This window comes from Balaenoptera physalus (genome assembly GCF_965194825.1).
Source record: "Balaenoptera physalus genome assembly, chromosome: 4".
NCBI lineage: Eukaryota > Metazoa > Chordata > Mammalia > Artiodactyla > Balaenopteridae > Balaenoptera > Balaenoptera physalus.
In genome coordinates this window covers 67534823-67606911 of record NC_138891.1, presented here as the reverse complement: position 1 = coordinate 67606911, position 72089 = coordinate 67534823, and the positions used below count along the sequence as shown (strand labels likewise).

General features: G+C 38.4%; 1 long non-coding RNA gene across 1 annotated transcript; it reads right to left on the bottom strand.

Moving 5' to 3' along the window:
* Window positions 1-28042: 28042 nt before the first annotated feature.
* LOC309660688 lies at window positions 28043-52894 on the bottom strand. The gene is made up of 2 exons (XR_014263545.1): window positions 36143-52894; window positions 28043-36108 (listed from the first exon to the last, which is right to left on the bottom strand). It is a non-coding gene; the product is annotated as an uncharacterized lncRNA (long non-coding RNA).
* Between the last annotated feature and the right edge of the window lie 19195 nt (window positions 52895-72089).

The following is a 72089-nucleotide window of genomic DNA, read 5'->3' as shown; positions in this document are numbered from 1 at the left end:
CATGACGCCCTCTCACCCCTGGAGCCCCTCCTCCCTTTGTCTTATTTTCTTTACTCTTATTGTCTTTCTTTTTCTTCATTTTTTCCCCTTTCTGCCTTCTTTCATTCTCATATTCTTCCTCTTTAAACCTTGTTTCCTCTGTGCTTTCTCTGACCCCATTCTCTTTTCTTTCTTTCTGTCCTGTGCCTCAGGCACTCAATCAATTGATCAGTCTTAACTCTGGGGTCCTCTGAATAGGTCACCAGCTCCTGGTGAATCCAAAGACATAACGTGTAAACCTAGGAAAGAATGAAATTGCAGAAAGTAGTCAAATCAAGAAGAAAATCTCTCTCCCCAAATCTTCAGGATAGATCTAGCACAAATGGGTCTTTTCACCCTTAGTAAAGAAAAGATGCATACATAAAGAGGGAGAAATACAAAATCAATCCTATAGATCAGTGGTCCTCAGAGTATCATCCAGGGACCCCTAGGGATCTCTGAGACTCTTTGAGGGGGTCTACAAGGTCAGAATTGTTTTCACCATAACACTAAGATATTCTTTGCCATTTTCACTGTGTTAACATTTGAATTGATGATACAGAAACCACAATGGTTAAAATTTTCTGGGGCCTTAGCATGTGTCAAGGCATTGAAACCAAATTGGATTCATGGTCACTGTACTCCTCACTGCTATGGAAAAGAGTTTTTTTTTTAAAGTAAATTTTATTTAAGAATGCCCTTAAAGAAGTGGTTCAAATTATTTATTTTATTAAATTTAGAACCTTGAGTACACATCTTTTTCTGTTCCATGACAAAATGAGAAACAGGTGTAAAGCACTCCTACTGCCTCCTGAAGCATAATATTTGTCTCAAGGAAAAGTAGTTATGCAACTGAGATGTAAGCTATACTGATCACCTTTTCCAGTTTTATCTGGAAGAATGACTGACAAACTGTGGTCATTTACACCTGTGTGTTTAGCAGATGTTTTCTTAATAATGAACAAAGTGAGAGAGAGGATGTCACTTCAAGGGCAGATTGGCAATACTTTTTACCAATCGTACATTCAAGCTTTTGGTCAAAAATTAGAATGTTGGAGAATGTGTATCCACCACCATAAACTTCATGGTTTCACAATACTTAAAACCTTTCTGATTAGATCAGTGGAGATGGTAACAAATGTGATTACTTGAATTTTGGAATCAAATGTGTCAACATTTGAAAGATCAGTGTAAGTCAGTAAAGCAATGTTTTCCAAATAACCAATACCTGCATTGGAAAAATATCCACTTGAAATGTAAGATAGATAAATATATTTCACTATATCTGAGTACCAAATATTCATTAATATGGTTTCAGACTCCACAATGCAACTAAATTTTAAGAAACTACCACATATTAAATTTTTGATGTAGTAGCAAAGAAAAATGTCTACAATTATCTGAAAATGTTATTAAAATATTCCACCCTTTCCCAACTGCATGTATGTACAAGGCAGAATTTCCTTCATCTACTTTAACTAAACACCGTATTATTGCAGGTTGAATATAACAGAAGATAAAAAAAATCTACCAGTTTCAAGTCAGACTTTAAAGAGATTTACAAAAATGTAAAACAATACCACTCTTTCTTTTGGAAAATATGTGAATTGGTGAATTTTTTTAATTTCTCAGTTTTAATTTCTAATACAGTAAATATGAATAGGTATAACCCACACAAGAAAAACTCTCTAGAGTCCTCAATAACTTGAAGGAACACAAAGGAGTCCTGAGGCTAAAATGTTTGAGCATCCCTGCTATAGACTGTCCTAGGAGGAAAGAGGGATAAATCAGTGCAGCACTCATTTGCTGAGCATCTAGAGTGGGCAAGGCTCAGTGCTAAGTACTATGGGGGACCGAGCTCTTACAGATCTCACGGTCCAGTGAGAAGACAAGACATTAAGGTCAGTAACTACACTACGAGCACAGGAGTGCCACTGGAGAGAAGAAATGAAGAGCCACCAGAGTGTCACGTGGGGTATAGGGAAGAGGTCTAGAAAAGTCTTCACAGAGGAGATAACAGTCGAGAAGCCCAAATAGAAACTGAGCATTTAGAAAACAAAACCAAAAAGAGGCAGAGGGGATGGGGAGGGGTTGTGCCTACCAAGCAAGGGGAAGAACCCGGGAACAGAAGAGCAGACGGTTTATTGGGTGGAGAGTAAATATTCCATTAGGACCAACTGAGGTACAGTATGCAAAGCCTCATGGGAGAAGCCCCTTGTACAGTTAGCACTCCAGAAATGTGTGTCAGATGAATCTGTATATAAAAACAATGATTGACTAAGCCATGGATGGGCTTATCTATATCTTATCAAGCCCACTTCCCACAGTGTAAGGGAGAAAATTTTATGGATAAAGCTGTTAGAGGCCAAGAGAAGTGAGATAATTCATACAAAATCAGAGGCAGAGCTGGGCCCTGATCAAACTTCCCTATCCTGTCTTCAAAGTCTCCTTCACCAGTCAATTTCTTCTGAAGTCAAGTCCTGGCTGGAATTTCTCTGTCCAACTTGGAAGTGATTCCGAATGAGTAAGGGTGAGCCAGACAAAAACTTGGAGATTTATCATTTGAAGCACTTCCTCAGAATACCCACACCCTGATAGGAGCAGTGAGTACTCAGAAATGAAAACACACTGCTCTTGTCCTCATAGTCTCTGGAACAAGACATTCGGGGGAGCAAGACCTATCTGACCATGACTGAGAGAGAATAAGTACAGAGCACAGAGAAGACCTCTGTCTAAAGGATGATGAAACTTTCAAGAGGGATGGAGAAGATGGGAGTGATTCAAGAGACTTTTAAAGGATAAAGGCTGATTAGATACATAGATACAGAGCACTCATTCACAGCCCTGCAGGGCTGTGAGTCTGTCTTCTTTGTCTCTGGGTCCCTAACACTCAGCATAGGGCCTATCACAACAGAGACATTTCATAAATGTTTGATGAGCTACTCTGAAGGCAAGGGTGAGGAAGAGATACGCTACTGAGACCCAATTTTTTTCCACCTTTATGAAGATATTTTTGATGTATAATATGTGTAAGTTTAAGATGTACAACACGATTTGATACACATATATATTGCAAAATGATTACCACGATAAGGTTAGTTAACACCTCCATTGCCTCTGATAATTAGCATTTTTGTGTGTGTAGTGATAACTTTTAAGATCTACTCTGTTAGCAACTTTCAAGTATGTAATACATTATTGTTAATTATAGTTATCGTGCCATACATTAGATGCCCAGGACTTACTCCTCTGATAACTACAAGTTTGCACCCTTTGACCAACATTTCCCCATTTCCCCTACCCCCCAGCCCCTGGCAACCACAATTCTAGTGTCTATTTCTTTGAGTTTGATTTTTTTAGATTCCACATATAATGAAGAACATAGAGTATTTGTTTTTCTCTGTCTGACTTATTTCAGTTAGCGTAATGCCCTCAAGGTCCATCCATGTTGTTACAAGTGGCAGAATTTCCTTCTTTTTTATGGCTGAATAATATTCCATTGTAAATATATACCACATTTTCTTTATGCATTCATATCTTGATGGACACTTAGGTTGTTGCCATGTGTTGGCTATCGTGAATAATGTTGCAATGAACATGGGGGTGCAGATAGCTCTTCGAGAGAGTGATTTCATTTCCTTTGGATATATACCCAGAAGTGGAATTGTTGGTCATATGATAATTCCATTTTTAATTTTTTGAGGAGACTCCATACGATTGCACCAATTTACATTCGCACCAACAGTGCACAAGGGTTCCCTTTTCTCCACAGGTTCACCAATATTTGTTGTCTCTTTTTGATAATAATCATTCTAACAGGTATGAAGTGATACCTCATTGTGATTTTGATTTGCATTTCCCTAATGATTAATGATGTTGAGCATCTTTTCATGTACCTCTTGGCCATTCCTAAGACTCAGTTTCAAATATGCCACACATTATCTATGCTCTGGTCTGACTCCACACTCTCCCCTTCTCCACCATTAGAAATCTTGCCAGTCATTGGGACCCAAATCTGCCACTGCAGTCAACCTCTCTTGGACTGGCATTCAAAAGGTAGAAGTTGTCTGATTTCACTGCAGACAGACCTTCGTAGGCAGCCACGACAAATGAGACAGTAGCCACTGCAGATCGAGTCTGTGTCACCTTCACACAGTCTTTCTCACCTCCCTCTCTCATCAGGCAGGGACCACAAGAACTGCATTGGTACCCTAGATGTGAGCCTGAATCTCCGCAAGAAATGCTACAATCAATACACATGACACAAGACTGATATGATGCCCTGGAACTGGGGGAGCAACCTGCAAAACTGATGCCAATCATCTCCTGAGGTCATGCACTGTGCTCCTCCAGGATGGATGCGCTGCTCCCCAGCTTGACCAGAGCAAGGAGGAAGGCTTCAGTGATGGAGACAGCAAGAGGATTAGCACCGCTAAAGAAGGGATATTGTGTACTTCTCTCACTGCCCCATCAGCACTGACATGTGCAGAGATTCAGCCCTACCCATCATCTCCAAAAATGCCCACATTTAAAACACTTCCCCTTTGGGGGATTGGCTGACAATACAAGTGACACCATGAGATAATTAATTACACCTGGGTGAACTCTGGTGCCGTAACTCACAGAGCTGTGTTCATCAGAACAAATGACACAAACTTAAGATGTAAGCAGGTGTCAGCGAGGAGGCGGAGAGCTTTCAACAGGATAAATAGCAAGCCAATTCCAAACCCATGGACTTGAAGCAGTCTGGTCAACCCAAGACTTCCTAAGCACCATTTAAAGGGGAATCTCAGGGCACTTTCAATAGATATTTTTTGTTTATCAACAAAGCTTTAAAAATGGGGGATTCAGAGGCATGGTTGAGTGAGTAGGAGAAGCGGGGGCAGTCATGGAGTGCTTGAGGATGTATAAGAAAGAACTAATTTTACTGAAGAATATCTATTCATCTTATGAATCCAGGTAGAAGGTTACCTGTCCTGGACCCTCACTTACTCAGGTGGAGTGAGGCCTCCTCTCAGCTCATCTCATGTGACACCCTTTGCACCACCTTCCTACAACACACATAATGTGTTATAGTACTCTATTTCCAAGTCTGTCTCCCTATAGGACTCTGATGGCCCCTGAACTCAGGGACTTGGTGGAATTATCTTTGTGTCCCAGGGCTGGAACCTAGGGCTGGGCCCATAGTAGGAGCCCGGTATATTTAGAGGCTGTATTTTGAGTGAGACTCAAGTGAAAAACTGAAAAATGAACAATTGATTAGAAGTGGAGATAAACCTAAACAAAGCCAATGTCCCAAGGGCTGCTCTGACCATGTCTTTCTGTTAAGTTGCTTTCTTTACCAAGAATAATACTGTTTGATCTTAATTAAAAACAGTTAGAACAGCTCTTGGAGGCACAGTAAATTTCAAACTCTAAAGAAATAGATTTTGATAAATATAGAGAATTGGGATTGTGTTTCCTTTGTAAAACAAATACCTTTAAAAATAGGGGAGACAATTTTAAGTGTGTGAGCTTTGAAATTCCCAGAACCCAACATACTGGAAATTAGTGGCCTGAGCCCAAAATACAGATGGTTTCAACTGTCTTTCCATTGTCCATCCACATCCTGAAAATTATAGGAAAAATCCCTACGGTAAAAGATCACATTAAGCTGCAAATTCAAATCAGTCAGGTTCCAAGATTTAAATGGCTTCTTCTTTGGCATCTAGGTAAATATTACCAATAAAATCCCTGCAAGCCCACAAAATAAAAGACCATTTTATTTAGCTCACAGAAACAATCCATACAACACAGGACAAGATGTCTCTCCAATAAACTTATGAAAATCTGCCTTTTTGTAAGCTGAAATTACTATTCCCCCCCGTTCTCCCGGGTTACATCTCTAAGGTCACTATAGCCAGAGCTCTCTCTGAATGTCAAGGGCTACTCAATTAATCTTCTTGTTTGCAGAGATTTGAAAGCATTTAAGGAAGGTCAAAAACTAACATCAAGCAAATGCAGCTGAATTCCCCACTCTTGTGCAAATTTCACCTTCACTCTGTTCTTCTTTCCCCTTTCATTGTCTTTTCTTTGTTGACACTTTCTCCCCAACTTCTCCTTTTTATTTCTTCTTTCTTCTCTTCTCTTCCTTTCTGTCTGTCTTTCTTATTTGCTTTACTCTGTTCCCTTCCCATTATACAGGGTTTGGCTTTTGGGTTATTATCCAATTACCCTGGAATATTTGGTCTATTTCATCCAAATAACTATGTCTTCAGCATCCTTCCATTTACTCCCAGGAGTAAAGAAAGACAAGAGTATAGGATGAGAATAAAGACAAATTGTGTTCCTCAATCTAAGTAAGTTAGAGGGATGAAACACACAGAGAGGAAGATTGATATGGTTTAGATTTTCAAGGTTTGACAAGTTCCATCCATTAAGTGAGTTAATACATGTAACACTTAGTGCCTTTCATGCCACAGACACTCAAAAATGTTAATTTAATTGTTTCTATCATCTTAATTATTAGCTGTGCTGGTCAGCCCTATCCCCAGCTTGTGCTAAACAATCGTTAGCAGTGGTTTGCTCATATGCTAAAGCAGTGAAAGGCCACTCTGAAGTTGGGAGGGGGCTGGATCTAGAGCCCCACACGCTCCCATGCACTCCCCTGAGGAGAAGGTAAGCAACAGGTAACTGACAACCAACTTAAAAATAAGGAGAAAAGAAGAAAAAAAAGAAAGGAGAGGAAAAGGAAGGGAAGAGAAGGGAAGGGGAGGAGAAGGGAATAAAAGACAAGATTTGAGAAAAACCAACACCAGAAGAGAGAAGCCACAAACTCCACAAACACAAGTATTAACAGTCAAGAAACAGAGTAAATAGAGGATACAGAGGCAGACATTTAAGATTAATGATTCAGATCTTCAGAAAGATTAAAGCAGACATCACAGCCATGAAAAAGGAGCAGCTAGAGCCTTGCTTATCAAAGTGTGGTCCACAACACCATGACCTGGGAGCTTGTTAGAAACAGAAATCTCAGGCCTCTTCCCAGAATGACTAAAACAAAGCCCGTATTTTTACAAGATTTGTATGCCCACTGCCAGGTCATTTGTATGCCCACTGCCGTTAGTGGAGCACTGTGATACAGGGCTTGGCATTTGAAAGTTTGATCATTGGAAGAAAATGATTGGCAGGCAGAAAAGAAGAAACAGATTTAGCCGAATTAAAATTTAGTGAGTTAGGGGCTTCCCTGGTGGTGCAGTGGTTGAGAATCTGCCTGCCAATGCAGGGGACACAGGTTCGAGCCCTGGTCTGGGAAGATCCCACATGCCGCGGAGCAACTAGGCCCGTGAGCCACAATTACTGAGCCTGCGCGTCTGGAGCCTGTGCTCCTCAACAAGAGAGGCCACGATAGTGAGAGGCACGCGCACCGCGATGAAGAGTGGCCCCCGCTTGCTGCAACTAGAGAAAGCCCTTGCACAGAAACGAAGACCCAACACAGCCAAAAATAAATAAATTAGAAAAAAAAAAATTAGTGAGTTAAAAGCCCCAGTGGAGGTGGTTTCTTTCACTACTGCATCTGAGCTCTCATTGGCAAAGCTAGACATTAAGATAAATTAAAGGAAGAGATAATTTTTCTTAGAATCTTATACTTAGTATGTAAATTACCAGTGAAATAAGGGAGCAAAATCAAGACGTATTTAGGATTGCAAAGATTCAGAAAAGTTACTCTGGGGGCGGGGTGGGGAGGCAGGGGGCACAAGGAAAGAGCTGTGTGAAGCACAAAGAAAATAAATCAAAGATTAAATAATATATAAGATACAAGACAGAGTGGTGAGTAAATGAAGTAGAAACCTAGATTAGGTTTAAATAACTCCTGATGCATGATTTTAAAATATTTATAACTAAAATCCCAAATAATCTCAAAATAGAAGGGGGCAGAGGGAAAAGAGACAGGAAAGAAGAAAAAACTATTTAGGTTCTGGTTCCATTTAGGGGTGAATAAAGGTATTGAGTAACTAGGTAGTAATAAAAAAATATGTTTAAATGTATATGTCATGAAAGACTGCAAGCTGTATGATTTCATTTATATTTAACTCTTAAAAACCCAAATCTAATCCATAGTGGCAGAAAGCATATCAATGGCTACCTGGGGCTGGAGAGGGTTTGATGGAGTGGGAGATGTACTGTATGGAAAGTGGTACAAGATATTTTGGGGTGATGAAAATGTTCTATGTCTCAATTGTGGTGACGACTAAATGTGTATATAAATTTGTCAAAATTCACCAAAGTACTATACACTTAAAATGGGTATGTTATATTGTATGTAAATGATACTTCAATAAAGTTGATTTTTAAAAATGCATGTGTCACATATACAAAGTAACTGTTTGAAGAGTAAAAATTAGATGTATCACTTCCAAAATACTGGAAGAAGAAAGGGGGTAAGGGGCAGTTTGATTAACTCAACAGATACAACTGGGGAGTATCTGATAAATATGCATAATGATAAAAATAGCTAACATTTATTTGGTACTTACTCATCCACAGGCAAAGTTTTAGATACTTTACGTATAATAATTTCCTAATGCCTATAACAAGGCAACAAATTTAGCATGATTATAGTTATTTCCATTTTATTGTTGAAGACACTGAGGCACAGAGACTTTATAGAACTTAACTAATGTCAAACATCTAGTATGAAAGAGCTAGGTTTCCAAGCCAGGTCACATAACATTCTGCTCTACTTTTTTCATGTAAAGAGAAACCATAAAGTAAAGTGCAAGAAACAATTGCAAAAATGTCATTAATCAAGCAAAAAAATTCATAAAAAGTTGTGATCTCAGTATAAATGGTTACTTTTGTTGGTCAATATTTAAACCCACTTTCCAGATGGCTCTTGAAGAAGCTGAGGAAATGAGTTCCTAGCCTTTATTGGGAGGGGACTATATATTGGGACTTGACGGGAAGCGGATGACCCAGAGCCAGAGAATCAACAACCAGCTCCTGCAAGTGAAGCAAACATTAGTCTGGGCTAAGCTGCAACATCCAGTTGCTGGAACTCCATAGTAAATACACACACACACACACACACACACACACACACACACACAGAATATGCAAAACACTCGTGCAAACCATGCCCATCACTAGCAGCCGTCTTTCCCTTTTGTTCCCAGATATGATGGGGACAGGACTTACACACCTTTGCATGTTGAGAAGAGCTCACTCTGGAGCAGCTCCCTGACGGACTTCCCCACCTTCAGGCATTGCGTAGCCTCTAGCCTTCTCCACCTGCAGGGGCCATAATTTATACATATCCCACTTGCTGACAGAGCCTGTTCCTGGATTTTTGTGTTTTTTTTGTTTTTTTGAGTCTAGGCTGTACTACTTTATGATTTATGTGATTGTGGACAAAATCATTCAATCTATGTGTCCTCACTTGTGAAACAGCGTAATAACACTGTCCTTACAGAATTGCTATGAGGAAAGTGCTTGCAGCCATGCTTGGTAACATTTGTGGGCCTGTACTATCTCTTACTGCTATGTAACATTTTTATTAAGCAGCTACTATTTATGGGGTGATAGAAATGATAACAATGTGGTTGCCTTCCTCTAAGGATGTAGTCTCTCCTGAAACATTTGGGTAAGATCATCATGTTTGTAGCAACTGTGTAGATTTACTAAGTACCCTGTCTTCTTGGCATCGCGTAAGGTTATCACAATAACACAGAGAAACAACAGTTTTATAAAACTCACCTTTGTTTAGAAAACACTGTAGTGTTCTCTCTGGACGGTGGGAGGGGTGAGAGGCCCGAGAAAAGTGAGGCGAGATGGCCATTCTGAGAACCACACAGGAAGAGACAGAAGCCTTTTGGCTTAGGAGACGCTTTCCCCAGAGACTGATTAGAAATGAAACAAGTTAACCTAATTAAGCAAATGCTACTTTAATTAAGTTGAGGAAAATATAAGTTGCAATGGTGGGGAAGACTCTTGGACTTTGTTCAGATTCTTGTCAGAGAAATGGAGGAGATCTTGCTGAGAGAAGTATGAGGAATGACAACCTGAGAGGAATTCTGAGGCAAACTTAAATAATGATAAAGAGCTAAGTGCGTTTTACAAGGATGTCTCCTTATTTTTATGATAGAATGTATCTTCAGGAGAAAACTTTTTGATTTAGCAAGTCTTCTTGACAAGTTCAAGTTTGTGGGTCATCTCTATTTGTACACTTTATAAATTTACATTTTTATTACTGGATTGATAGGGTTTGTTATTAGAATATCCAATTAAAAATACACTAACAGGAGCTTCAAGATGGTGGAAGAATAAGACGCGGAGATCACCTTCCTCACCACAAATACATCAGAAATACATCTACACGTGGAACTGCTCCTATAGAACACCCACTGAACGCTGGCAGAAGACGTCAGACCTCCCAAAAGGCAAGAAACTCCCCACGTACCTGGGTAGGGCAAAAGAAAAAAGAAATAACAGAGACAAAAGAATAGGGACGGGACCTGCACCAGTGGGAGGGAGCCGTGAAGGAGGAAAGGTGTCCACACACTAAGAAGCCCCTTCACGGGCAGAGACTGCGGGTGGCGGAGGGGGGAAGCTTCGGAGCCACGGAGGAAAGCGCAGCCACAGGGGTGCGAAGGGCAAAGTGTAGAGATTCCCACACGGAGGCTCGGCGCCGAGCAGCACTCACCAGCTTGAGAGGCTTGTCTGCTCACCTGCCGGAGCGGGCGGGGCTGGGAGCTGAGGCTCGGGCTTCGGTCGGATTGCAGGGAGAGGACTGGGGTTGGTGGCGTGAACACAGCCTGAAGGGGCTAGTGCACCACAGCTAGCCGGGAGGGAGTCCGGGAAAAAGTCTGGACATGCCTAAGAGGCAAGAGACTTTTTCTTCCCTCTTTGTTTCCTGGTGGGCGAGGAGAGGGGATTCAGAGCACCGCTTAAAGGAGCTCCAGAGACTGGCGCGAGCCGCGGCTATCAGCGCGGACCCCAGAGACGGGCATGAGACGCTAAGGCTGCTGCTGCTGCCACCAAGAAGCCTGTGTGCAAGCACAGGTCACTCTCCACACCGCCCCTCCCGGGAGCCAGTGCAGTCCACCACTGCCAGGCTCCCGTGATCCAGGGACAACTTCCCCGGGAGAACACATGGCATGCCTCAGGCTGTTGCAATGTCACACCAGCCTCTGCCACCGCAGGCTCGCCCTGCATTCTGTACCCCTCCCTTCCCCCGGCCTGAGTAAGCCAGAGCCCCCGAATCAGCTGCTTGTTTAACCCCATCCTGTCTGAGTGAAGAACAGATGCCCTCAGGTGACCTACACGTAGAGGCGGGTCCAAATCCAAAGCTGAGACCCGGGAGCTGTACAAAGAAAGAAGAGAAAGGGAAATCTCTCCCAGCAGCCTCAGGAGCAGCGGATTAAATCTCCACTATCAACTTGATGTGCCTTGCATCTGTGGAATACCTGAATACACAATGAATCATCCCAAATAGAGGAGATGGACTTTGGGAGCAAAAGATATATTATCTTTTCCCCCTTTTTCTTTTTTTGTGAATGTGTATGTGTATGCTTCTGTGTGTGATTTTCTCTGTATAGCTTTGCTTTCACCATTTGTCCTAGGGTTCTCTCCGTCCATTTTGTTTTGTTTTGTTTTGTTTCTGTTTTTTTACTTTTAAAAATTATTTTCTTCACAATTATTTTTTATTTTAATAAGTTTACTTTATTTTATTTTACTTTATTTTATTTTATTTTATCTTCTTTCTTTCTTTCTTTCTATTTTTTCTCCCTTTTATTCTGAGCCGTGTGGATGAAAGGCTCTTGGTGCTCCAGCCAGGCATCAGGGCTGTGCCTCTGAGGTGGGAGAGCCAACTTCAGGACACTGGTCCACAAGAGACCTCCCAGCTCCACATAATATCAAATGGGTGAAATCTCCCAGAGATCTCCATCTCAACGCCAAGACCCAGCTTCACTCAACGACCAGCAAGCTACAGTGCTGGACACCCCATGCCAAACAACAAGCAAGACAGGAACACAACCCCATCCATTAGCAGAGAGGCTGCCTAAAATCATAATAAGGCCACAGACACCCCAAAACACACCACCAGACATGGACCTGCTCACCAGAAAGACAAGATCCAGCCCCATCCACCTGAACACAGACACCAGTCCCCTCCACCAGGAACCTACACAACCCACTGAACCAACCTTAGCCACTGGGGACAGACACCAGAAACAACGGGAACTATGAACCTGCAGCCTGCAAAAAGGAGACCCCAAACACAGTAAGTTAAGCAAAAAGAGAAGACAGAGAAGTACACAGCAGATGAAGGAGCAAGGTAAAAACTCACCAGGCCAAGCAAATGAAGAGGAAATAGGCAGTCTACCTGAAAAAGAATTCAGAGTAATGGTAGTAAAGATGATCCAAAATCATGGAAGTAGAAGGGAGAAAATACAAGAAATGTTTAACGAGGATGTAGAGGAACTAAAGTGCAAAGAAACAAGGATGAACAACACAATAAATGAAATTAAAAATTCTCTAGAAGGGATCAATAGCAGAATAACTGAGGCAGAAAAACGGATAAGTGACCTGGAAGATAAAATAGTGGAAATAACTACTGCAGAGCAGAAGAAAGAAAAAAGAATGAAAAGAACTGAGAACAGTCTCAGAGACCTCTGGGACAACATTAAACGCACCAAAATTCGAATTATAGGGGTCCCAGAAGAAGAAGAGAAAAAGAAAGGGACTGAGAAAATATTTAAAGAGATTATAGTTGAAAACTTCCCTAATATGGGAAAGGAAATAGTTAATCAAGTCCAGGAAGCACAGAGAGTTCCACACAGGATAAATCCAAGGAGAAACACACCAAGACACATATTAATCAAACTGTCAAAAATTAAATACAAAGAAAAAATATTAAAAGCAGCAAGGGAAAAACAACAAATAACATAAAAGGGAATCCCCATAAGGTTAACAGCTGATCTTTCAGCAGAAACTCTGCAAGCCAGAAGGGAGTGGCAGGACATATTTAAAGTGATGAAGGAGAAAAACCTACAACCAAGATTACTCGACCCAGCAAGGATCTCACTCAGATTTGATGGAGAAATTAAAACCTTTACAGACAAGCAAAAGCTAAGAGAATTCAGCACCACCAAACCAGCTTTACAACAAATGTTAAAGGAACTTCTCTAGGCAGGAAACACAAGAAAAGGAAAAGACCTACAATAACAAACCCAAAACAATTAAGAAAATGGCAATAGGAACATACATATCGATAATTACCTTAAATGTAAATGGATTAAATGCTCCAACCAAAAGACATAGACTGGCTGAAAAGATACCAAAACAAGACCCGTATATATGCTGTCTACAAGAGACCCACTTCAGACCTAAGGACACATACAGACTGAAAGTGAGGGAATGGAAAAAGATATTCCATGCAAATGGAAATCAAAACAAAGCTGGAGTAGCAACTCTCATATCAGACAAAATAGACTTTAAAATAAAGACTATTACAAGAGACAAAGAAGGACACTACATAATGATCAAGGGATCGATCCAAGAAGAAGATAAAACAATTGTAAATATTTATGCACCCAACATAGGAACACCTCAATACATAAGGAAAATGCTAACAGCCATAAAAGGGGAAATTCACAATAACACAATCATAGTAGGGGACTTTAACACCCCACTTTCACCAATGGACAGATCATCCAAAATGAAAATAAATAATGAAACACAAGCTTTAAATGACACATTAAACGAGATAGACTTAATTAATGTTTATAGGACATTCTATCCAGAAACAACAAATACACATTCTTCTCAAGTGCACATGGATAGATCAAATCTTGGGTCACAAATCAAGCCTTGGTAAATTTAAGAAAATTGAAATCGTATCAAGTATCTTTTCCGACCACAATGCTATGAGACTAGATATCAATTACAGGAAAAAATCTGTAAAAAATACAAGCACATGGAGGCTAACCAATACACTACTTAATAACCAAGAGATCACTGAAGAAATCAAAGAGGAAATCAGAAAATACCTAGAAGTAAATGACAATAAAAACACAATGACCCAAAACCTATGGGATGCAACAAAAGCAGTTCTAACAGGGAAGTTTATAGCAAAACAAGCCTACCTTAAGAAACAAGAAACATCTCAAATAAACAACCTAACCTTACACCTAAAGCAATTAGAGAAAGAAGAACAAAAAAAACTCAAATTTAGCAGAAGGAAAGAAATCATAAAGATCAGATCAGAAATAAATGAAAAAGAAATGAAGGAAACAATAGCAAAGATCAATAAAATTAAAAGCTGCTTCTTTGAGAAGATAAACAAAATTGATAAACCATTAGCCAGACTCATCAAGAAAAAAAAGAAGACTCAAATCAATAGAATTAGAAATGAAAAAGGAGAAGTAACAACGGACACTGCAGAAATACAAAGGATCATGAGAGATTACTACAAGCAACTCTGCCAATAAAACGTACAACCTGGAAGGAATGGACAAATTCTTAGAAGTGCACAAACTTCCGAGACCGAACCAGGAAGAAATAGAAAATATGAACAGACCAATCACAAGCACTGAAATTGAAACTGTGATTAAAAATCTTCCAACAAACAAAAGCTGAGGACCAGATGGCTTCACAGGCAAATTCTATCAAACATTTAGAGAAGAGCTACCACCTATCCTTCCCAAACTCTTCCAAAATATAGCAGAGGGAGGAACACTCCCAAACTCATTCTATGAGGCCACCATCACCCTGATACCAAAACCAGACAAAGCTGTCACAAAGAAAGAAAACTACAGGCCAATATCACTGATGAACATAGATGCAAAAATCCTCAACAAAATACTAGCAAACAGAATCCAACAGCACACTAAAAGGATCATACACCATGATCAATTGGGGTTTATCCCAGGAATGCAAGGATTCTTCAATATACGCAAATCAATCAATGTGATACATCATATTAACAAATTGAAGGAGAAAAACCATATGATCATCTCAATCAATGCAGAGAAAGCTTTCGACAAAATTCAAGACCTATTTATGATAAAAACTCTCCAGAAAGTAGGCATAAAGGGAACTTTCCTCAACATAATAAAGGCCATATATGACAAACCCACAGCCAATATCGTCCTCAATGGTGAAAAACTGAAACCATTTCCACTAAGATCAGGAACAAGACAAGGTTGCCCACTCTCACCACCATTATTCAACATAGTTTTGGAAGTTTTAGACACAGCAGTCAGAGAAGAAAAAGAAATAAAAGGAATCCAAATCAGAAAGGAAGAAGTAAAGCTGTCATGTTTTCAGATGTCATGATACTATACATAGAGAATACTGAAGATGCCACCAGAAAACTACTAGAGCTAATCAATGAATTTGGTAAAGTAGCAGGATACAAAATGAATGCACAGAAATCTCTAGCATTCCTCTACACTAATGATGAAAAATCTGAAAGTGAAATTAAGAAAACACTCCCATTTACCACTGCAACAAAAAGAATAAAATATCTAGGAATAGACCTACCTAAGGGGACAAAAGACCTGTATGCAGAATATTATAAGACCCTGATGAAAGAAATTAAAGATGATACAAATAGATGGAGAGATATACCATGTTCTTGGATTGGAAGAATCAACATTGTGAAAATGACAATACTACCCAAAGCAATCTACAGATTCAATGCAATCCCTATCAAACTACCACTGTCATTTTTCACAGAATTAGAACAAAAAATTCACAATTTGTATGGAAACGCAAAAGACCCCAAATAGCCAAAGCAATCTTGAGAAGGAAAAACGGTGCTGGAGGAATCAGGCTCCCTGACTTCAGACTATACTACAAAGCTACAGTAATCAAGACAGTATGGTACTGGCACAAAAACAGAAATATAGATCAATGGAACAGGACAGAAAGCCCAGAGGTAAACCCACACACATATGGTCACCTTATCTTTGATAAAGAGGCAAGAATATACAGTGGAGAAAAGACAGCCTCTTCAATAAGTGGTGCTGGGAAAACTGGGCAGGTACATGTAAAAGTATGAAATTAGAACACTCCCTAACACCATACACAGAAATAAACTCAAAGTGGATTAAAGACCTAAATGTAAAACCAGACACTCTCAAACTCTTAGAGGAAAACATAGGCAGAACACTCTATGACATAAATCACAGCAAATCCTTTTTGACCCACCTCCTAGCGAAATGGAAATAAAAACAAAAATAAACAAATAGGACCTAATGAAAGTTAAAAGCTTTTGCACAGCAAAGGAAACCATAAACAAGACGAAAAGACAACCCTCAGAATGGGAGAAAAGATTTGCAAATGAAGCAACTGACAAAGGATTAATCTCCAAAATTTACAAGCAGCCCATGCAGCTCAATATCAAAAAAACAAACAACCCAATCCAAAAATGGGCAGAAGACTTAAATAGACATTTCTGCAAAGAAGATATACAGATTGCCAACAAACACATGAAAGAATGCTCAACATCATTAATCATTAGAGAAATGCAAATCAAAACTACAATGAGATATCATCTCACACCGGTCAGAATGGCCATCATCAAAAAATCTACAAACAATAAATGCTGGAGAGGGTGTAGAGAAAACGGAATCCTCTTGCACTGTTGGTGGGAATGTAAATTGATACAACCACTATGGAGAACAGTATGGAGGTTCCTTAAAACACTAAAAATAGGGCTTCCCTGGTGGCACAGTGGTTGAGAATCTGCCTGCTAATGCAGGGGACATGGGTTCGAGCCCTGGTCTGGGAGGATCCCACATGCCATGGAGCAACTAGGCCCGTGAGCCACAACTACTGAGCCTGCGCGTCTAGAGCCTGTGCTCTGCAACAAGAGAGGCCACGATAGTGAGAGGCCCGTGCACCGTGATGAAGAGTGGCCCCCGCTTGCTGCAACTAGAGAAAGCCCTCGCACAGAAACGAAGACCCAACACAGCCAAAAGTAAATTAATTAATTAATTAATTAATTTTTAAAAAAAATACTAAAAATAGAACGACCATATGACCCAGCAATCCCACTACTGTGCATATACCCTGAGGAAACCATAATTCAAAAAGAGTCATATATCAAAATGTTCATTGCAGCTCTATTTACAATAGCCAGGACATGGAAGCAACCTAAGTGTTCATCAACAGATGAATGGATAAAGAAGATGTGGCACATATATACAATGGAATATTACTCAGCCATAAAAAGAAACGAAATTGAGTTATTTGTAGTGAGGTGGATGGACCTAGAGTCTGTCATACAGAGTGAAGTAAATGAGGAAGAGAAAAACAAATACTGTATGCTAACACATATATATGGAATCTAAGAAAAAAAAAAAAAGGTCATGGAGAACTTGGGCAAGATGGGAATAAAGACACAGACCTACTAGAGAATGGACTTGAGGATATGCTGGGGGGGAAGGGTAAGCTGTGACAAAGTGAGAGAGTGGCATGGACATATATACACTACCAAATGTAAAATAGATAGCTAGTGGGAAGCAGCTGCATAGTACAGGGAGATCAGCTTGGTGCTTTGTGACCACCTAGAGGGGTGGGAGGGAGAGGCAAGAGGGAGGAGATATGGAGATATATGTATACATAGAGCTGATTCACTTTGTTATACAGCAGAAGCTAACACACCATTGTAAAGCAATTATACTCCAATAAAGATGTTAAAAAAAAAAATAATACACTAACAGTGGGTACCACTTACTGGGCACCAACTATGTCCCTGATATGTTGTATATTTGTTTTTAATGACCCTAACAGAAGGTGTCACTATCCTCATTATACAGATGAAGAAGCTGAGGGTGATAGAGTTAAAGAAACTTGTTCAAAGTCACAGAGGCAGTGAATGACAAAAATAGGACCTGAAGCTGGATCTGCCAAGGATCACAGGTAACGACATGCTTATGATTCCACGTCTAGAATTTGTCAAAAGTAACTTGACATAGGGCACTTGGAAAATAGTTGTTTAATTAATTGACAAGAGAACAATAAATTCAGGAGATGAATAATGTTACACCTAGGAGGATATTTCAGATCAAATCCAAAATCCTCATTTCCCAGACCACAAAACTTAGAAAGGAAGGATGACCTATCTAAGAAATAAAGCAAGTCAGTGACAAAGCTGATATGAAAAGTTAAGTCTCGTGATCCCTGCTCCAACTGTTCCCTAGATCCTTGGACAAGACCACGCGTCAGGCCCATGAACTAGTCATTCAGCTACAGTGACCATGAGGTGCCCATCTTGGCCTTCCCTCTCCTTCTCTGGGTTCTGCTGGTTCTCCTCTGTTGCCCACGAACCTTCTAGAAGAAGCCTCACCATTGCTGCTCTAGCCCTGGTCAGAACCCAACATTCCAGCCAGAGTGGTCAGAGTTTCCAGGCCTCTGTCTCCAGGGCTGTGCTGGCTTCCAGGCAGCGTCTGTGAGAAGTGCCTCTTCCGCAGCTCAGTGCCACCCTTGGTCACCTGGGCCCCAGTGGTTCTGCTTGTGCCAAGAATCTCACAAAATAGTTTTTAAACAAGACCTGCCAGCTTCCCCCACCCTGCCCACCCCAGTCCACACTAAGTATAGTCACTCAAAGCCAGTCAATGGAAAACTGAAAGAATAAACCACGTTGTCTTCTCTCTTTTTCTTGTCTTTCTCTTCCCAGACTCTGTCCCAACCCAAACTTCATCTCTCTCTCCCCCCAGTTATGTATGTGATAAGACACAAATACCCATAAATATTTCCTCCGTGTGTGTGTGTGAATGTGTATAAATGCAGCAGTGATGTAAGCAGTCAAATATTCTGTTATGCTTGGTATTAATTCACTGGCCTCTTTAAGTGTCAGTCACACAGTTAATGGCTACTACAGCTGCCTTTATTAAAGTTCTGACCACTGGAATTTCTCTCTCTGAGCTCAAGAAATTCAAAGTAAATTGTAAAGCTTGACACAGAATCAGTCCGAGCAAATGGCAGTGAGTGGCAGGGCACCTGAGAGTATTTGTCTCTGTTGCTCAAGTACTATCAGATGTCGCAAGTCTTGAACTGGACTTGGAATCAGTTGTAGGGACTCCATTAATGGGGGTGTGTACAGGTAAAGCCCAGAAGACTTCCTACAACCTTGAGGAGTTAGGCAGAGAATTCACCAACTGTTGTGTGGCCTTCTGACAAGAAGCCTAACAGGTTTCTAGGTTTTCGTCTTACTGGATGAAGTATATTAAAAAAAAAAAAAAAGAGAGTTCCACATATTCATCTTCCCTTGGTAGATCCTCTCAAAAGCTATGTAAGGTCCAAAGAGGTTAATTAATGATCTGTCCAAAAACATGCACCCAGAGATGGCAGAGCCAGGCAAGGACCCAGGTCTTCTCATGTGAAATAGCATGGCTTTCCTGTGCACATACTTACCTGCAGACCATCTTTCCACATATGAGACACGCCCTCTCCTATTTTCCCCCTTGGGTGTCCCCGTCTTGTCACTCACCACTAAGACACTCCTCCCTGGAGAGACATTATACAGTCTACTCTTCCCACTGAGCTGAGGCCAGTAGATATTGATAGCTTATTATCAAATGGCCTCCAACTCTTTACAAATGAGTTTAACCCCCTCCTAAGTCTCTTTTTGATCTCAAAACAGAAATTAATTGAACCTAGATGACTCCCAGGCAAATTTCAACCTCTACAGGCAGATAAATAGTACTACAAAAAGAAAGTTTCACCTATATGGAGTTACAACCAAGGAAACCTAAAACATGTAACACCATTAATGTTGTAGGACACTGTGAATTTTGACATACAGTTTTCACAAGGAAAGAAACTGGAAGAGAAGATAGTTATATTGAGTGTGTGTATGTGTGTGTGGTAGATTTTTTTAATGGAAAGAAATACATCACTACGTTTTAACAAAACTTGAGACTAGAGAGGTAATATTTGTTACTAAAGGATACAGAGTAAATCCAGCAAGAGGTCTTCTTGGTCTGTATTTCCATCAAATTCTCTGTATCATTCAACACTTTATGACCATACTTTGTTCTTTTCTTCTATTCTTTCATTCAAACACGAATTTTGCCTTGCTCGTTATGTGAGGATACCTTACCAGTTGAACCATATTTCCTGCCCCTGTACAACACTGACTCCCCAACATGCCCTGACTTGTCTTTTCACTTTCCTTCTTAAATTCTACATGTCTTCCTACCTTTTTAATTGCACTCTGTTACCTTTATGTCAGAAAGAGAAAAACAAATACTAACTCCTTTTTATCTCCCGTTTCTTAGGACATTAGCCAAGGCTAATCCTTTGTTCTCACAATAATCCCTCTCCCATGCGTTCTCTTTTCATCTCCTTTTTATTCATTCTCCTAGCCAGCTGATGACCTCCAAAACCACACTGCCACTTCTGTTCTTTCAACTACGTGCCAGTAATATGTCTGTTTTCCTAGATTTGTGTGTTTATATTTTGCCATTATCTCAAATCCAACTCATCCAAAGGGTACACATCATCTTCTCTCACCAGCTCATCTCAATTACAGTTATTCTTCCAGTTAGTCAGGCTGAAAAATTGGCATCATTTTTAACTTATTCTTCATTTTCACCTCTTATAATTAGAAAAGTTTGTCAAACACTGAAGTCTATTTATTCCTCTCTATACCTGCTGCCATTACCTTGTGAAGACTTGTTGGTCCACATGTGAATTATTGCAGTGGCTAGATTTGTGGTTTCCCTGTCTCTGGTCTCTTCTCACTCCAACCCACTCTGCATATCCCTTCGAGAAATTATTCCTTCAACACCATTTTCATCATGTCACTCCTCTACTCAAATATCTGTAATGATTTTTTTATAAATAATTCTGAAGCTCCTTGTCAGGTTTTCAAAGCATACCATGTCATGGTATAATCCTGTTGACTCGTTTAATCCCAGTACTACTCTACATGCACTTCCTCATCTACCCAGAGTGGCTTTCCTATTCTGTCATAAATATGCCTCACACCACTTTGTATTTGCTCACGTAGGTCCCATTTTCTACAAGTGGCTCATTCTTGACCCTTCAAGTCTTGAAATTCAACTTATCCTTCAAGACCTAACCCATGCTCCTCTTTCTTTAGGAACCTCTGTTGGTCAGCTGCCAGTTTGCTCCCAGGTCCATCCTCTCCTTTCCCTTGTGCTCCCTGTATCATTACTAGGGAACTAGGCTCCTTTGCCCTCAAGCTTCTAGGTAGCTTTGGCCCCCAGAACCCATAGAAAAAGAGTAAAGGGGAAGAGGGAAACTAGCAGCGCTTTTCTTTTCTTTCTTCTATGCTTTCTGTGATGTCTCCAATAATGGCTATGTCTCCTCCATGGCTCTGGCTAATATGGACAGTCCCAGCTTCTTAAGTCTGGAAACAACACCACCTTTCTTTGGTCCTACCAGGTTAAGGGTGGTTCTTGTTTTCCGTGTTACCTCAACAGCCCCTGTTTGGTTTCTCAGCTCTTCTATCACAGGTATGGCCAATTGCCTACACTGAAATTCCCTCTATTTAAATATTTAGCATTTCTGTTTCCCTGTCCAGACTCAAGCAAAGTTGAACAGATAACTTTAAACATCCTTCCTTGCTCTAACAGTCTTTGTCCATTACCACATAATGTAGCCCTTTGTCATATAGGGGTTGGAATTGTGCAATACTTTTTCTCATTTATTCATTCATTCAACAGATGTCTATTAATATATACAATGTACATTCAACCATATCAGGTCTTGGAGATTGAAGGGCGGGCACAAAAAACTATTGAGTACAAAGCATTTATAATCTTGGTAGTAGGGAGAGGTATCCACACACAGGTCAAGCACCAACATAGCAGTACTTGGATAAGGGTAGGGTGAATACAACAGAAAATGATCGCTGTCCATATTTAAACTTTTTGCCCTAAGAGATGAGGTTTTAAATATGTGCTTAGAGGATGAAGTTTATGTCCAGGAGGTCATTAAATATCAACTGGTTTATTTTTTCACTGTAGAAATTGCATATGGTATTACTGGGTTATAGGAAGTATAGAATGTCAACCAAAACCAAGAAAATCAAAAAGATTTATTTATTTATTTATTTATTTATTTATTTATTTATTTGGCTGCTCCAGGTCTTAGTTGCAGCACGTGGGATCTTTAGTTGCGGCATGTGAACACTTAGTTGCAGCATGCATGCGGAATCTAGTTCCCTGACCAGGGATCGAACCCAGGTCCCCTGTATTGGGAGTGTGGAGTCTTAACCACTGGACCACCAGGGAAGTCCCTCAAAAAGATTTTTAAGGCCAAGAATCAAACACCAATTAATCCTTTCAAAAATTATTATTAAGTTGCATTGCTATTGAATTAATAATGAAGAGAGATCCTTAAAATGAAACAAATTATTTATTCATTTATTTTTGAAATATACTGAGTGCTGGTGAAAAAATGTAAGTCATGGTCTCTGCCCTTGAGAAGCTTACAATCTAGTATGGGACACAAACAAGTAAACAAACAATAATATATAGCCTGATAATGATAATTATGGCTACCTGCTATGTACCAAACATTACACTATTACCTTACTTAAATTATAAAAACAAACATTTTTTGCAGATATTATTACCACGTATCACATTATTATTGTACAAGAATAAATAAATAAATAAAAACATAGACTCAGAAATTGAAACTTTGTTTAAAGGACACAGCTAGTGTGTGCTGGAGCCAAAATATTTAAACCCAAGTATGACTAAACTCAGAGTCATGAGTCACTAATTACACAGTGCCACATACGGTATCTGTCACCACCAGATCATTTTCCTTCATACAACCGTGAATTTATACAGCAATAAAGAGCTTATAGAACTTAACTTACAAAGGAGTTTAGACTACAACCTAGCTAAGGGAAAGAGCTTTCATTGCTAATCTCATGTTTCCTCTTCTTCCCTTATTCAGTAGGAGGTATGTAGGAAATTAAGAATGCATTTGTAGGACATTCTAATTATAGAAACACATTTCTAAGGAAAAAGGTTTCAGGAAAAATGTAATGAGACAGTGTTCTTCAGAGTAGATTAGCTGGAGAAAGTTTCTGTGACCAACTTTGTTGGGAAGAAACCAACTTTGTTAGCTTTGCTTGAGGAACATTGCATTAAATTTGAACCACTATATGTTTTGTTCTGTTCAGGTACAAAGCTGACAGTGCAATTTCTCAGTTCTCCAACTAAAACAAAGTTCAAGAAAACATGTAGTAAGAGATATTTGTATTTCAACTAACCCATACTGAGTTCTTGAAAAGTGTAAGGTGAGAATAGCAATATGGCTTGTTGAGAAAGGAGCAAACTAAGGTGATTCAAAAACCATTACAGCTGAAAGGGAACTTAAAGCTCATCTCAGCCAAACTACAATGTTCTAGAAAAGACTGAGGCCCAGAGACTTAAATAATTTCCCATCCAAGAACAGAACCCAGGTAATTTTACTTATAGCCCAATGCCCTTTCACCGTATTAAGACGCCATTAAAGAAGAAAAGTACTCTAATCTCATTTACAGTCCAAAGTATTAAAGAATGTCTCAACTCAGTAGAAGTTTAGAAAAATACTAAATGGAGAAATAAAAGCCAACAGAAAGGCTACTTGGAGTCACTAAAAAAAATGTGGAATCTGAAGCCAGGAAACCCGGATTTGAATCCCAGCACTTTCACTCATTAACTGCACTTTAATATCCTCAACTGAAATTTGAGGTTGATGACAATAAATATGTTGTTATATTGAGAAACAGAGCAGAAGTGTAAATTGGGAAGGGGATGTTGAAACAGAAGACCTGCTACCCTCCAGAGCCAGAAGTCAGGAGTGGCAAAGAATAATGGGATAAAAGTGTTTTATGTAAGATGGGTGACAAAAACTAGGCTCACTGCTTGAGGCTAGGGATTTGCTGTAGGGGGTGTCCACATGCATAAAGGAGACGGGGAAAAAAAGGTTGACAATTTTATCCCTGAAGCTATGTTTTATAGTTTATAGAAAGCTGTGGAGCCAAGGAAGTAGGACTACAAAAACACAGCCTGATGTGGGACTGAGCTAGAAACCCACTGACTCAAAGATTGGATCTCAGACTCCCCTGGTGGTCCAGTGGTTAAGAATCTGCCCGCCAATGCAGGGGACACAGGTTCGAGCCCTGGTCTGGGAATATCCCACATGCCACAGGGCAACTAAGCCCATATGCCACAACTACTGAGACCGCACATCACAACCACTGAGTCCCGTGTACCTAGAGCCCGTGTTCTGCAACAAGAGAAGCCACTGCAATGAGAAACCTGTGCACTGCAACAAAGAGTAGCTCCCGCTTGCCACAACTAGAGAAAGCCTGAGTGCAGCAACTAAGAGCCAGTGCAGCCAAAAAATTAATTAATTAATTAATTTAAAAAGATTGGATCTCAATACCTCTAAAATCCCATAGAGCTGAAACCTTAAAATGCCATTATAATATCAGGTTTGGGACTGGGTTTATAGGAGAGGTAGTTTCAAATGCCTGTGAAAATACAAAACTACTGACTATGAAGAAAAAGGGACAAAAATAATCCCTCTGACACAAAATGAGCCCATTAGCCCAAATTTGAAATGAAATGATGAGATCTGTAGCTAAGAAAGACAACCAATGAAATCAATGATTAGAACATGAATTAACTCTTTGTAAAATTAATTTTAAGAGATAGTGTGAAAAAGACTAAAATAAGAATGTTAGCCTAGCCAGAGATAAAGGAAGGCATAACATAATTAAAATGAACCAAAGATATGAACAAATGATAAATAATACAAGAATAAGTAGATATGACAATATGAACTTAATTGAAAAAGAAGAGAACAGAGATAACAGAGATATAGAAATAGAAATATTAAAGAACAGTTAAGAACCATGGAGAATAAACTGAGATGCTCCAACATATATCTAATAGGAGTTACAGAAGAAGAGAAGAGAAGAAAAATAAGAGAAATATCAGAGAAGTTTCCCAACTTAAAGAATAAAATAAGTTCTTAAAATAAAAAACACTAAAAAAAAATAAAAATAAAAATAAAAAACACTCCAAATACCAATGTGAATTAATAACGACGAATCTACACTACAACACATGAAGCTGCAGAATTTCAGGGACTAAGAGAAAGGCCAAATTCTACAAATAACAATTATACTAATGGCATGAATGAAAAAATAACACATATTTGTGCTTACATTTCCTAAAAGAAACATGGAAAGGATAAACCAGAAAATAATCAAACTGCTTACCTACCAGGGACACAAGGGACAAGGGAGAATGACACTTCTATGAGTATCCTTTTTTTGTAATGTTTAACATATGAGATAATGTTAATTACCTACAAATTCAAAACATAAAATTAAATCAGCAAAGATGGGAAAGGGAACAATATAAGCAAGTACAAACAGAAATCAATGAACATAAGTATATCAAATGACTAACATAATCACACTAAATGGGAAAGAAAAAGAGCTATTCAGGTAACTTTTGACACTGTCCTTTGTCTATATATTTTTCATCAAAAAAAAAAAAAAAGAACTGGAAGCAAATCTTGAATTTTTTTAAATTGGTTTGTTTTCATAGTGTTATAACAATATTTAAATAATTTTTTGTGTGTTATGGGATTGAACAAAAGAGTAAATATATTGAAATTTTGGGGAGCTAGCGTTCTTACTTGGAAGGAAGGGAATACATATATGGAATGGGGGAAGGGGAGGATTAACTCTGTGGGGGTGAAATGGAATTGGAGGAACCAGTTTAAATTCATGATTTCATATGGATGTCTATTTCCTGGACCTGTCCACTGAAAGATCTTGAAACAATGACACTCCCATAACAATGAACACAACTAGTGCCCAGATCTTGGATTCTAAATATCATTCTCATTAAAGAAACCAGTACTCCTTGGGAAGATGCCTGATTCGAGAACTAGAACAGGGGAAGTACAAAATAAGTATGAAACATCTTGTGCCAGAAAGTTAAAAAGTATCTAAAAAATGGAGGCATATACAAATACACAAAAGTCTATTTGAAAGTGCTACCATTTTAAAATCTAGGACAATTTGAGTGTAAAAATTAATAAGGATTATTGTGGATTATAACCAGTTGAATATAAGAATCCATCAATCCATACTAATAATAAATAGGTAGGTGGATAGATAGATATAGTTGGATGGATGAGTGGAAGGGTAGACAGATGGAGAAATGCTTCCTTACAGATGAATGCCAACTGGTAAATATAGAAGAAATGATGAAATTAGAAAATAACAGTTTGAAACCATTATAGTAAAAATGAAATTTAGGCAAAAAACAATAATGAATTTTGGCTAGAGGAAGGTAGTTTTGTGAGTAACAGGACATTTACAAATCTAGAAGTATATCACTACAAGTTACTTATAAATTAAGAAAGGAAAAAGCTGGAGAAACCAAACACTTTAACCAAGTGATCAAAATTAACCTTACCAATGAATGGGAAACAAGACATCATGTGTGTCCGGATGTGAGGCCCCCGAGAAAGACACAATATCATTTATAGAGTAAACGAACCAAAAGGAATATTATCATGAGCGAACATCTGAAAAATTCACATTGGGGAACAATCTTTGAAACAGTGGACCAGTATTTTTCAAACTTATCAATGACATGAAAAACAAAGAATAACTGAAGATTTGTTCCCAATTAAAAGAAAATAAAGAGCCATGGCATCTAAATGCAATGTATGACTCTAGATTGGATCCTGAACTGGGGGAAAAATAACAGTTATAAAGGACATTATTAAGGCAGTTGACAATTCTAGAATATGATTTGTAGATAAAAGTATTATATCAATGTTAAATTTCCTCAACATATTGATGAAAGAAGGGAACTCCTTGAGTAATAAGCCCATCTGTTATGCCTCTTCCTCCATAAATTTTAGAATCCAAGTTCAGTAAGAATATTAAATATTCATTTTCCCCCTTCATCACTGTCCAGTCTGCCTGATGAAGCCCAACAGGGCCAACATTTCACATTCCCTGATCACTACTCCTCGACTAATTGAGGCTTAGCTGTATTCTTCATGCACATGCCAAGGAGGAGAGAGATGATACCAGGCTTTAAGAGTCTGCAGCCTGCATGAACCCAGCTCCGTGGAGACTTTCATGGAGATCCAGGTCCTGATTGTATTTGTGGGAACCGAAGCTGGATTGAATTGAGCACACAACCTAATTAACAGATTTGGAACCTTAGAAACCTTCATTATGCTAAAACTCCCACATCATCTTTTTTTTTTTTTTTTGACCGGAGGATTCAGAAGTAATTTTAATTTTGAAACTCGCTGATTCATATAGCATAGTCACGCCAAAGTTCATTAACAACATATTTAAATGGCAGTTTTATATCCTCTTCTAAGAGTTTGCAGTAAGGTACAACATTCAAACTTCCTTTCTAGTCAAGGAGACTTTTTTTTTTCCTTGCAAGTAGATTTTTTTTTTACTTTTGAGGCCAAAAGGAGGTAGAAACTGGAGTGATTAGACAACATAATTAATGATCTCAGTAGTCATCTTAGCCACCTTCATTATACTTAGGTTTTCCTGTTCTGAGCTGATGATAAAGCCCTTCTTTAGACTGCAGATTTTTACTGTTCATTAAAATGTCATGCCAACAGTTTCAAAACCGGTGAAGGGTGAAATACATCTTACTTAATTCGTTTAATATCAAATGCCTATTATGAAATGTTATATTACATACAAAAAGAGTAAGAACTAAACTGTTGTGTGATGCCTGAAAAACAGTAAGAATTCAAATAACTAAATGTTAACTTTTATCCTTTTTTTATCATTTGCCTCAGATGTGTAAAAATGTGTTTGCTGTGTATGAAATTGAAAAATTAAATTCCTTTGTACAATATACAAGACTTCTTTAGGATGAAGATGATACTTTTGGTCAAACTGTTTTCAGCTTAGAGCCCCTATAACCAAATCCCAAATCACATATCCCAAGAACACTTGAAAAGATACACAAACACCCACATCATCTTTTGAAGCTAAAAAAAAAAAAAAACAAAATGTAGCTCTGTTCATTACTTTATTGCAATAAGTGCATCATCTCTCCCTTTGAATACTCTGAGGCTAATGGTATGCCAAAGTATGCTGCAAAGAAAGATTCCAAATGTAAAATAGATAGCTAGTGGGAAGCGGCCGCATAGCACAGGGAGATCAGCTCCGTGCTTTGTGACCATCTAGAGGGGTGGGATAGGGAGGGTGGGAGGGAGACGCAAGAGGGAGGAGATATGGAGATATATGTATACATAGAGCTGATTCACTTTGTTATACAGCAGAAACTAACACACCACTGTAAAGCAATTATACTCCAATAAAGGTGTTAAAAAAAAAAGATTCATAATAGTTTTTCTTGTAGGGAGTTCTGTGTATGTATACACATATGCCGCTGTGAATGAAATTTTTTATACCTGTGGGATGGCCTCTTTCAGCAGTGTGTGCACAAGGAGGTGTGTGTTTACAGATGCACACTGCTGTTTGTGGGTGTAGGTTCATGCCTCTGCACAGGCATGTGGACACCCCTGCACTGGTGTATTTCTGTGTGTACATGAAAACTTACACACTGCTGAGTATAAGGTCGATAAACAATATAACTATTCAGTATCTCACAATTGCAAATGACATTAAATCAAACTGAAAATTGTTTAAGCAAAAAGGAAATTTACTGGCACATTTAACTGAATTGTCCAAGGTTAGCTTTAAATCCCCATTAGGGAAAGGGAGAAGTAGGGAAACACACCTAGTGGTGACTAATTCTCAGCACAGTGCTGCTGAGCAGGAATGCCCAGGATTCCCTGACCAGGAGTTCTTGCTTTTGGTCAGCTGATCTGGGAGCCTCCGCTGAGCTCTCCCCAAGGCACTTTCCATTTTTTGAGTTGTAGTCTCTTTGTTTCTGGGGAATTCCTGGGGCAAATAAAAAATCCAGAAGTCTTATCAAATCACCATATTTGAACCCAGAAATTGGTCAGGGAATTCCTGTTTCCTAGCAACAAGCCTCTCTTCATCCCCTTCACCCTCAGCTTTTTGGTCTGTCTTGATCAGTCAAAGGCCAGTTTGAAACAGTGGTCACCCAGGGAATCAAACTTCTTCAAGCCCTTATTTAATTTCCTGCCATATTTCTTGGGCCACTGCATTTGCTCATACTAACTGAAGATGAGGGAAATCTGTTTTTTCAACACTAAGACTCTGGGATTCCTGGGTACTCAGATATCTTAAATTTCAAGTTATAAGTAGAAAGGGTTTTCAGAGCAAAACTGTATTGTCATTCTCTCTTTCTCTCTCTCTTTTTTTTTTTTTTACTATATATTTATATAATTTAAATTATTATTGAGATTATTGTTGATTTACATGTGGTTATAAGACAAAACACAGAGATATCCTCCAGACACTTTTTCCATTTTCCCCATTGGTAACATTTTGCAAAATTATAGTACATTACAATCAGGGTGTGTGGACTTTGATATAATCAAACCAATCTTATTCCAATTCCTCCAGTTTTATTTGTGATTATTTTTGTGGTGTGTGGTCTTTGTGTGTGTGTGTGTGTAAGAAAAGATGCTTAACATTACATCATTAAGGAGTTGCAAATTAAAATAACATGGAGATAACACTATACACCTATTAGAATGACCAAAATTCCAAACACTGACAACACAAATGCTGGTGAGAATGTGAAGCAATGGGGGCTCTCATTCATTACTGGTGGGAAAGCAAGATGGCATAGCCACTTTGGAAAACAGTTTGGCAGTTTCCTACAAAACCAAACACATTCTTACCATGTAACCCAGCAATTATAATCCCTGACATTTACCCAAATGAGTTGAAATCTATATCCACAAAAAGCCTGAGCACTTATGTTTATAGCATTTTATTCATAATTGCCAAAGCTTGGAAGCAAGCAAGTTGTCTTTCAATAGGTAAATGGGGAAATAAATGGTGGTACATCCATACAGTGGAATATTATTCAGCACTAAAAAGAAATGAGCTATCAAGCCATGAAAAGACATAGAGGAAACTTAAATGCATATTAGGAAGTGAAAGAAACCCATTTGAAAGGCTACGTATTTTCTGATACCAACTATATGACATTTTGGAAAAGCTTAAACTATGGAGACTTAAAGCAATCAGAATTTGCCAGGAGTTGTGGGGAGAGAGGGTTGAATAGGCATAGCACAGAGGATTTTTAGGGCAGAGAAACTATTCTGTATGATACTATAATGGTGGGAACATATCATTATGTATTTGTCAAAACCCATAGACTATACAACTCCAAGAGTGAACCCTAATGTAAACTATGGACTTTGAGTGATAACAATGTGTCAATGTAGGTTCATTGATTATATTGTTATTGGTACAATAACAAATGTACCACTCTGGTATGGGGTGTTGATATTGGGGGAGGCTTTTGCAGGAGAGGGGGAGGAGGAAGTATGTGGATTTTCTCTCTACTTTCTACTCAGTTTTGCTGTGAATCTAAACCTGCACTAAAAATAAAGTCTATTAAAAAAATTAGTTCGGCATATTTGTGTGGGTCTATTTCCAGGTTCTCAATTCTGTTCCATTGATCTATGTGTCTATCTTTCCATCAAAACCACACAGTCTTGATTACTATAGCTATATGCCTTAATAGAATGATTCCTCTCACTTTATTCTTCTTTACAAATTCCTTTGCTTATTCTAGTCTTTGGATTTCCATACAAAATTTACAGTAAGCTTGTCTATGTCTACAAAAGACAGTTCTGGGATATTGAAAGAAATAACATTTTAGGAGAATTAACACCTTTAAGATGTTGAGTCATCCAATCCATGAGCACAGTATGCCTCTCCATTTATTTAGGTCTTATCTGATTTCCTTCACCAACATTTTGTAATTTTCATATTCTTAAAAAAATTGTAACTATATGAGGTCATGGATGTTAACTAAACTTATTGTGGTAATCATTTTACAATATATACATACATCAAATCATTGTGTTTTACACCTTAAATTTATACAATATTATAGGTCACTTATTTCTCAATAAAACTGGGGAAAAAACACCTGTTTTGTTAAGTGTAGACACATAAGTGTTTTATTTTCTTTGGAATGATTTTTGAGTTGCAATATCCAATGAAAACTTTGAACTTTTAGGCTCAGGCAAGTTTCCTTGACAGATGTTTTACATATGCAGTCACAATTCATTGCTGGAGGAGTTAAGTGCAACCTGTGTGACTCCACTAGAAGATTCTTAGAAGCTTGTGCCTGGATTCCTTCAGACCTTGCCCCATACACCATTCCCTTTGCTGATTCTTCTTTTTATCCCTTCACTGTAATAAACTGGAACCAGGAGTATAAAAACTTGAGTCCTATGAGTCCTTCCAATGAATCACCAAACCTGTTTCTAATGTAAGCATTTTGGTGCTATAAATTTTCCTCTCAGGACTGTTTTAGATGCCTCTTACATATTTTGATGTATTTTATTTTTCAATATAATTTGGTTCTATATATTTTTAAATTTCCTTTGACATTTTCTTTTTTACCAATGAATTATTTAGAAGTGTGTTATTTAACTACATATTTAGAGATATTTATTTCCATTATGGTCAAAGAACACATGTTGTTAGATGTCAATTCTTGTCAATTTATTGAAATCTATTATATGGTCCAAGATATGGTCTGTTTTGGTGAATGGTTCACAGGCACTTGAAAAAAAAATGTCTATTCTGCTGCTGTTGAATGGAGGATTTTTTTTTTTAATATGTCAATTAGATACTGTTGGTTGATTGTGTTATTCATGTATCTTATATACTTTCTGATTTTCTGTCTAGGAATTCCATTATTTGCTGAGAGGAGATGTTGAAGTCCTGAATTACAGATTTAACTATTTCTCCTTTCAGCTCCATCAGTTTTTGCTTCATGTATTCTGAGGCTCTTTTGTTTAGTCTGTACACTCTAAGAATCATTATGTCTTCCTGGTGGATTGATCCTTTCATATGTAATTTAACTCTTTTTCCACTTTATCAGGTATTAATATACTCACACCTGCTTTTTTGTTTTGTTTTGTTTTGCTTTGCTTTGCTTAATGTTCTCATAGCATGTCTTTTTCCATACTTTTATTTTTGATATAGCTATGTCATTGAGTTTGAAGTGTATTTCTTATAAACAGTGTAGAGTTCTTATGTACTTATTTTTCTAATCAATCAGCTCTGCCAATCTTTGCCTTTGATTGGTGTATTTAGACCATTTACATTTAAGATAATTATTGATGCACTAGTACTTAAGCCTGACATTTTATTATTTGTTTTCTGTTTGCTTTCTGTGGTTCTTCTTTCTCTGTTTTTCTTTTCTTGCCTTCCTATGGGTTACATGAACTTTTTTATGATTCCATCTTGATTTATTTACAGTGTTTTTGAGAGTATTCCTTTTTATGGTTTTTGTAGGATTTCTTTGGGTATTACAAAGATCATATATGGCACATCACATTCTACTGGCATCAATATTTTACTACTTCAAGTGAGGTGTGACAACCTTTCTTCCATTTAGGCTCCTTTACCTTCCTCACTTTTAAATATCATTGTCTTGAGTATTAGATGATGTTAGAATTTTTGTTCAATCATCATTTATGATTTAGAAAACTCATGAGGAGAAAGGTAGTCTATTGTATGTACTCATATTTTTGCTCTTTTTGCTATTTCTTTTTCCTCTCTAATACTCCAAGATTTTTCTTTTTTTTATTGTTTCCTTTCTGATTGAAGAAATTTCATTAGCTGATCTTTAAGGGTAGGTCTGCTAGCAACAAATTCTCCTAGTTTTTCTTCATCAGTGAATGTCTTAATTTCCTATTTATTTTTAAAGGACAGTTTCACCTGATAAAAAGTATTCAGTTGACAGTGCTTCCTTTTAACACTTAAAAAATATTGTGCCTCTTTCTTCCGACCTCTATGGCTTCATGTGAGAAATCTGTAAGTAATGCCTCATTTCTCTCTGGCTGCTTTCAAGATTTTGAAGCCATTTTGAAAACTAGAGATTTTGTCTTTAGTTTTCAGATGTTTAATTATGAAGTGTCTTTGTGTGGATTTGGGGGAATTTATCCTGCTTGTGATTTGCTCAGCTTCTTGAATCTGTAAGCTTCTGTTTCTGCTTTAAGTTGTAACATCTCTGAATACTCTTTCAGCCCCATTCTCTTTTGCTCAGCTCTGGAACTCTGATGTTATGACTGGTGGTATTTTTGTTATTGTCATACAAGTCTCTGAGGCTCTGTTTTGTTTTCTTTTTTTCAGTCTGTCTATTTTCTTTCGATTGTTCAGATTGGGTGAATTCTATTGATCTGTCGTCAAGTTCACTGATTCTGTTCTCCATCACTTCCCTGCTTCTATTCAGCCCATCCAATAAGTTTTTTTTTTTTTTAATGTCTGACATTTTATTCTCCAGTTCTTTAAATTCCATTTGGTTCTTTTTTGTAAATTCCATTTCTTTGCTGAAGTTTTCTCTTTTTTCATTTGTTTCAAGGGAATTTGTAATTGATGTTGAATCACTTTTGTGTGGCTGCTTTCAAATCTTTGTCAGATAATTCCAACATCATATTCATTTCCAAGTTGGTGTCAGTTGATTGTCTTTCTCATACAAGTTGTGATTTTCTTAATTCTAAGTATGATGAGTAATTTTCTATTGTATTCTGGACATTGTTTCTATTATGTTAGGGGAATCTAGGTCCTATTTAAATCTTTTTACATTATCACTTTGTTTAGATTAAGCATGCAGGTAGGTCCTGACCTACATTTTTGTGCTGTGGTTCTAATGATAGTGTAATTTGCACAGCACTTTCAATGTTACTTTTGTCTGGTTTATGTGAGGTTATTGGGGCTGGTCCCTGCTGGTGCTGCCTGAGGTGGTGGAAGCATTTCTCTGGGCTGGGCTACTGTGTGCTCCTGGTGGGAGAGGGGAGTTTCAGGCCTATGGACACCAAAAGGGTCTCCTGTCCAGGCACTTGTTGTGGTAGGACCCCCTACCTATGCTCCTCAGGTCCCCAGTGTCTCTGGGTAAGAAATGGAATCTCAGGTTCTTATTCTAAGAGGATTCCCCAGCTAGGCCTCTTCTTTTGGCTAAGTTTTTCTTCCTGCTTCCACCCACCCACACTGATGTCTCTGGGCAGGGGAGGAAATTCTCAAGTGCAGTTAGGAAGCCCACTTCCCTCAGCTGCTCCAGATCAATCACCCTTGCTGGTGATGTTTGGCACACCTGATGTTGTCATAGAGACTCCTATTTAATCTAGGAAAGAAGGAGTCTACCTGGGCTGCCTTCCATTGCTAGGTTGGAGGTCAGAAAATTCTGGGACTCCTTTTTCTGTTTTGGTGGAGGGGGGACTATATAAGAAAACTTGCCACTGTGTTTTTCCTCCAGTCCTGGGGTTCTAAATGAGTTTGCCTTTTTCTTACCGCCTTTTAGAGCTCTCCTTTTGGTTGCCTTTTATTAAATAATGTAAAAGGGTTTATACATGTGCTTAGTGAGGAGGAACACAATCTATGCCATCTTGTCCAGATGTCATTCTCTTTTCATCAATAAGCCAGCTTTAATCTTAGCTGATCTCTTTCTTATAGAGCTTTTCTGGAGGCCACATGTTAGCCAGTAGACTCTAACATCATGAAAAGTACTGCATAGTCCCCAGGAGAATAAAGGAACTCTCTCTGCCTTTCATCCAACTCAGCCAGTTCTACATTTTTTTTTTTTTTTTTTTGGTCAGTCACTTGCAACATCTCACTTCCTGGATTAATTTCTATATCCCTTAGGACCATGGCATAAGCAAAACAAATTGACTAACTAAAATTTTTAAAGGATTTTATTGTAAGAAGAAGGATCACTTGCAGAATTGAAAAAAGAGGGGAGCATGTGGAAGAATCAGGCTTGAAAAGTCATAAACAGGTAATCCCAAAAGTCTCAGTAGGACAAACATCCTGAGAACTTCATCAGTCTCACCACTGAAATAAATGAAGAGGAAGTATTTCTTCTATTTTGGGGTTATACTATTAAGACTCAAATTACCAGAAAAAAGGGGTCCCTTTGCCTACATTTGTCACGGACCTATTCCTTGGTCAAAAGACGGCAGAGCTCTTTGATTAACAGCCTTTCTAAGACAATGCATGATGGAGGAGAGATAATTCCCTAAAAGAATTTTGCAGGGCTCCATCAGCCCCTTACACTCACTAACTAGTTCTCTTATTTGTAATCTTCTCTTGGTCTATACCTAAATCCTGCATTCACATTTTCTTCCCTAAAATAATATAGTCTAGGGCTTCCCTGGTGGTGCAGTGGTTAAGAATCCGCCTGCCAATGCAGGGGACAAGGGTTCAAGCCCTGGTCCGGGAGGTTCCCACATGCCACGGAGCAATGAAGGCCGTGCGCCACAACTGCTGAGCCTGTGCTCTAGAGCCCAAAAGCCACAACTACTGAGTCCTCGTGCCCCAGCTACTGAAGCCCGCGCGCCTAGAGCCCGTGCTCCGCAACAAGAGAAGCCACCACAATGAGAAGCCCACGCACCGCAACGAAGAGTAGCCCTCGCTCACTGCAACTGGAGAAAGCACGCACGCAGCAAGGAAGACCCAACGCAGCCAAGAATAAATAAATAAAATAAATAAATTAATTAAAAAATAATAATAAATAAATAAATAAAATAAAATAATATAGTATTTGAACTAATTGATCTTGTCAAGATTCTTTACATTCCAAGTGATATAGAAATCCAACTCAACCTAGCACATGTATACAAAGAAAATGTATTAACTTAGATAACTAGAAAGTTTACAGGAAAACCTCAGACAAAACTGGCTCTAGTAGTTCAAATGAAGTGACTAGGATCCAGCCTCTCCTTCTCTGCACCTCTTACCTCTCCTTGACTCTTCTTCAAATGTAGGATAAGCTTGGCTCCTTACCACGATTTCTTATCACAAGGTCTTCATGACCTGCTACTTTTCTAGCCTTATCGCCTGTATTTTGTGACTCTGACTTCAGATACTGGCAACTGAAACTCTCCATATTCCACGAAGACACTACACCTACTCACCCAACCCGTCTTCACCTACTAACACTTTGCTCACCCAACCCGTCTTCACCTACTAACTCCTCTGACCCTCTCCTTCCTGTGCTAGAAAAAATAAATCTCCCTTCCTCAATGCAGGTTTGTTAAATTATTAGTTACTCTGCATGCAACTTACATAATGTCCTAATTTGTCCTTATGTATTGTTCTAAGAATACAATAACAATACAGGTAACATGTAAGAGCCTCTGGAGCCAGACTGTCAAGGTTTGAATTGCAGATACAAAGCTATGGACTGTATGACCTTAGAGAAATTATATAACCTCTCTATGCCTCAATTTCCTCATTTGTCAAATTGAAACAATAATATTATCTCTCTCACAGAGTTGCTGTAAGGATTTAATTGAGTTTATACATGTGAAGTTCTTAGAACCATGCCTAGTACATAGAAAGAGCTCCATAAATATTATTCTTATTGTTATTGTTAAGACCTCCTTATGTGCTAAACACTTGGGACTATGTCGTATAATCCTCACAACAGGCCTGTGAATTAGATAATATCATTATCCACATTTTAGATATTAGGAAACTGAGGCTTGAAGTGATTAAATAACTTGCCCAAGATCACAGAGCTAGCAAGTGATGGAGCCAAAACTGGTACAAATCTGCCCTGGGACATCCTAATGATCATGGAGTCTTGGTGCTAGTGTGCAGAGGGGCAAAACTACATTATGTTCATAGAAGGAGGATTGTCTACATAAGACTTTCCTCAGTCTGTGTTTGCTACATCTTGCTCGTGAACTGGTCTCTGCACATATGGGCCTTTGTCAAAGCCTCTGAGTGTGTCCTCTACTTAGTATATTTTGAGGTCCATTTCACCAATGCAGCCTGAGCAGCAAAAGCATAAATCATCCATCTCTTCCCCAGCCTCAGGAGTAAATACCGAATGTGTGTGTTAAATACAGCTGTTGTAAGTTAGCCACATCCTGGGTAAATCACCTTTACAGACAACCTACTGCTTTCCCAAGAAAGCATTAGCTTTAAAAAACCAGCATAAAGGATTATTTTTCTTAAAACAGTTTCATGATGCATGCCTCTTTGTTGAGGATCCTTATTTGTGGAGACTGTGTTAATCCTAACAGTACCTTGACCCTTCTAAATTCATTGATCCAGTGGGATGCTTTATGAGCCCCACAAAGTGGTCCATACACAGATATGTATGCATACAGAATAACTTAGTCACTTAGGTTGGATGTTTGGTACTATGTTATGATAACCAGCTAAATTCTTCATTTTCTACCTATTATACTGTCAACTGAGGCCAGACCACTTTGTGGAGACTTTTTATATCCCAAGATTACATGCTTTGATCACACAGAAGGAGTCCATTGTTAAACTGGTCAGAGTTGGCTTCAAGGAGAACAAAACACAGGGTGGTGGAAAGATCCCAGGCTGCTAGGTTAAAACCTTGGCTCTAGCAAATATTTAAATTACTTGTCATCTCTAAGGTCTCATTCTTCTTGTATGAGTTGTGTAGGTGAAAGTGTATTAGGTAATCTCTAAGGCCCCTTTCTGGCCAAAAATCTATGGGTGCAGAACTCACCATCCAGGTAAAGAGTAGCCCAAACCAAATGAGTTTCAATTAACACTTTGGAGGTCCAGAAGAAGTTCCTGACATACATATATTCTTATGTTAATACACATATAGAGATATGAACTGTGCTTCAGAAATGAGAAGCACAGCTGTTGTTGTTGCTGTTTTGGTTTTTTTTTAATTTATTTTATTGAAGTATAGTTGATTTATAATGTTGTATTAATTTCTGCTGTACGGCAAAGTGATTCAGTTACACATATACATACATTCTTTTTCATATTCTTTTCCATTATGGTTTATCACAGGATATTGAATATAGTTCCCTGTGCTATACAGTAGGACCTTGTTGTTTATCCATCCTATATATAATAGTTTGCATCTGCTAATCCCAAACTCCCAATCCTTCCCTCCCCCACTCTCCCTCCCCCTTGGCAACCACAAGTCTGGAGAATAGCTCTCTCTTGTCTTCTATCAGTGGGTCCATTTCTTCTGGTGTTTTATTTATTTAGTTAGTTAGTTTCAGTGAAAGGTTTGCCCACAGCTATTAACACTTTCTCCCTTGGGCCACACAGAAGGGTGGTTAAAGAATTCGGCAGAAGGTGATAGGATTGTAGAAATGAGACCATAAAATGCGTAAAGAGCAATCATGTCTCTGTAGGAAGTGCATCTTCTCGCACATGCCATCTTATTATCATCTCTGATGATTTTCTTTTTTTCTTGCGTCGTGTCTAGACAAAATAAAACTGCTGGAGGTTTATGAAATAATTTCCAATCCGACAATCTTCGTTTTCAAGGTATAGCCCAGAGGGGATATTTTCCACTTCAATGATTTAGACCCAAAGAGATATGGCACACAAGCAGGCACCTCATGGCTGAAGCATACATCATATGCTGGCAACACAAACAGTAATAAGCCCAGGGCTTCAAATGCCACTGTGTATAGAACATTTTTGGATTCACTCACTGATTTCCGAGGAATATTTTCTTGCTCAGCATTTACTATGCTCCCAGCAACTCCCCAATCCTAATGGGCCTTAGAGAGCTTACAGAAAGCATGATAGATGTGATGTCAAGCTGTTAATTTAGCAATGCTCCAAGGAGGAAGAGAGAGTGATTAATTCTTACACTTCAGAAATTATCCTTCTGGGTGGGGAGGGAGGGGGGAATCTCAAGATGCCGTTGGAAGAAGAAAGAGTTAGCGGGAGTAAAAAGCTCAGGCAGTTGAGGTTACATACCTTCTTCGATATTCACATGACGTTGGTACTTCCCAGAGGTTCTGCCATCATTTTGATTAGTAGCCCCAGACAGTGCAGTCCCCAAAGGAGTCGGCACGAACCAGAATAAAAACTAAAAACCCTGCCCTGGTCCAGGACTATGTATTCAAGCTGTCCATCTGTCAGCATTGAGAGAATGGTTCAACCGTTCCAGATGGAGTTGCACACAAGCGAGGGAGAGAGAAACAGCCATACGTCTAGTATTACAACAATGGGAGTAGGCATGAAGTGCCCTGCATGTCCTCCTCTCCTTCTGGGTCCCACTTCTCTATGTCCTTCTGGTTGCTTCTGGAAACACTTCCTTTAAACTGGCTTCTTTAAAACTGAATTTTTGCCACTTGGTCTGCTTCTGGGACAACAACCCAAGTAGGGAACATTACTTAGAAAGAAGATGGAAAAGGAGATGACACTAAAGGCTGTGGCATTGACGACTTTAGACTGGGAACTGGGAGATGCTTTCCCATAGCCAATTGGTAACCTTGGAAAAGCACCTCCTACTTCTGGTCTAAGTGTTCATACACAGAACTTTTAATTTGGTCCAGAGGAACTACATAACTAAATACCAGGTAAGATTTCATTGGAAAAGATAATTTAGGGCAAATGGATATTGACCACACATATACACATGTCTCAGTAATATACATGTTAAATCTCTTACATTGGTATCAATTTTTATAGCATCCTTCTCCATCTAGTTGGCCTTGACAGAAAGAGCCATACCTATATTTTCAGAATAAAATAAAATAAAGCTGCCTGGATTCCAAGATCTTTCTCTGCCTTAAACAGGGGTTGTACTTGTTCCAATACTTTTTTTCTTCCCCTCTGGGTTCAATGAAGACTCAGGTGTTTTTGTCTCAGTTTTTCTTGGTGGTAGTCTGAGGTGGTGTTAAGGGATGCAGTTGAAAGTGTTGACTAATAGCCATAAAACAAAAATTGCCTTGCCTGGACAGCTTCCACCACAGGGAAAGAAGAATGGAAAATGTCTTTAACCTTCAAACTTTTTAGAGAAACCAGTAAATCTTTTCAAGAAGCTTTAAAAACTCTGTTGTAATGTTTCTGTTATACAATCTTTGGATTTTCCCTGGTTTGTCAGATGAATCATTCCCTTTTCACTGTATTTCCCTGCTGGGTTTTTGATTTAAAGAATTCCCTGCATAACTACTCCCTACATCTCAGGCCAGGAAATTTTTCCTAGATATTTCCAAGAGAAACAGCTAGCTCTGTCTCACATATTTAATCATTGGATCTTTGCAAGAGCCCTGAGAAGCAGACTTGATCATCCCTCTTACAGGACTGCATCATGTTCTCTGAGACCACATGGGCCGTGTGTAACTCAGTGCCCAAGAGGAACAGAGTTTACCAGCCATCTCTATCTGCCAATCAGTGGACCCTGAAATTAAATCTTACTGTCACTAACCTAGAAATTCAGTGTGCACACGAGGAACCACTGATCCCCAACCAAGACTCAACTGGGCTTTTGCCTCAGTTTCCTCAACTTGCTGGTCCCTGCACCCTGCCTCTTCGCAAGGCCCCAGGAGTCTGCTGTCCTCCTGCCAGTTCCATTCTGGGAGCGGTGTCCTAGCTGAGACCCTGAATCACTATGCTGTACACCAGAAACTCACACAACATTGTAAATCAACTATACTTCAATAAAAATAATTTTTAGGAACTCCCTGGTGGTCCAGTGGTTAGGACTCCAAGCTTCCACTGCAGGGGGCATGGGTTTGATCCCTAGTCGGGGAACTAAGATCCCACAAAAAAAAAAATTATTTTTAAAGAAAAAGAATTTAATATTAATGACAATGATAATGATTAAAATTCTACCATTTAGCAGAGAATTACTCTCTTCCGGCTTCTATTCCATGCACTATACAAATATTTTCCCATTTTACAGATTAAGAACTGAGGTTTAGAGAAATCAAGAAATCTGTTCCAGTATAACTGTTTTAACTGACAGAGTCAAAATTGAATCTAAACATCTAATTCCAATATCTGTTCTTTTTTCCACTTATACCACAAAATGTATAAATTCTGATCTTATTATTTAGAACATTTTGAGACTTATTGCCCTTCTTTCTCCTAGTGACAAACAGCAGTTATACAAACCATTTGCCCATGAAGATGAAATGAAAAACTGGACCTAGACATCGATGAATCTACTGTAATTCTTGCAATAGAATGCTGTGCAGTTGGCAATTAGATTGTATTAGCGCTGAAAATAAAATCATATTTGTTTGGGAAGTCCTTTAGTATTCTTAGAACTGAAATATCATGTTTGCCATTCATGATATTTGTCTTTACTGTAGTGCTTTAAAAATATATATATGAGCATTGGTTAAAAATAGACTTTAGCCAATGAAGGGCATGGTTAAATAAGCTTTCTAAGGGTATATTTCTGCTTATGCTAGATAAATTAGATCTTCCAGGGTAGCAGAGTTTTATTTGGTCATTTTCCAGGAATACTAATGAATACTCTGATTGCCTGAAAGAGTTCATTTTCTTCACCCAGGATGAGCATTACACTTTCAAAGATCAATCACACTTTGACCTAAAATGTAATACTGTGGCCCTTTTACGGTATACTAGCTTAGGTTTAAATGAATGAACTCTAATCTTTGTTCTGATCATAGCCTGCCCCTTCTCAAAAATGTCCAGTGGCTCTCCACTTTCAACAGAAGTCCAAAGCTTCTGTCATTCTAGTTTCTTTCAAGACCACCACCAACTGACTTGATTTCTTCCCCACCTCATGTATCCTAGACCACAGCTCTTTTCTGCCCAAAATAGTTCCTTCCTGCCTTTGCTATGCCTTTCTTAACCTGGGTCTCCTCTCCTACTCTTTACCATTTTTACGTATGAAAAACATACCTGTCTTTCAAGGCTCAACTCAAATTCCTTCTTTTTCATGAAGTCCCATTTAATCTCTCCAGCTCTGAAGTCCCAGGGATACTTATCTCTTTCTTATAGTACAGGTCACAGGCTACCTTGTATTTATTAATTTATGTCCATGTCTCCTCTGTCTCTTTCCTGTTAATTCTTTGAGGAGATGTACGGATTTTAGACATCAAGATTCATTTATTTATCCAACATTCCCTAGATATCAGCTTTGTGCCTACTATTTATAGAAAACAGACACCAGTGAAACGCTGATATTGGATCATGAGATAGGAAAATGAGACATGAAAAAAGTTCAGTTCCTTGTGTTAGTTCCCTCTCCTGAGTATAGCTCAAATGCTGTAGATGGCACTCATCATTCAGAGAGACCTCATTATTTCGAGGGAGCCGGCTTTCTCCTCTGGTAATGAAAGTCCCTTCTTGTAATGGCATTCTTGCGGAAACTTTTGGCTCCTGTCAGTAGCCATCTCTGGATCGCAACCCAGCTACTAGTTTTAAAGGGCAATTCAACCACTAGCCCCAAGCAGAAATGCCAATGTCACCGTGCCCTTCTCCAATTCAAGAGTGGGCGTCACAGAATTCCAGGGCCATTCCAGCACTGAAATTGAGGTGGTGAATGGCATGCTCTCAATATACACAAGCCAGACCCTGCAGGAAGTTGTCGCCCAAAAAATTTCAACCAGCTAAGCACAGGATTGACTTTGGTGACAGACTGCTTCTTAGTAAATCAACAAATTGTTCTTTCACCTGGGGAAAATATGAAAAATAAAGAGAATACTTAGTGTCACAGAAGGTCAAATCCCATAAAAGGCCCGCGTGATATGTGGTTCAAACTTGCCATGTTGGTGGATGGAAAAACTGAGCCTCAGAAAGAAATGGCTTGCTCTGGGTCACAGAGAAAGCCAGGGTAAGAGTTGGGAGCCTCTCCACAGCCTGACGCCCCCCTGATTCCCAGTCTTGGGGTCGTTACAGTGCTCCTTTTGTGTCCCTTTTGATTTGCACCCTCTCCATATTTTTTCCTCAAAGAAAGAATCTTATTTTTGTAAAAACTCAGACTTCTTTAGGCCCTATTATAGTCAAGCCAGTATTTGATGCTTCAGATTTACCTTATCTCTTACTTTGGATTTAGTTTGTGTATATTCTTGCCTCTGTTTTCTGAGCAGGACCCATTTATTTATGACCTTAGAAGCGAGGTGAAACTAGAAAGGCCTTATAATTGGTAGGTGCAATAGCATTGTCTGTGGCCTGACAAAGGAGAATAAACAGTAGATGGTCAGTGTGCTCAGTGTCACCAGTCACGAGTGGTGATGGGAACCAGGCCCACTATGGCTAGTTGCCATTGTCCCCTTTATGGAGGTCTTTGGGCCAAGACCAGGGTTCTAGTGCCCATCCTGCTGGTGAGCCACCGTGCATCTCATGCAAGGAACTCTCCCCCTCTCTGGGCATCAGTTTCCTCCTCTGTAAAATAAGGTTCCTCCCAGCCTTTGCAGATTATATGTTGTGATATAATGCTTTATCTAAATGTCAAAAGAAATTATTGCATTTTCTATTTTTTGGCATACTTTTCTTTGGGCAAGACTGAGTTCATTTTCACCAGGGATTGTCAAGTGTGCCCTAAGCAGCTGAGATATAAAGGAGCAGTCAGAAGCCCTGGACGTGAGAGCCAACTCTGACACTTGCCAGCCCAGTTATTACATAACCTCTCTGGGACGCTGTCTGCTCATCTGCAGACATAAGATGACAGACACCTTCCTCCTTGCTCTTCATTCAAAACCCATTTCTTGAAAATCTACAGTGGACCAGGGTTGGCGTGAGGTTTTTGAGATGTAGCTATCTAAATGATCTATAAATTGTGAAACACCTTATAGATGGAAAATGTTACCAATATTTTTATTCACCTCTAATTTAAAACTTTTTATGTGTCTAGCAGTCTTGGATGACTCAAAGGGGGATAAAATACATGCTAAGATGGTAGAAAAATAAATGCAACCAAAAAGCATGAAATTGGCAAAGACATTTATTCTTGATAGCTTACAAATTCATTAAATTTGCAATCATGTCACCAAACTTCATCTTCTTTTGGCTTTCTGATACTTATTTTATGACCTAGGATATTTTCCAATTCCTAAAGATGAGAATATTTTAGTTTTTCAATGTTTGGGGTCTCTTAAGGACGTAACCAGCCCTGATACCCATCAGGTAACTCAATTCGCTTCAACCGTTGTTTATGGAACCCCACTACGTCAGAAAGAGGCCTCTAAAGTTGACATTAATGACCCAGAAGGATCCCAAGCTTAGGGGAGGGGGTGTTGATTTTTATATCAGAATTCAAATTATTAGGCTTGAGATTTATGTCTGGATTTGTATCTGACATTCAGCATTCTAAGGAAATAAACAGACCTGAAGCAACAAGGATAAGATGGCTCTGTGTGTAAAGGTGAGGGCTCTGTGCAAGGCAGTTGCAGAATCTGCTGGGTTGCTCCCCCATTTGAAAGCCTAGCAGAGAGTAAGCTCAGGTGGTCCAAAAGAAATTATACTCCTCTCTGCCACCAGAGAGCCCCATCACCAGGTAATAGGGCAGAAAATTGCCAACATCTGTGTGAACGACTCAGACTAGGAAGTTCCACCTCCCCACTTGAAGGTGGCGATTGATGCCATGAGCACCTCACCCGTGTCCTGTGTGTGATTTTGGTTTGCTCCCTAATTAATAATGGAAGTACCTCCCACATATTGGATGCTCCATGACATATGTTACTTAGTTAATCCTCACAGTAGTCCTGTGAATTAGGTAGTATTGCTAGTCTCCTTTGACAGATAAGGAAACTGAGACTGAGCGTGGTTAAACAATTTGCCCAAATCACACAGCTAGAAAGGGGACAGAGTCAGGATTTGAACCAAGGCTGTCTGATTTCAAAGTTCACATTCTTAGCCATAATGCTGTGTTTTCCCTGTTACCTGGATAACTCAAGCAGCTTTTAGTTCATCATCTTGGACCCGGCAGTGAGTTCAGAAAATGTAATGACCATGCTAAGTGAAACTTCAGCTTGTGAAATGATCCAGTTTCTAGAGGAAGGTGAGCTCCTCTTTAACCAAGTGAGAGAAAGCAGAAAAGGGAGGAAGGGAGACTGATGCTGTCCTAAAATAGCTGTGGCTGGTCTGCACTTCAATAACCCCTCCCCCATTCTGTTTTCATCCATCATATCTAGAGCTGTGATGTTATGCAGATAAAGGGCAAAGGGGTCCCAGTTCAAGCTGCAGCTACTTTCAGCCTAAAATTGAGACAAGTCTGGAGAAGCCCAGACCTATATAGAGGGGGTGCTCAGGACTGAACAGACCTGAGGAGTCTCCTGGGAAATAAGTCAGTCTAAGGAATGTTGCCAAAACCCAGGCAGAGATGCCTGAAACTGCATCTGAACTGGAGAGAGGAATAATATTGAAGACCACCCAATGTTTTCCCTTAGACTCTTCACTCAGCTCAGTCCCCAGGGACTTGTGCCCAAATCCTGGGGAAAAAAGACTTGCAAGTAAACCTCTAATGGTACGTTTTCACCCATTGTCGCCATAAAGTTTTGGGTGTAAGGGGGTACACCACCATGGGAACAGTGTAAGAGACAATGGCACAAAGAGCGGGAAGGGATTTTCTCCATCTCATAGACATCAGCAGGAGTAGCACCAGTATCAGCAGTGGTACCAGCTTTAGAAGGCAGGCACAGAAATGCTCTTAATGGTGGACAGAATGGCATTTTGATTCCATCGGTGGATGCCAAGGACCTCAGCCACAGCAGGAAGCAAAGCAGTTTGCCTGAGGTGGGGTTTAGAGGGCAAGAGAAAAGCCCAAGAGAACCCTTGGCATAACTCTTTTGGCACCGTCCACAGGGCATACCAGCAGCAGAGACAGTGATGAAACTACCAGGGAAACGGGCACTTTGGCAACCGTGACTGTGGAGGCTTATTTTTGCAGCCATAGGTGTACCTCTGGGGATGCTTAAAAATAATTGGTGGATGGTTAGGAAGTAGAGATCCAATATCTCACTCTTTTCTTGAATTTCTAGGGAGAGAGAAAAGTCTATTTAGTCTTCATTAATATTAATTCATCTTCATTAAAGTGCATTTTATTCCTCACCACAATGAGCACATCATGTGGAAGATAAGATTTATAAGAAATGTGATCTCACTTCATAGAGGGAGGTGAGATCCAAGAGTTATAACCGGGTCCCAGGGAAACTCTCTTAAAGATGGGACAACGTCTCTTAAAGGAATGGATCAATGGCCTGATTCTAGTAGATTCTTGAGATTAACTTATTAGGGAATGGATATTTGTGGAGAGAATTCCATAGCAGGCTAGAGCTATGTTAGTTAACTTTTTGGAAGCCACTTCCATCTCTAATATTCTGTGGTTCTTTGAAAAATTAAAACAGTAAATAAATCTGGAATGAGAGGGAGATATCTGAGAATGATCTCCTTTCTGAGGTTCCCTCTGAATTGAGACAAACCACTTATTTTCTTGGTTTTCCTGAAATGACAGGAAAACAAGGAAAAATTTTCTTTTAATAATTTGGTGTTCAAAACTAGATTTGTGGGCTTCCCTGGTGGTTCAGTGTGATTAAGAATCCGCTTGCCAGTGCAGGGGACACGGCTTCGAGCCCTGGTCTGGGAAGATCTCACATGCCGCAGAGCAACTAAGCCTGCGAGCCACAACTACTGAGCCTGTGTGCCACAACTACTGAAGCCCATGTGCCTAGAGCCCGTGCTCCACAAGAGAAGCCACCGCAATGAGGAGCCCGTGCACTGTAACGAAGAGTAGCCCCCGCTCGCTTCAACTAGAGAAAGCCCGCACAGCAATGAAGACCCGACGCAGCCAAAAACAAATTCATTCATTCATTCAGTCATTAAATTTAAAAAAAAAAGATCACAGGCCATTACTTAAAAAAAAAACAAAAAAAAACTAGAGTTGTGCTAAAACTGAAAAAACTTTGTGGCTCTTGGTACATGTTTTCACAGCCATATTCACTTATGGAGTTGCTTCCCTTTCACTATGCGAAGGGAAAGAGCAGAAGGGGGTCTCCAAACTTCTAAACCTCCTGTCTGCACTCAGAGATGTCATGGATTTCTCTTATTTGGCTGTCCCTGAAACCTATATTCTCTCACCACCATCACCATTCCCCTGGTTTAAGAATTGCCTTCATCCTGTGCTAACAACACTTTTTTAAATACTCCACTATATTACTAATACTTTTGATGTATTTAACTTCCTAGATAGTTTCCACAACAGAGTACTGAAAAGTTTGGAGAGTGCCGGGGAAGGGGCAGTATATGGGCCTTGACAGTGTCCTAGGAGTACGGTAGAATGGGGCAATTACACTCCTACTTAACGAAGAGATTCAGCAAGGAATACAAGCCTGAAGACTCAGGAGAGCCTGCTCTAGCTTTATTATGCTTTGTTTCTCGCTGTTGTTTCCACCAAGCAACATCTCCCGACCCAAACTATAACACTCTGACTATCCTTGTATATGCCATCTATGGCTCTGTGTAAGTTTCTCTAGGGTATAGATCCAGAAGAGGAATTTCTGGCCATGAGATTCACACATATTCAATTTCCTGACAGATTGCTCTCCAGAATGGCTCACCAGTTTACACTCCCACCAGCAGTGCATGGGGATTCTCATTTCCCCACATCTGTGCCAACAAGGGTACCATCTGACTTTCTAATTTTTACCAATCTGGTGGGTGTAAAATGAGTCTCATTGTGGTTTTAATTTATATCCCTCTCATTGCTTGTGTTGTTGGGGATCTCTTCATGAACATGTAGGTAATCTGGGTTTCCCCTTCTGTGAATTGCCTATTCATAGTCTTTGCCAATTCCTCTCTTTTTATTGTTGATTTGCAGGAATTGCTTAATTATTCTAGATATTAATCCCTTGTCAGTTTTAAATGCTGTAATTATCTTCTCCCAGTCTGTCTCCCATCTGCTACCTTTATCTACAGTGTCCCTGGCTGAACAGAAATTCTTAATTTTTAATGTAGTCAGATCCATTTTTCTCATTATGGTTTGGACTTTTTGGGTACTGTTCAAGAAACATTTCCCACCCCAAAGTCACCAGGCTGTCTTCCAACATTTTCTCACTAGCTTATAATTTATCTATATATTTAGGAGTTCAATGCATTAGAAATTTTATCAATTCTTATTTTTCTCTATTTATTGAGCCACTTTTGGCAATACTATATGCTAAAAAAATCCATCTTTCCTTCACTGATTTATTGTATCAATCTAGTACATATAAGGACATCTAATCATTTATAATCCAAACTGAGAGAGATTTGAGAGTAAAGGGGGATATTATTTGTAATTTTAGTAGGCCAACAGGCACAAAGTTAGGACTTTGCCAGGCAAATTGGAATAGTCACCTTAATTTTATACCATATATCATATGGGACTGTTTATGGCTCTTTAATCTTTTCCATTATTCTATTTATCTGTTAATGTTACAGGCTGCATTGTTTCTTTTATGGTTATGTAGTAATACAGAGTACAACAAATATGCCCTTTTGCTTTTCTTTTCCAAAATTGTCATTTACTTGTGGACTTTTATTTTTCAAAATATATTTTAGACCCAGTATTTCAGATGTCTCTGCAGAAGTCTTGCTTACAATTCCAAGTGCAGTTTATTTAAATTGGGAAAATTTGACATCTTTAAAATGTTAAGTTATCCCATCCATGAACATGGTTTATCTCTACTCTTATTTAGATCTTCTTGTATGCCTTTAGATAGAGACATTAATTCCTCCAAAATCATCTTATACAATTTTTATTAGGTTAATACACATATTTTAAAGTTGTATTGGTATACTGTGAATAACAAACACATTTTACTTATTTATTCCTGGTGTGAAGAATGCTGTTGGTTGTTGTATCCATCATTTATCCAAATTATGATTCTACACCAAATAGCATAAAGGATTGTATTAGTTTCCATAAACAGTTATGTCATCTGAAACTCTTTCTCTTTCCAATATTGATATCTCACTGTGTTTCTTGCTTTATTATACCAGTTATATTCTGTAGCATTAGGTTAACTAGTAGTGTAAATAAGGCTTTCTTGTCTTATATGAAATATGTCTAAAGTTCCTTCTTTAAATAAGATGTTTGCTGGAAATATTTCATATATAGCTTTTAGCTAGTTAGTGATGTACTTTCCTATGCCTATCTTTGAGAAAAAATTGTATAGTATGTAAAATTTGAATTTTATTCAGTAATTCTCTACCTCTATTGAATTAAGCATATGATTTATTTACTTAGTAAACTAATATGCTATTTACATTGATAACTTTTTGATATGAAAAAGTCCTTGCATTGTTGAGTTAAACCATATAAGATCATAATATGTTTTTTTTTAATTAATGTAATTTGTGATCTAATGATTACTTTGGAATTTTTACATCTATGTTTATAAATAAAACTGGCCTTTTTTTTAACATATAACATTTTTATACAGTCAAAAATCAATGCTAAAAAAAAAAATCAATGCTACACTAGCCTCAGAAGATAATTTAAACACTTCAGCCTTTTTTATTTTTTCATTATCTAGGACACCTGTATAAAGAGGATTATTTGTTTCTTAATTTTTATTTTAAGAAATCACTTACAAACCGTTTAGTAGAGGATAGAGGTTGGGATGGGGACTTTTCCAAGAACCATTTCAGTTTCTTTTATGATGTTTGAATGTTTTATTTATTTATTTATTTTTAGCTGTGTTGGCTCTTCTTTGCACGCAGGCTTTCTCTAGTTGCGGTGAGCGGGGGCCACTCTTCGTTGCGGTGCGCGAGCTTCTCATTGCAGTGGCTTCTCTTGTTGTAGAGCACAGGCTCTAGGCATGTGGGCTTCAGTAGTTGTGGCATGCAGGCTCAGTAGTTGTGGCTTGCAGACTCTAGAGCGCAGGCTCAGTAGTTGTGGCTCAAGGGCTTAGTTGCTCTGCGGCATGTGGGATCTTCCCGGACCAGGGCTCGAACCTGTGTCCCCTGCATTGGCAGGCAGATTCTTAACCACTGTGCCACCAGGGAAGTCCCTATGATGTTTGAATTTGAAATTATTTTAATTTCAAATTTTCTATTTCTTTTTCTGCTGATTGTGGAATTTTTTACAAAAATTTAATTATTCCATCTAGGTTTACCAGTTTACAGGTCTTTCATGTATTTACTGTTTTTGTAATCTCCTTTACACATATAATTATTTATTACACCTATAATTATAATCATACATCTGCTCATTACATCTATAGTTATATCTTTCCATTTTGTATTTTTCTAACTTTTATCTTCTTTTTTTATCAATATTACCAAGTACCTATGTATATTATTTATCTTAACAAAGAATTAAAATTTGTTTATTTGTGCTCGTTTATATATTTTTATTGTTTCTTATTTCATTAATTTTATTTTCTTCTTTTTATTATTTCTTTCTTCCTCACTTATATGGGATAATATTATGTTGTTGCTATTTTTCTTCTTCAGTGGAAAATAAGTTTTTATTTTTATAGATGTTTTTAAAGCACCAAATTTCCTTCTAAATGCTGTTGTTCCAATCTTTTATTCCTTTTCGTCCTTTCATCTGTTTTAATTAAGAGTGTTCAAGGACTGCCCAACTCCAGATATTAATTTACCTTTATTCCACCATAGTTCTGTCAGTTGTTGCTTTATACATTTGAACATACATTGCTATGTTGGAAGCAAATATGTCTATGATTGTTATATATCTTCATCTGTTGTTTGGATTACCAGTATGTTACATCTATCTTTTTTTCTGATGATAATTTTTCTCCATTTCTAATTTGTTCAAGTTTGAAATTGCTATTCTGACTTACTATCAGATTGTATTTGTCTAGTGTTTTTTATGCCTTATTTTTAATCTTCCTGTACACTCTTCTTTAAATGTAGCTTATATAGATAACATAATGGTGTTTTTAATCCAAACTGAAAAGGTCTGTTTTTGGTGGGTGAGTATAATCATTTATATTTATTGTAACTACTACTTTGTTAGAACTTACTGCTACCAAATTGTTTTGTGTTTTTTATTTATAAAAATTTTGTTTGTTTCCTATTTTCCCTCCCAATATACCTGTCATTGGATATGTCAAAATTTCTTCTGGTTGTTTGGAAATTACGCATTCTATTTTTAATATCCTGAAGTAATTCTTAAATTTTCAGGACATATACCTATATTTAAATCACTAACAATTTAAAAGCTAATAAATATCTGTATATTTTCCTCAACCAGACAAATGCTTTAATGTGCTCTGATGAACATTTTGTCTACCCCTGCATCTCCCCAAACCTTGTGGGTATCATTGATAATCTATACATAGAATATTCTACACCTTTTTTCTTTTATTAAGAGGGATAGCAATTTTACTGTTACTTGCTTAGTTGTCTCCAATATCTATTCTCCCTCTTTCCTATAGTGAGAGAGCCCTGGCTTTTCATTGAGCACACAGCTACTCAAAATAAAGACTACATTTCCTAGCCTCATTTGCAGCATGACTATGTGATAAAGTTCTGGCCAAAGATATGTGAGAAATTATGTGTGCAATTTCTGGAACATTTACTTCAAGAGAAGGAACATGATTAAATAAGTGGTACTGGGAAAGCTGGACATCTACATCTAAGACAATGAAATTAGAACTTTTTCTAACACCATATACAAATATAAACTCAAAATGGATTAAAGACCTAAATGTAAGACTGGAAACCATAAAACTCCTAGAGGAAAAAATAGGCAGAACACTCTTTGACATAAATCATAGAAATTGGGGGGTTGGGGAGGGAAGAATCTGTCTCCTAAAGCAAAGGAAATAAAAGCAAAAATGAACAAATGGGACCTAATTAAACTTAAAAGCTTTTGCACAGCAAAGGAAACCACTGACAAAACGAAAAGACAACCTACTGTGTGGGAGAAAATATTTGCAAATGATATGACCAATAAGGGGTTAATATCCAAAATATATAAATAGCTCATACAATTCAACATCAAAAAAAAAAAAAAACAACCTAATTTAAAAATGGGCAGAAGAACTGAAAAGACATTTTTCCAAAGAGGAAATGCAGATGGCCAACAGGCACATGAAAAGATGCTCAACATCGCTAATCATCAGGGGAATGCAAAACAAACCCACAATAAGATATCACCTCACACCTGTCAGAATGGCTATCATCAGAAAGAAAACAAATAACAAATGTTGGTGAGGATGAGGAGAAAAGGGAACCCTCCTACACTGTAGGTGGGAATGTAAATTGTTGCAGCCACTGTGGAAAACAGTATGGAGGTTTCTCAAAAAACTAAAAATAGAACTACCATATGACCCAGCAATTCCACTCCTGAGTATATATCCAAAAAAAACCAAAAACACTAATTTGAAAAGATACACACACCCCAATGTTCATAGCAGTATTATTTACAATTGCTAAACTATGGAAGCAACTTAAGTGTCCATCAACAGATGAATGGATAAAGAAGATGCAGTATACATATATATACAATGGAATACTACTCAGCCATAAAAGAGAATGAAATTTTGCCATTTCATTCTGGATGGACTTGGAGGGGATTATGCTAAGTGAAATAAGTCAGAGAAATACAAATACTGTATGATATCGCTTATATGTGATATACAAATATAAAAAATAAAAGAAACTAGTGAATATAACAAAACAGACTCACAGATATAGAGAAGAAACTAGTGGTTACCAGTGGAGAGAGGGAAGAGGGGAGGGGCAAGATAGAGATAGCGGTACAAAGATAGAGGTACAAAGTATTATGTATAAAATAAGTAAGCTACACGAATATATTGTACAGCACAGGGAATATTGCCAATATTTTATAATAAATATAAATGGAGTATAACCTTTACAAATTGTGAGTCACTATGTTGTACACCTTAACATATAATATTTTATGTCAACTATACTTCAAAAAAAGAGAGAGAAGGGACATGACCTCTCTTTTCCTTTTCTTTCATCCAGCTGCTTGAAACATATTTTAGTTTTGAGACATTTTTGATCATCAATGTAACCAACATTTTTAAGAGGAAAGATTAACAAGCTATAAGCAGCCAGGATTCTTGACAATCCTGTGAAGCAAAACCATCCCACGAGTCCTGTACCACCTACCATTTGATTCTTCTTAGGAGAAAAATAACTCATCCCTTGTGTATTGGTTTTCTATTGCTCCTATAACCAACTGTCACAATCTTAGTGACTTAAATAAATTTATTATCATACAGTTTTGAAGATCAGAAGTCATAAAGTCATGGTGTAGACAGGGCTATATCCCTTCTGGTGGCCCTCAGGAAGAATCTGTTTCCTTGCCTTTTTCAACATCTACAAGTTACTTGCATTACTTGGGCCATGGCCCCTTCTTTGTATCACTCCAATGTCTCCTTCGGGCATCAGATCTCCTGTTCTGACTCTGAGCCTCCTCCCTCCTTATATTACACTGGGCCCATCCACATAATCTGTGGTAATCTCTTTATTTTAAAATCTGCAACATAACCCCATCTGCAAAGTCTCCTTTGCCACATAGTAACAATAGTCATGTGTTACAGGGATTAGGGTGTGGACATCTTTTCAGGCACCGTTAAAATACCTATAATACCTTATTTAAATAACTGTTAACTTTGGATCAGTTTTACACATAGCTAGACCTAAATTCTAATATTCCCTTGTTTCCCAAACTCTATTAGATTCTTCTTATTATCCCTTGTTTTTATTACTTTTGTTGCTTCTTTTCTTGTTAAGATACTTCTTCCAAGAGTGTTTGCAGAGAAGATTGTTGTTTGGAAAACTCTCTTTGACATGTCGTGTACAGTCTCTGTCTCCCCACTTCTCAAATAAAAGCTGCCTGAAATTTCCTCTCTTGGTCTTGACCATCCCTCCACAAAGCCAATCATCAACAGTATTAATAAAGAACCCAGTCTGTGCATATTTGTATTTCAAGAGCCCAAAACAGTGCTTAGAACACAGTACTTACTCAGTAAAATTTTGTTACATGAAGCACTGAATTTGTTTTTATGTGACATCCACAGCAAAAAGAGAAAAGCCAACAACATAAGAGATATGGCAGGAGAGACACTAGAAAAAATATTCATTTACCTCTCAATATAGCATGCCTTGAGTTCCAGAGATATGCACATCTATATAAAAAGCCTTGATATAAATGTATAGATATATATAACATCACTCACGCACATATCAAGTACATGTGTACCATATATCCTGTAGATAGGAGTTGTCTTGCCCACTTTTCAACTTTACATAGTTATCAGTGCCTTTTTTAAATTTTGTATTGAATATTTTCTCCAGCAATTGGTGATGGAGTGTCAACATTGATGACAAGAGACCTCTAATATTGTGGTCAAGGGCACAGACGCTGGAGCCAGATAGTCTGGGTTCAGGTGCTGAGTTTGTCTGTTACTAGCTATGTGACCTTAGACAAATTACTCAACATTTGTGTGCCTTAGTTTCCTCATCTGTCAAGTGGGATGATGGTGATAATAGAAGCTAATTGATAGGATTTATGAAGGGTTTAAATGAGTTAATAAACATAAAACATTTAACTAGTTGCAAGTAGTAAGCTCTATAAGTGCTAGCTATTATTTTTTTAAATGGTATTTATGAAGCCGTCAATCAATTTTAAATGAGTAAATTAAATCGCTTTTCCCTTATACTTTATGGTGAAGTTTGCATGAGCAGCAGCGAAATGGAATCCATCCCATCCCATGAAAGATTGTCATAGATGGTAATCTGCCCATTAACCTTTCTTTATGCCTCTAAGAGGAGTGGTCCACTCCACTCCCTAGGGTGGACGAGAGTGGGGTGGGGCATGGGAGCACGTTTGGAGTAACCCTTCCAGCTCCTCTCTTTGCTTCTTCCCCTGCAGGGAGATTGCCTGCATTTAATTTTTAGTAATTTTAATTGGGAATAATCGTTGCAAGAATGGGAAACTGGTTGTAACTCAAAGCCAAATTATCCAGTCCAGATTTATTAGGGAAAATAAAAAGCTGAGCCCAGCGTATTTTGACTCCTGAGTCCAGTGACTACTCAAAACTCATTTGAGAAAAGTGTATGACTGACATCTCAGAGACAGTGTTGCCAGATAAAATACAGGATGCTCAGTTAAATTCGAATTTAAATTTAACTATGTGTTGGTTTTGTTTTGCTTTTGTTTTCGTCTTTTGCTAAATCTGACAACTCTATTCAGAAACTTCAATAATCACCTTACTCAATTCCCTCATTTTATGATGGGGAAACTGTGACATTGATGATGAAATAAAGTCTCTTCCATCTAGCAAATGGGGTCCAAGAGTCAAACCCAGGTCTTATTATGTCTTTTCTAAAGTGAAGCACAAAAAATGTCAGGAGTATTGAGGTTAAAAAGCAAGTAAAGGGGGGAGAAACACCTCTGGTTTCTACCTCTGACCTAAAAATATCTTAAATTTGGGATTCAGCTTCCCAGTCATTTGTGAAGCCCTATACTACCTTATTGTTGTTCCTAAAATCATTAACCCATTAATTAAGATCTTGTAGGCCTGCTCTGGAAAAGCTTATTGAATTGCTTTTGTCTGTTCTACAATAAACGATAGACAGAGGCAGTTTGGCATTAATTACGTTAAAGCCCTATCCATCTCTATTGATGTTAGCTCACGTGAAATGTTTTATAACATCAATATTTTATACTGTTTATTCCCTGCTCTTTTTATCAGAAGCCGCAGCATCATAAAACACTGCACCTCTAAGTGAACCACATTTCCACGAGCCTGTTTTTGACTGTGAAATCACACCTCACACATAAACTGATTCTCTGTTTTTCTCCTTGAACAAATTTAAATTTCGATAAAGAGGTATTATTTTCTCTGGCTCCCTTTGCACAGGCTAGCGGACATTATCATATTAACAACTTTAGGATAGAAAAAAAAAGGTTTAATTTTCATTGAACTTCTTCCACAACTGTTCAATCCTGTTCAACCCACCTAAAATAAATTCTCACATCCAACCCACTAAATCACTTTGTTTTTTCCATCGAAAACACTTATTCGATCCCATCTTCAGTAAGAAGTAGACCATGACTGGGGACATGCAGAAAGTTAAATTAGTCTCCCTTGCTCCTCTATTCTAAGATTCTTGCTGTTTTCTCTAAAACGCTTGTCATAATCTGCTCTGTAGGCAAACTACTTATGCTTGTGTCTGCCTTGTCTGCTGGAATGGGAGCTCCCTGAGGGCATGGGCTATGTTGAACCCTAACCCACACAGCAAAAATAAATTATTGTATTTGTTTATCACTTCTCTGTTTACAGAGACAAATGACCATGCTAACTGCCGTTTATTGAGCTTACCACACTTCAGGCAACGTGCTCAGCATCTTACCCAAAGTATATCACAACAATACTGAGTAGTAAGAAATATTAGCACACCTCCCTTACAGGTTAAAAAAAACAAAACAGAACTGAGGCTTGAGGGGTAATTCAACACAACTAGAAAATGCTAGAGCAGGAATTTAAATCTAGATCTCTTTGCACCAGAAGTTCTTTGTTTGCTTAATCGTTAGTTATAATGGGTGAAGACCTCAGATGTGAGACCATGACTGTGATCCTTCTCCATCCTTCACTTAGTACCAAGGAGTGCAAAAGCAAATGCATAGAAAGTGATGCTATGGCCCTGGAGAAGAGATCATTAAGTGACACGACTCGTCATCTTCCTAGGCTTGATTATCTGGCCTTTCATTGTTTTCCCCACCTTTATACAGTGGGCAATATGAAGAATGCCCAAGGGTCTACCTCAAGCGCCAGGGTTACGTGGCAAGTAGGGCACTGGAATGGGGATCAGGGAGCTGGAAGCCTGGTCCTGACACTATAATTTACCAGAGTTTCTGCATCTGTAAAATCATGAGATCAAACTGTATAATCATAATATAGATAATAGCTGTATCTTCCTATAATCCATGGGAATATGAGCTTCCTGAGAAACCCTGCAACTGGCACACAGTAAGTTCTCAATAATAAATACTTGGATAAAGTAATGAGTACATGAGTGAATAACAAAAATATGTCTCTTACTCCAGTTCCTAGGAAACACAAATAAGATTTCCCTTCACTTCAATGCATGGGAGAGGATGCGAGCTTACTGTTTGCAATGCTGGTGTTTTTAAGCCTTCCAACACACTTCCATCTGGCCCTGGTTTTCCATTTTTCCAATCTGGAACAACTTTTCCCACTCACTGGAATCACTTCTTTTCTTATGTTTACAAAACAGATGATTTGGTGATTTTACATAATTCATCCTAAACATAGACTAACTCAAACTGAGTCCAAGTACCATCCACCAGCAGCAGGGAACATTGCATTGGATGTAAAATAAATGATTCTGTATGCCTTTGAAAACATAGTGAAAACTGCAACCTGACAATATTTTTAATCACAATAATGTTGCCTCTGTGAGCTTGTCCTGCATACACCCTGCATGTGTTTACATTCCTATACAGGGTTTATAGTGTTTTGGTTCATTACAGACTGGCTGTTCAAGTGAATCCAGAAAAATGAGATTTTTAAGCATAGTTCTGGCTTTCTATTTACTTACCTTACTTAGTCCAGATGTAAACTTTTAGAACAGCCGCATCCCTTAGATACAAAGGATTTACTGGTTGCTTACAGGCATTTTGGGTTTCTGGTGGGGTATATTTTGAGTTTCTCTTGGCAGGGTCAGTGGAGGCAGAGTGGAGCAGGCTGAAATCTAGTTGTTTACAAAAGTAGGCCTGAGAGATAAATGTAGTGGAACCACAGGCGTCATTAAGTGAAAAACTTTTATTTTCTGGTTGGTCAGGGAAAAAAGAAAGTGTTGATTTGGGATTTTTCTCTAGTGCTTTCCCACCTTCACTATATAAGCAAACATTTATAGAGCATGCCAGGTACTTTTCTAAGCACCTTACATAAACTGACTCATCTAAAACTCATAACACTTTAATCAGCCCTGCCTTCCTTACAAAGAAGCAAAAGCCCCCAAAAGTAATGCCATTTGCCTAAAGTTATTCAGTTATATAAGTGGTATAAATCAGGTCTGAAACCAGACAGCCTGGTTGAGAGCCGATGCTCTTACCAACCATACTGTACGTACCAAGCTGTGTCTGGACTATCCATTCTTGATTATTTCAGTGGCTTCCTAACCGGCCTCCTTACTTCCCACCTAATACCTACACCTTCCAACCCATCCTTCACCAGCATAACCTGCTTATAATGCAGCTTTGACCCATGTCGTTCCCCAGCTCAAAGTTCTTCAGTGGCTCTCGGCCATCTTCCCAAGTCAAGTGATACATCCTCACCCTCCTACTCCAAGGCTCTATAACTTTGTCCCAACCTCCTTTTTCAACCTATTTCCTGTATCACTACCTCCACAAGTACTCTGTTCCAGCTGAACTTAAACCCTACTTGCCATTCCCAAAACACAGTTTTGATTTTTCTATGTCCATGATCTTGTCCATAGGGCATGGAAAACCCTCCCCAATACCAAGGCTAATATAAACCTCACCTGCCTTCCAATGTGCAAAAATCACATGCTCTCTGTCATGGTCTGAATTAAATCCCCCTAAAATTCATATGTTGAAGCCCTAACCCCCATTGTGACTATATTTGGAGATAGGACCTCTAAGAAGGTAAGTAAGGTTAAATGAGGTCATAAGGCTGTGTCTAAATCCAATACGTCTCGTGTCTTTATAAGAAGAGGAAGAGACACCAGGGATGCACGCGCAGAGGAAGGGCCATGTGAGGACACAGCAAAGAAACGGTCATTTGCAAGCCAGGAAGAAAGGCCTTCCCAGACCTCTCTGGCACCTTGATCTCGGACTTCCAGCCTCCTCAAGTATAAAAAAATACATTTCCGTTGTTTAAGCCACCCAGTCTGTGGTATTTTGTTATGGCATCCCAAGTAGACTAATGCACTCTCCCTTATTCCTTAAGGTAGGAATTCTCAATCTTGTGTTCAGTGACTGTTTTGGAGTCCTTTAAATTTTGGTAATGCCCTAATAGCAGACTAAAAATTAAAAAAAAAAAGAAAAAACAACTCAAAAAATCACTATTAAAATCAACACGATCACTTCTGAGGAAGAACAGTGTCTTTGAATGTTTAAATATCACGTTGTTTGCACTTTTTCTGGGTCATTATACTGAACTGTGTTTGTTTTTATTTTAGACATGTTGACTGATCTGATAGTACTTTCTTAAATATTTGAAAGACAACATTCTTACATATTCTAGAGAACATTCCAGAAAGCAAGCACAGGCTTGATTATGCCAAGTCTCTTCCTTCTCACTGTCAGTAAGTTTCTCCCTGCTCTTACCCTTATTTCAGGTGAGATGTCAATCACTGGAGTGTGTGTAATCACTAAGACCACAATTTAGTTTAACACTGCTCACGTTTCATCAGTACTCCTGAAAAGCACATCAGCAAACCAGTTAAGAATTACTGCATTTGGGCAATGACCATCTGAGAGTCACAGGATAACACTATAGGTAAATATAGGCATAAATATTAGATTTATTTCTCTTGGCAAAGGACTTTGCATTAATAAATGAATAGAAACAAAGGACCAGAAAGTTGGTAAGTAGAAGGAAAGATTACGGGGTGATGTTAGTGTAGTTTTCTTTTTTTAATGTCTCTCTGCATTTCCAAATTTTCTCTGGTGATCAAGGATTACTTTTAGAATCATGGGGGTAGGGGAGGGAAGAAATTTTTACTGAACAGAATTCCTAGCTCTCTAGTCTCCCGGGTCCTTCCTTATAGTATGTCAATGGGTCTTCCTTCCCTAATTAGCACGTTTCTTGCCCTGCTCCTTGGTCTAGCATACACCCTTAAGCATCATTTACATTCACCAGGTCAATGTCCTTTCCCTCAGGTCAGTCAACTAATTGACCATATTAATGGGAACTAATGAATTAGTAGGGTGCAGTGCTCTACAACCCTGATTAATACATTTGAATTTTGATCATGCCTTCAAAAAACACCCCCCCAAATTTGGACCTTCTAGCCTTAGTACTAGCCAGTGGTCCATGAAAGTATGGGTGGGGCTAGACCAGCCTTCTAATCACTAACAAGAATGTGGTCACTTATTCAGTAGCTCTTCTCTGTGCCGGAATAAATCATTAGTCCTGTGGTATCAAACAGACAGCTGCAGCACCAGGCCAAATTGCAAGGTCCTAATTAATTCCCTTAACCTTTCTCGTAACCACCTTTGCTGATCCACTCACTCTCAATCTGGAAAAGTCAAGAGGCCTTAGAGAGACAAAAGAAAGTATTGAGATGTCTATACCTTACCCTGCTGGGAGACAATATAGCATAATGCTTAAGGACTCTATTCAAACAAACAGATTTTGTTTTGTTTAGCTTTGTTTTACTTAGCACATCTTAAATTCCAAATGGACTCGCCCCATGACTGTTCCCTTTACCATACTCATTTGATGCCTTCCAGAGTCCATAAACCCTGCCATGCATCATGCGTGGAGCAAGAACAATCTCTGACAGCAAAGAGCAAACCCAAAATAAGAATGTCATTACTTTAGAGCCTCCCAGGCATTCTCCCAGCCCAAGGAAGACAGTAAAAATTCTTGCTTTGAAAGAAGGCATAGGATACCAGTTAATTTCTCATTGAGACATTCCACTATTTTGTTAAAATAAAACAGTGCCAGAGCTTGGGTTAGAACTATATTTCAGAAACCCAGGCCAGGGTTATTGTCACCACATTAATGATTCTCAACCTTGGCTGCACATTGGAATTACCTATAAAGCTTTAATAATTACCAATGTCCAGACACACCCCAGGAGATTCTGATTTAATTGGTGTGGAGTATGGCCTGTGTATCAAGACCTGTAAAAGATCCCCAGGTGAATCTGATATGCAGCCAAGCTTGCAAACCACTGATCACAATGTACTGCCTCTCCTAGTGACTAATGGCCAACCATCCAGGTCCCACAGATAGTGAACGAAATAGCAGATGGACTTACATTTTTCACCCCAGCTTTCCCTCTCTGCCCCATCTCCCTATTCGCATATGTGCATGTACGTCCTTAACATAATGAGTTGTTTATTTAACCAATGGCTGTTGTGTGTGTCATTGCATTTGGTACAGTGGCTTTAATTTAATAGATGCCCAATTAATGCTGAATGAATTGAATTAGTTTACTAATGATTTGTTTATATAGGCCTATATTTAAAATTTCCTTCTACTCTTAAGCCTTTTAAGAGTAATAAAAATATCCCCAAGGGTAGAAGAGAATTAGATGACTTTTTTATAAAAAGACAACACATAAAGGGAATTTCCTTCCCAACTCAAAGTAGAATCTCCTTAGCCAAGTGCACATGCCCAGAAACACTTTTGTTAACTACTTAAAATAAGGGAACATAACTCCCAGCTGATTTCTCTTCCTTATAGAATCATTAATGCTTAAAAGGTCACAAAAGCAAAGCTGTCAGCAGGATTTTTCTGGATAAGTAGATGCTCAACTTTGGCTGAATCATCAGTAAAAATGATAATTTCCTCTTCATTTAGAATTTTTCTTGGAACACACCTCAAAATACCCCTGGAGAGCTCTGGAGAGGGTCATAAGTTCCGCCTCAGAGCTTGATTTGGAGATACCTCACCCCAGCTCCCCAGTCACCTCTCACCTGCTCCACTGGGAAATCAGTAATTGCTTAATTAAGACTATGATCCCCCACTATGCATCAGACACTTTACCGGACAGCGAGGTGATGAAAGATCTATGAGTTCAAGCAGTTTATGATCTGATGAGTAAGAACAGATGTACAATTCTGAAATGGACTCTAAAGTATTCTATGGGGTGTTGGCTTCAAATTCCAGAGAGACAGACAGACAGACAGAGCAAGGTGGGCCAGGATAGGTGGAGAAAGCTTCCAAGGGCAAATTCCCATCTCCAGACTTCTAGTGGTACATGTATTTGCACTGAGTACAGGCCTCTGGGCGGGCATTTGAGGAGATAATGGCTAGAGGAAGAGGAAGAAGCTTTACTAGCTGGCTCAAAAGGACATCTGAAGAGCAGGTTCCTGAAGAGTTCTGCCCCATGCAATCATTGAGGGGTCCATGCTATCTTGTGACTCTCCCCTCCCCTGCCTCCCTGGGTTCCTCACCATTCAGCCAGATGGTGAGTCCTAGGAGAGACAGGATCAATGAGAAAGGTTCTTAAGGGCCAAGCCTGGAAGTGGACACATCACATCTATTCTTATTCCATTGGTCATAACTCAGTCCTGTGGTCACCCTGAACCACAAGGAAGATGAGAAAAATTTGTCTGCATGCTCAGGAAGAGGAGAATAAATCACTATTAAAGAATAGTAACAGCTTGCACCACAGTGTGCTGTTCTGGCCATCAAACTTCCAGTTTACTTTTTTTCAGCATATTGAACACACTTACATCCTCCCCAGAAAACACAACACAAAGTCCCATCCAGTCACTGCACCAAACTCAAAGTCCAGGATGTCTGAATCCATCCTCTCTGTCCAATCTGGATATATCTCCTTATGGTCCAGCGACCTACAAGCTACACAGAATATATAATAGTGAATAAGGAAGGATTACCAAAATAGAAACACTCATTCAACAAAAAAGAAGAATGGGAGACATGCAAAAGTGATGCATCCATATTAATTTCTAAATCTCTCTAGGAAGGCATTTTGAAGGCCTCCTACTATGCGGGTGGGGAAGATTAGTTGACTAGATGTTGAAGCTGCCCTTGGGAAGAGCTCTCTTGTCTATTTGTTTCTATGACAGCTGGCTCCCTCTCTGGGAAGTTCTTCCCTGTCCACTACCCTATGGCCATATCTGAAGTGAATGTTTGTGCTCTTTTGGAGCAGTCCAAATTTCACAGCCAATTTCCTGCTGGTATAAATATGAGAACCTGAAGAAAATAGAACAGCATTTTCAATCCTGGATCATAGTTTCTCTGACATTACAATGCACTAGAAAATTTGATAGGTTTATAATCTATTTGCTTCTTGTCAGTTCCTCATGCAAATACACACACTCAAAGTCTTTCCTAGATAGAGGAGAGGTGAATGTTGGTGAGCATTACTGGTTTCTGGTATAACTACCCAGTGCGTAAGAAAGGGGGGAGATAAGAATATGCATTTATATTTACTTGTTATTTTAAAAATAAACAGTAGAATGATAAGTACAATGAGCAAGGGAACACAAAGTGAATAGAGACAGGGTGGGAACCAGATTCTCAGTTTATATCTGTTAACACTGTTTGGATTTTTGAAACACATGACTGTAATATTACCATTATGCAAAAATGCATTACTATTTCCAAAAAATAGCAACTTTTAAAATGTACATAAAGAAAAGCTGGTGCTCACATACATCCCAATAGCCTACCTTCCTTCAGCCCTTCAGAAGCATCAGTTCTCTTTGTGGGCTTCACTGATAGTGTTTATTTTCCCTAAATTTTGCTCAGATAGAAATGTGAGCGCATTGAATCAGGGGCAAGAACCAGGTGGTAAGATTCACTCCTAAATCCTCAGCTTCTCTCCAGCTCCCTAGAGGAGTGATGGCAAGAACTAAACATATAGCTACAGGTACACCTAAAAAAAATTACAACAAGAACAACACTGAGGAAAAAATAAGCCATGGCCTTTTCTGGCATACATGAAGGGTCTTTTTAAAAAGTCACAGTTGGGGAATTCCCTGACAGTCCAGTGGTTAGGACTTGGCGCTTTCACTGCCAGGACCCAGGCTCAATCCCTGGTTGGGAACTAAGATCCCACAAGCCACTGGGTGCTGCCAAAAAAAAAAAGTCACATTTGGGTAAGTAGAGGAAAGGAGAAAGGACTTCTCAGACTAGCCTGCAAGACAAGAGGAAACTGTGAAACCAACCCATCCAAGGATCAAACGAAAGCTCTAATTCATACCCAGACACGAAAAATGAAGCAGGGATTACACAGGGTCCTGCTCTTAGAAGAGCCCAATCTTGGTTTAGTGCTTACTCTACCATCTTGAAATTCTTAATAACTTTTGAACATAAAGCTATATCGTCTCATTTTGCACTGCCCCCCACACATTATGGAGCCAGTCCTGCTCTTAAATAAAATTTTCATATCTTACTATAGCTTATAAGACTTTCATAACTAAGTCCATTTTCTCTGTCTTGTCAGCCACTCATCTTGCTCTTTCTGTCTGAACACACACACACACACACACACGCACATGCACGACTCAAACATTTGCACTCCATCCCCAACCCTTTATTAAAATACTCTTCAATCTGTAGATCTCTGTTTCAACATTATTTTCTCTGCCTTGTCACACTCCATTCCATAACTAGTCCCAATCACAGGGTATCTCTGCTGCTCCAATATGTCACTCATCTCCCTCTATGGCAACTGTTATTTGCTTTTCTGTATCTTTCAGAGAATGCTAAGATCCATGCCACTGTGTACTACTTCATCCGCAGTGTATTATATGGTTCCTATAGTATTATGGATATATGTACCTAATACTTCATAGTGAATGGTTAACAAACAGTAATTGTCTTTTTAAATTTTTTTCAAAAGAAATAAATATGCAAATGCTAAAAAAAAAAAAATGAATCAGGGGACTAGGCAACACAAAATGACTCTGAAGTCAGTCAATATACTAGGCACAGCTCTGCAACAGCATTCCACAGTGATTAGCTACAATAAGTCTCCATAAATTTTGAAGGGCGGTCTTAAAGAAGAGGGCAGAAACTTGGTCTATATGGTCCCAGACAACAGAAGTATAAGCCTAGCTGAAAGTCCCAAAGTGTCTGCAATTAAGAAAGTTTAAAAACAGTTGTCCAGATATGGAATGGACTGCTTTGCATTTTGAGGAAGGAGTGCCAAGGAGGCCTGGGGCTGCACTAACCGGAGGAGCTGCAGGAGGCCTTGGGGCCAGGTGGTCTCTCAGTCCATGCCAACCCTGAAGCCCGGGGGCTCAACACCTTGTGGGTGACTTTGGCACTGTAACTCTCTCTCATTCTCTGCCTCTCTGTGCCACTGCTTGAACACTATGCCTGGGACGTGGTGTGGACCAAGTAGTAAGTAGTACACAAACACAATCACTGTTTCTGAAACCACAGCTGCAGGCGACAATGGCATGTGAAAAAAAAAGTGTTTGTTTCACCTTTAACACAACTAAGGGGATAAGCTGTGGGGAACACATTACAGAACTTCATTTGGAAGATTCAAAAGCCATTTTTTGAAGCCAAAAAGATAATAATAATAACAGCTAATATTATTAAACTCTTAAACATATATGCTAGGTGTGGTTTAAGTGTTTTTTATATTTTAAGTAATTTAATCCTCGGAGGAAGTGGCCTTTGAGCAAGTGCTTAAAAAATAAAAAAAAGAAACTGACATTCAATATAGTGGGCAGGTAGAATATAATGACTGAATTCAAGGTCTGGGTGAAGCCTGTGTTGGTTCAGAGCAAGGTCCCAATAATGTCCTCTAATCCTTTTTGGTACTGGAGAATTCTGGCTCAATATTCGTCAGATGAAGGGTGATATCTACAGACATGAAAAATGTAGATTTAGAAAACTCCTTAGGGTTACCATTTATCAGCGTGTAGCTACAGGGAGAATGGAGTAAGCAGAGATTTGTTTTGTTTTTTGTTTTTTTTTTTTTGTTTGCCTTTTGTTTATTTGTTTTTAAGTTCTTGAGTTTGGAGAGACATTTGGAGAGCTTGGTATGAAGTATACTGTTCTATAGCTGGAGCTGCTAAACCTTCAAGGACAGACTTAAATGTTTGTGTTGTGGTTGATGAGCATGAAGATAAATAGATTGAGCCAACCTGACTGGCAAGACTCTCCACAGTTCAACAACTCGTATCTAAGAATTACAAATAACTCCAAATCACAAACTCCTAAAAAAGAGTTTGTAGTCTAACAGCAAAGGAGAATGGTAAAGACAGGGACTAGAAGCCAGAGAATCCTGCTTTCACATCCAAATTTTGCTACAAGTGTTGATAACACTTGGACACAATCTCTAATCCTCCCATTCAGCAAGGCTCTTGTGATGGATGTGAAAAGACATGTCTTTGATCCCCCTGCAAGGAAGGATTTTTTGCCCCAGTTGCTGGGATTGCTGTCACAGGTCACCTTCAGCAGTCAACCCTCAGGGATGGCCTCCCATGAAGAGCTGCCTTACCCAAGGTGACACCCTTCCTGTTGTGGCACATATCCAAGAATGGAGGCTGGGCTATAAAGGCCTGGCCATTGCAGTCAAGGTGGGACAACTCTGATGGACCATTTTAGCTCCAGAGGTCCTTGTGGTATTAGCTGAAACTATCAGGCAACTGTGTTCCCTTATGGCAGCTCCATTTCTCCCTCTGCCCCCTCCCTCCCATAGGCACTGATCCCAAGGATGCTCCCTAGTAAATATACTGGTAACTAATCTCCTTCACCTGTACTGAAAGATAAGAAAGAAGAATCTAATCACTGAAATCAGATATGAAAGTGGAGACATTACTATCTACTCTATAGAAATTATAAAAGGGTACTATGAACAATTGTATGCAAACAGATTTGTTAACCTAGAAAAAATGAACAAATTTTAGATATACAAAATCTACCAAGACTAAATCATGAAGAAATAGAAAATCTGAATTGAATCTATAACTAGTAATGAGAATCAGTATCAAAAATCTCCCAGCGAAGAAAACCCCTGGTCCTGAGAGCTTTACTGATGAATTCTAACAAACAAATAACTAATACCAATCCTTCTCAAAATTTTCCAAAATATGAAAGAGGAGGGAATAGCTTCTAACTCATTCTATAAGGCCAGTGTTACCATGATTCCATACCCAGATAAAGTCACAACAAGAAAAAAAAAAAAAAGATTAATATCCCTTATGAACACTGATGCAAAAATCTTCAACAAAATACTAGCAAATCAAATTCAGCAGCATATTAAAAAGATTACACACCATGACAAATGGAATTTATTCTTGGAATGCAAGGATGGTTCAAGAGATGAAAATTGATCAATAAAATACACCTCATTAACAGAATGAAGAAAAAAAACATATGATTATCTCAATTGATGCAGAAAAGCATTTGACAAAATTCAACACCCTGTCATGATAAAAACGCTCAACAAACTAGAAATAGAAGGAAACTATCTCAACATAACAGAAGTCATATATGGAAAACCCACAGTGAACATCATACTCAAGGATGAAACACTAAAAGTTTTTCCTCTAAGATCAGGAATAATGCCAGGATGTCAAATTTAACCATTTCTAAATAAAGTAAAATCAAAATGCAATAAAATTGGAAAAGAAGAAGTAAAATTATCTCTGTTCTCAGATGATATAATCTTATATGTAGAAAACTCCAGAAATTCCACACATACACACACACCAAAAAAAAAAAAACCTGTTGAAACTAATAAATGAATTCAGCAAAGTAGCAGGATTCAAGGTCAACAAGCAAAAATCAATTGCATTTCTATATACTGGCAATGAAAAATCTTAAAGTAAATACAAAGACAAGTTCACTTACAATAGAATAAAATACTTAGGAATTAACCAAGTAGGTGAAAGATTTGTACAATAAAAACTACACAATAGTGGTGAAAGAAATTGAAGACATAAATAAATAGAAACACATCCCATGTTTATGAATTGGAATATTTAATATTGCTAAGATGTCAGGGCTTCCCTGGTGGCGCAGTGGTTGAGAATCTGCCTGCTAATGCAGGGGACACGGGTTCGAGTCCTGGTCTGGGAAGATCCCACATGCTGCGGAGCAACTAGGTGCATGAGCCACAACTACTGAGCCTGCACGTCTGGAGCCTGTGCTCTGCAACAAGAGAGGCCGCGATAGTGAGAGGCCCGCACATCGCGATGAAGAGTGGTCCCCGCTTGCCACAACTAGAGAAAGCCCTCGCACAGAAACGAAGACCCAACACAGCCAAAAGAATTTTAAAATTAATTAATTAATTAATTAAAGTTTATAAAAAAAAAAAAGATGTCAATAGTACCCAAAGCAATCTACAGATTGGATGCCATCCTTATCAAAACTCCTAATAATTTTCTTGCAGAAATAAAAAATCCACCCTAAAATACATATGGAATATCAAGGGACCCCAAATAACCAAAACAATCTTGAAAAAGAACAAAGGTGCAAGACTCCTGATTTCAGAACTTACTACAAAGCTACAGTAATCAAACCATGTGGTACTAGAATAAAAATAGACATATAAACCAATGGAATAGAATAAAGAGTCCAAGAATAAACTCTTGCATATATGATCAAATAATTTTTGACAAGGGTGCCAAGACCATTCAATGGGGAAAGAACTATTCAACAAATAGTTCTGGAGATCCACATGCAAAAGAATGAAGTTGGATCCTTACCTAACACCATATACAAAAATTAACTCAAAATTGATCAAAGACCTAAATGTGAGACCTAAAACTATAAAACTCTTAGAAGATAAAGTAGGGCAAAATCTTCATGACATTGGATTTGACAATGATTTATTGGATATGACACCATAGGCACAGGCAACAAAAGAAAAAATTGATAAATTGAAATTCATGAATATTTTAAAAATTTGTATATCAAAAGACAATATCAACAGAGTAAAAAGTCAACCCACAGAAAGGGAAAAAATATCTGCAAGTCATATATCTGGTAAGAAATTAATTTCCAGAGTATATGAAGAATTCCTAAAACTCAGCAATAAAAAGACAGCTCAATTCAAAAATGGGCAAAGGACTTGAGAAGACATTTCTACAAAGAAGATATACAGATAACCAATAAGCACATGAAAAGATGCTCAATATCACTAATCATTAGAAAAATGCAAATCAAAACTGCAATAAGATACCACCTCACATCCATTACAATGGCTACTATCAAAAAACAAAAACAACAAGTGTTGGTGAGGGTGTGGCAAAATTGGAACACTTGTGCACTGTTTGTGGGCGATTATAATGGTATAGCTGCTGTGAAAACAGTATAACATTTCCTCAAGAAAATTAAAAATACAATTAACATATGGATGATCTGGGAATTCAGCTTCTGTGTATATAACCAAAAGAATTGAAAACAGGATCTCGAAGAAATATGTGTACACCCATGTTCATAGCAGCATTATTCACAATAGCAAAACATAGATGTGACCCAAGTATCCATCAACAGATGAATGGTTAAACAAAATGTTGTATATACATACAATGGAATGGTATTCAACCTTAAAAAGGAAGGAAATTCTTCAATATGTTATCACATGGATGAAACTTGAACATTACGCTAAGAGAAATAAGCCAGTGACAGAAAGACAAATACTGTATGATTACACTTACACGAGGTACTTAGAGTAGTCAAAATTTTAGAGACAGACAGTAGACTGGTGGTTGCTAGGGGCTGGGGAGAGGGGAGAATGAGGAGTTGTTTCATGGGTACAGAGTTTTTGGTTTTACAAGAAGAAAAATGGTTAAGGAGATGGATGGTGGTGATGGTTGCACAACATCATCAATGTATTTAATATCCCTAAACTGTATACTTAAAAGTGGTAAATTTTATGTGATGGATATTTTGCCATTGGAAAAAAAAATTTCTTCAAGGGAAAACATTCTCCTTCCCCTTCTTTTGGTTTCTCTGTTTTTTTTTTTGGTTTTGGTTTGGCTGTTTGTCTTTCTAGCTTAAATATCTCAACTCAAATTTGTTGAACCTGAGGAACACCTAAATGAATGAATATACATCCTTGGTTGGGAAGATTTGATATATTATGTTGTTAACATTCTCCAAAATTTATTTTTACATTTCTTATTATTCCAGTCAAAATTTGAAGGTCTTTTTGAAATGAGAGTTCTTTGGAAGACTTACACACCCAGAAATAAAATGGGATTAAAGAGCTATAATTCTTTAAATAGTGGAGCAGGAACACAGAGATGGGTAAATAGAATGGAGGAGAAAGCTAAAACAACGGAGCCAAACACGTATAATAATTATGTATTTACATTAAGAATGAGGTAGATGCATTGCATTTTTAAAGTCCAGTCATCTGTATACTTATATAGGAATTTCTGTAGGTATATCTCAATAATTTGAGAGGGCAAGCATTTTAAATTAGAGAAGAAATAAAAGATTCAATAGTTAAAGTGTATTGATCAATTTAACTATTTTGAAAAATAAAACCTTAGATATTAAACTTATACCATAGACTAAAATAAATATTAGTTTAATTAACCCTTTAAAAATATGAGTGATATTTATATGATATCAGTATAAGGAAGGCAGCTGTAATATAGTAAAAGATGTACACATTGAATCCAACAACAGTCCATTGGTCAAATAAATTAGATTGAAGCATATGTAGCAGTAAACAGTTGTTACAAATTGAATACTCCAATAGAATAATGGCCAATGGCTAATTTTTATATATAAATTTCAGTCTACTCAATACTTTTTAAATATCAGTTTAATCAGTAGGGACATTTTTTTCTATCAAACTGGTAAATTTGTTTTTCTTTTTCTTTATGATAATGTCCAAATTTGGCTGCAGTGTGAGGAAATACACAACTAGTGGAAGTATAAACTGGTATAATCTTCGGCAATATGTAGCAAAAGCCTTACATCTTGCATCTTCCAGAGTACTTGAGCCAGCAAATCCAACTGTAGGAATTTATCTTAAATAAATAATCATATGGAAAAATATGTATATGTGAAAATTGTTTATTATAGAACTATAGTTAATAGAGATTATTGGAAATAATCAATGTTTGACAAAGGGGAAGATCAATTATATAATCTATAATGTATTCATATAATGGATATCATACAGCCATTAAAATTATTTAATAAATGCAGTAACTTTCATTTCTTGCCAGACATTTTTCTAAGTGCTTTACATGTGTTAACTCATTTAATCCTTACGAAATCCTATGAGATATATACTACTTATTATCCTTCGTGAGGAAACGGGCAAAGAAGTTAATTTGACCTACATCCACAGTTAGGAAGTGGCAGGATGGAGTACAAAGTTGAGCAGTGTAGCTCAAGAGCTACAACTCCTAACCACCATGCACAATCCCATATTGTGGTGAAGGAATATTTAATACTCTGCAGAAATGTTTTGCTCCCTTCAGAATCGTATCTCTTTTCAGTAGCTCTTATTATAGGCATGCCATGAGTGCTATGATCAATGAAGAGTGTTCAGACACCAAAAGCCACTTTTTTGCTCACGTCAAGAATCCAGGAGGCATCCTTAATTCTTCCTAATCTCCCACCCCTATGCCTTCTAGTCCAACAGCAAGTCCTGTTATCCGTACCTCCAAAGTATGTCCCAGATATGACCACTTCCTTCCTCCACTGCTCCCACCCAACAACAAGCCAGTTTTTACATTCATTTGAAAGATCTCAGTACCTCTCTAATTTGGTCTCACTGCCTCTACTCTTAACTCTTATGATCTTTCCCACACAACAGTCAAAAAGATATATATTTTTTAAATATTTATTTATTTATTTGGTTGCTCCAGGTCTTAGTTGTAGCAGGTGGGCTCCTTAGTTGTGGCATGCGAACTCTTAGTTGCAGCATACATGTGGGATCTAGTTCCCTGACCAGGGATCGAACCCAGGCCCCCTGCATTGGGACCTTGGAGTCTTATCCACTGCACCACCAGGGAAGTCCCAGAAGATGTCTTCTTTTTTTTTTTTTTAACATCTTTATTGGAGTATAATTGCTTTACAACGGTGTGTTAGTTTCTGCTTTATAACAAAGTGAATCAGTTATACATATACATATGTTCCCATATCTCTTCCCTCTTGCATCTCCCTCCCTCCCACCCTCCCTATCCCACCCCTCTAGGTGGTCACAAAGCACCGAGCTGATCTCCCTGTGCTATGCGGCTGCTTCCCACTAGCTATCTATTTTACATTTGGTAGTGTATATATGTCCATGACACTCTCTCACCCTGTCACATCTCACTTCTCCCCCTCCCCATATCCTCAAGTCCATTCTCTAGTAGGTCTGTGTCTTTATTCCTGTCTTGCCACTAGGTTCTTCATGACCTTTTTTTTTCCCTTAGATTCCATATATATGTGTTAGCATACAGTATTTGTTTTTCTCTTTCTGACTTACTTCACTCTGTATGACAGACTCTAACTCCATCCACCTCATTACAAATACCTCCATTTCATTTCTTTTTATGGCTGAGTAATATTCCATTGTATATATGTGCCACATCTTC